Genomic DNA, 72,089 nt, shown 5'->3' with positions numbered 1-72,089 from the left:
GGAAAAATTAAGTGCTGATTGCCAAATTTCTTTATCTGCCCAACACAGTCAGATTACTCTAGAAACTCGATGGAATTGTCGATACAATCCTGGCCCGAGGATCTGGGCCAGAGAAGGCATCCTCTCAGCCATAGAAAGAGCATAGGGGAGTGTGTGGGGGGGACCCTTTTCAATGGCAACAGCTGTGGTAACAACAGAAACAAAAGCAGCTCCACCGGGGGCCCATTAATGGACACATCCAGCTCCCAAGTTTTCTCCTGACATTGGGATGAAGACTGGCCCACGGACAGAAGTTCTTGTGCAGTTAAAGAAGGAGACGCCTCCGGAGTTAGACACTAGACTGCCTCTGATAGGAACATGATCCCGGCAGGCGCTTGTGATTACTTGTAGATGAGATACACATTAGTTGAGATGTAGGATCCAGGGGCAGGCCATGTGGCAGCCCGGGCTCCTAACGCCCTTCCTAGCACTTTGTTAGCTCTCCAGTTGGCACAGGACACTCACTTCTGTCCTAATGACTCTGCCATAACCATGCTCCCCATTTCTCATGCCTATGAGTGGAAATGTGACCTTGGAGTGGTGGCAAATCATAAATCCTCCCGAGCCTTTCTCCTGCTCATGCATTGGCTACTTCCCATCTAATTTTTCATATTGTTAGGGACAGTTCTCGGAAACCATTAGATGTATCAGTTAAAGGCCCTTAAGCACAGCCCTGGAATGCTGAGAGCCCCATCCTGCTTGTGGAGTCTGGAGGTAAAAGACGATTCTTCTTCTCCAGCCCCTCCCCTGAGAGACAGACAGCGAGACCTGGGCACCTTAAGGTTTCAGCAGAGTCTGAGGGGCCCTGGGGAGAGCACTGTTCTGGCTCTTGCAGACTTCCGTTGTGGTTGTTAGGATGCCAGATAATGGCAGATTGGTTCTTTTCCCTTGAAGATAGCTTTTAAATGTGCTCTGTTGGCCTCTTGATGAAACAGCTTCATGCATATTAATGGCATCCTTTATTTACTGAGCAGCACCATTAAGCACTTCAAAATACCAGATTCCACCCAGGGTCTCCCAGGAGACAAGCCAATATCTCTAGACTTACTGGATGAATGGGAAACTGAGGAAACAAAAAAGCTCAGTAACTTCCTGAAAGCAACACAGAAAGTCCCTCAACTACATATGCTGTCTGTCTAGCAGGTGGATGGTCTTGATTGAGCAGCATTATGGAGGGCTTCCTACATGCCCATTCATTCTCAGAACAGGCTTTTGTTGAGTACTTGCTATGCTTACAGCATGGGACAGGGCACAAGTGCAGAGGAAAGTGAATATAATGCTAATAAGGCACAAGAGGTACATGGAAGGACATACTCTCTTCCAGGAACAGCCAAGTCCCTGGTAACCTGAGAGAGAGTTCAGAGAGGAGAAAGCAATGTCTGTAAAGTAAGCTAGCACCGGACTGTGACAGAATTTGAGAGATTGTTACTCCAAAATGCCCATGCTTCTTGACTCCACTTGTAGGAGTGCATTCTTTAAAAAAAATGAGTTACATACAGATGACTTGGAAAAGATGGTCCAGGATATAGCATTAAATGGGGAAAAATGTCTGTAGGCCAATGATTTCATGTTTATTAACTGTATGTGTATATGTTTAAGGCATCATATGTATACATTATGCATGTAAACAAATAGAGATGATAGATAGATGATAGATAGATAGATAGATAGATAGATAGATAGATAGATGATAGATAGATAGATAGATGATAGATAGATAGATAGATAGATAGATAGATAGATAGATAGATAGATAGAAGATAAGAGAGAAAGCAAGAGAGAGGCAACTAGAGAAATGCAGGAAGAACTTATGTACAACTAATAGCAATGTGGGTAGAGGGATGGGAAAGATCACATTCTTGTTTTTCATGTCACATAATATTTTACAAGTCCAATTAGGAGTGATTTCTTTGTGTTTTAGTATTTTAAAAATAAAATGTTGAAAAGTCAACACCTAAAATGCATAGTCCCCAACCTCAAGGACCTTACACCCCGGAAGAGCAAACAAAAAGCATTAACTACATGATCGGAAAGAATAAAATAAAGGCACTACTAGTCCCCAAGGAGTGTTTTCTTGAAAAGGTGTGCACAAAATAAAATTAAGTTTCCCACCAGGAATATTGACTGAGGACTTCATTGTTTCATCTCTAGAGAGGCAGCTGCCAGTGCCTTGCCCTTTGATCTGGGGTGGCTGCACTCAGCTCCTCAGGAGGAAACCACAAGCCAGGACAGGTCCCACTAGGCAGGAAAGTGTTGGACCCACCCGTTTAGACCCCTGTTCCAACCCTACTACTACTGCCCATCTGCCTGGAAGGAGGCCTTGGGGTGAGTGAGGAAGATTTCGGCAGCTTCTGATTTAAATTTTCCCTGGAACCTTGAGCATTTCCTGACCAAATCACAGGTGATGTAACAGAAATTAACTTTGTGCCGTGTGTATGCATCCCACGGCAGGACCCTGAAGGTGGCAAACCTGCAGACTGAAGAAGGCACACTAGGCTGGCCCTCAAAGTGTGGCTTGCCTGCTGTGATCCTCTCATGCAGTGGCTCCTGCTGCTGATGGAAACCCTACCTTTCTGGGCACACACATGTCATCTTAGTAAAAGTTGTAAGTAAAACACACATGTGGAGAGTAGGGAGGGCACAGAAGGGTAACTTATTGTGACAAAAAAAAAGCCTAGGAGGGCTTCATGGGGGAGGAAAGATGCTAACTGTAACTAATTGAAGAATTGGAAGAAGAAAAGGATCTGGGAGAAAAAATGTGGAAGAACTCAACATCCAAATAGCAGCTAACACTTGAATAGGTCTTACTCTGCCAGGTCCTGTCCTGAGCTCTTCATATATATTGAATAAATCAATTTCTATGACAGTCCAATGAGATAGGTCCTAGATTATACCCATTTTGCAGATGAGGAAATTAAGGCACAGAAAAGTTAAGCAATTTTTCTAAGGTCCCAAAGGGAGTAAGTGGTACAACTGGGATTCAAACCAAGGGAATTTGACTCTAGGGTGTAAGTTTTGACCTCTCAGAACCTTTTAGTAAATCAAGTCCAGGTAGAACAAAATGATGGGGAACACTATAAGTACAAGTGTGCTGGTGCACAAAGCAGGTTCCCCCTGGCTTGGCTGGAATAGAGGCAGTACCCTTAACAAGTAAGAGGGTGCCGTGATGTGGCTGCCCTGGGATGCTGAGGAAAGACTCGAGAACTTCCTCTGAAGGAGCAGGAAGTCACTGGACACGTTTTTGGAAGAGAACATGCTCTGACTGATGTCTTAGAAAATTCTCTCTGTTGAGGGTAGGAGAGGGGAGGGAGTGAAGATTTGGAGGCCATTAAGCAGGAGATGCTGAGGACCTAATTTAAACAGAGTCATTTCCATTAGAGGTGACACTGGAAGTGAGGGTCCTTCGTAGATGAGAAATGGCCTTTCATTTGTTTCCACCTCACTGCTGGGTCCCTGAGAGGAAGTGTGTGGTGAAGACTGAGGTGCCAGCCTGTGAACAGGTGACAATCAATCAGTAGTAGCATCATCTTCAAGCAGCTCCCTGGCCTACTTTAGGCCTCGGTTGAGATTTTCAAAACCATCCTGCCTCATCAGCACCCTCCCTTTCTCCAACTTTGAAGTTAGACATTTGTTCTACGTTCTGCATGTCTAAGAAAGTATTTCAGAGCACTTGGTGCAGCTTTGGCTTTCCTTGGTCCAGGTTCTGTGGGGATGCAGCTGGGACAATGTACTGGGCGGTTTTGGAAGCAGATGATGCCAAGCCCAGGCCCAGGTTGCTCTGCTCGATTTGCAATGTCCTCACACTGTAAATTGCAGACATTATAGCCAGGCACTCTCTTTATGGCTTACTTTCATCCTGAAATGTTCCCGTGCTACATTTTCATGTAACTTATGCACCCTGAATGTTGTAAAAACTGCCGTAAAAGTCAATATAAATGCAATAATGTCACGTCAGTCAAAGGCAGCGGAGCAACCCTTTTGAGCAAACAATTGGGAAACCAGAGGGAAAACTCAATTGCTCCATGTTGCAAATTGATTAAAGATATGAATCAGAAAATTAAAGGGCTTTTGGAGTTTAGGTTATTACTAACTGCTTTACTTTATGGAGCAATTACTTTGATTCTATCTCGAGTCCAGTAAAGTGACTGCTGGCATATGGTGAGAGGGGGCCCTGCGTCTTTCTTATTAATGGGAATTACCCAAGATCAGGCTAAATGAGTGCATACGTGCATCTCAGGCATGTGAGTTTATCTTTTAAGCTTTGTACTTAAAATTACAAAGAAATAGTTTATAGCTAGGGTCACATCAAAACTAAACCTGCGTATATTTTTCATCAGACCATCCTCTTTTCAAAGGGTGAGAGGTTGTAACAGTCCCCTGCATGTTTAGTTTATGTTTTCTTAGGCTATGCTGGGGATCCTGGGGTGTCGTCAACATCAGTTGATTTCTGTTGCGCTACCACCAGGTCTGGCCCATGAAGTGCTGAGATGTCATTCTCACCTGATTGTCTCAGTATCTGAAAGTTCATAATCAGATGGCCATTCTTTAGAACTTAAACGTGTATAAGTATCATAGGAGTGAATAAACTTGAGCACAGAAGAGAACCTCAGCAATAATTAATATGGCCCTTGGGGCCTTGGCAGCCAAGAAGCTAAGAGCTAACTTTAATATTCAGTTGTAGTAATTACCCCGTGCTGGATTCCTGGCCTCGCGTGGGGCCGGGCACATTTACTGGGTGCTCAGCGAAGGATGGCTGAGTGGAGGAATGAGAGATAATGACTAATAGTGACGTTTTTATTGCTTCCTGTGAGCGAGAGTTTTCAGGTGCACTAAGTGCTTCCAAACATGAGCGTAATTCACTTAACAATAGTCTTCTCAGCCATTTTCATGACCATTTCACAGATAAGGACCTAGGCTCATAGAGGTTTCGTGAGTTGCCCGTGGTCACCCAGCTTGGATTTGAAAGCAGGTCTCCGTGACTTCGGAACCGGCACTCTTAGCTTCCACCTGATCACAGTGGGGGACAAAGGTAGGGTGCTAGTAAGGACTTGAAATTAAGGGAACTGGGATCACTCTGAGAGTTCAATTAGAAACATGTGGTATATCACAGCAGGTACTTGCCGTCTCCTTACAGAAAGCTTTCAGATGAGTAGATCTTGATTATAAGTGGATTGAATGTTCCAAGACATCTTTGGGGAAAATGAATCAGGCAGAAAGAGTGTTGTTCAGCAGTAGAAGCACTAACAAATGAGAATCCAGGAGGCTGGTGTGGGTAGTGCCTACTCAGTGGTGTCTAGGAGACCAGGGGCCATAGCCTGGGCTTTGCACATGGGCTTTGTCACAATTCTGTTGGAAACTGAATCTAAAGCCACTGTCAGAATTCCCTTGTTCTGATCCCAGAGCCAAGGAACCTCACGGAGCAACTCTGTGGATTGGTTTTGGCATGCCAGGTATGTCTGACTACAGGCAGGAATGTGCCGGCTGCACCCAATCTGATTGGCACAGAAGTTTTGGTACTGGGGGTAGATTAATTAATGAGCAGTCTGAGATTTATACAGTGTCTCTGAGGTTAATTGGAGACTGTTCCTGACTAGCCCATTCATTCTTAGGTGTTGACCAAACTAGGTTTCTGAGTCTGCAAGCATGAAAGTCCTATCCTGGACTGTAAATTCACCAAGATTAGGAAGGCAAGCCCGGGACTCCCTTCCTTGACACCTGGCTTCACCTTTATTCAAATTTTTACAAATTATTCTCTTTGCCTTCTTTTGCAATGACTATGAATCTTCTGTTTACGGCAATTATGCACCGCTTACTGACAGGAATACATTCTGAAAAATGCATCATTAGGCGATTTCGTCATTGTGCAAACATCATAGAGTGCACTTGCACAAAAGTAGATGGTATAGCCCACTACACGCCTAGGCTACATGGTACAGCCTATTGCTCCTGGGCTACAGGCCTGCATGGCATGGTACTGCACAAAACAGAGATTAAATCAAGCACAAGAGACAAGGATGCAATCAAGAAATGCAGTGACCACAAGATGTAGGAGGCTGCTGCTGGTGTAATACAGCTTACTGTTTTACAGCAAACTTTTTATTCTAAGTAGAAAGAGTACACTCTAAAATAATAATAAAAAGGGATAGTATAGTAAATACATAAATAAGTCAGTAGTTTGTTATCATTATCGAGTACCATGTACTGTACATAATTGTATGTACTATACTTTTAAATGACTGGCAGCACAGTAGGTTTGTTTACACCAGCGTCACCACAAGCACATGAGCAATGTGTTGTGCTATGATACTGCAATGTCTACGATGTCACTAGCTCTGTTATAATCTATAGGACCACCATCGTGGTCTGGCGTTGACTGAAACATCAGTACATGGCACATGACTGTATTTTTGTTTGGCTTTAGACGTGCTTTATAAATAAGTTATTTCAGATGCTTTTTGTTTTAAAGGCAAGTAGCTTTGAAATAAACATGAATATACAGATGTGCCTATATGAGAAAAAGCTGAAATCAGCAAGCCCATTGTTAGGATACAGGGAGAGGGATTATATAGCACCCTGCTGGGATCAGGGTCCTGAAGGAATACGGTACAGAGAGGTTCCAGTGGGGGGAAAAAGCAGATTAAAATAGGAAAGACAGTGCCAAACACTCTCTCTAAAATTTTTCCAAAGGAACACACAACTATCCTTCATCTACTCATCCATCCATCCATCCATCCATATACCCATCCATCCATTCATTCCTGCCAACTAATACTTACTAAGAATCAGTCATGTGCCAACAACTGTTGAGCCTAGGGACATAGATAGCAATTAGTGGTACTATTAATGAGGTAATTTAACTCTTTTCTTGCTAAATCTCTGATGCTAGGTGCCATGGTCAGATGTACTCATCACACAATTATAGGAAGAGTATTTTAGGGACCCTGCACATCTCCACTCAGTGCCTCTTTCACATTCCTGTGACTTCTTATACCCTTGCCCTTCCCGTGTCTCCTCTCTGCAGGGGACCAAGGGGACTACAACAGGCAGAGGAATAAACTTCTAAGTGAAGTTCCCAGCATAGTGGGAAAAGTGTTTGAGGTCAGGATCTGGGGATTCTTGGAGATGCTAAAATTATTTCATAGCCCCTGATTGCCTGTGGTGTAACCAGCTCTAAGAATGTAGCTGCAGATACTCCCCAGGGCCTCCTGACAGCTGGAGTCTGGGGTCCCCACAGTGTTCTCTGTGTCACAGTAACTGTGTATTCTTGTCCCATGTCACCATCTCCATTACCTTTGCTTTACCTTTGCTTCCTCTGGCCCCATAATTATCTCATCTCTTTAATTTACCAGAGCTTTGGGCAGGATAATTTCATCAAGGATACTCTCAAGAGAAACTGAACATGCTGGACATTTGGGAAATCGGGAAGCTTTAAGAGTGTCTTGACTTCATGCCTCTGGGTTGCTTGCACACTCTGACTTGGCCTTACCTCGGTGGCCACACTTGACTGCCAAATGGGTAGGTAGAGGGCAGATGAAGGGGAGTGGTTTTCAGTAACTAGTGCCAGTTTGCTCTGTGAAAATAGTCTTAGTATGGAGAAGGAGTCATTTCTACACAATTTAATTAGTCATTCCTTCATATGCTACTCATTCACTCATTCATCATGGTCCATTCCTAATTATTCATTCATTTCTTTGCTTAGTAAGTTCTGTTCTCTCTCCCCCCCCTTTTTTTTAGTAAGTTCTGTTGATTACCTCTTCTACTCAGTTATAAGCTAGTGGAATTGTCAAGCTCTCAGACTTGATATATTTTATTCCAAAACTTATAATCTTGTTTTGCTCTTTCAAAGGATACTTACATTTTTTTTTTCTTTCTGTAAAAGTTACTTATTTTTCAAAGTAAGTCATAACTTTTCTTTATATGTTATTATGGTATGATGTTTTAGAGTGAATCGTGCCCTCCAAAGCCATATGTCAAAGCCTGCACCTGCAATATGACTGTATTTGGAGACAGGGCCTTTAAGAAGATAATAAAGGTTAAATGAGGCCATAAGAGTGAGGTTCTAACTCAGTAGGACTGGTGTCCTTATAAAAATAGAAATATCAGGAGTGCTCACAAAGGAAAGGCCATGAAAGGACACAGAGAGAAGGTAACTAGCTATCTGCAAGCCAATGACAGGGGCTTAAGAAGAAACCAAATATGCTGACATCTTGACCTTGTACTTCCAGCCTCCAGAACTATGAAAAATACATTTTTGTTATTTATGCCACTCAGTCTGTGCTATTTTGTTTTGGCAGCCCAAGCAGACTAATATAGATGGTAAGAAGGAAAACTATAATATGACTTTAGGTAGTAAGAAACATAATATTAAATTATACATATTTTATGTAATATTTTATTAGTATTAGTGTTTTACAATAATGTACAATTTAAAATATTTTTTCTAGACTTATCTCATTTTGAAACTCTCACTCACATCATAAAGGGGAAATAACTATTATCATAATCCTAATTTTGCTGGTGAAGGAAATGAGGCTCAACAGAGATAACTGACTTATTCAAGGTCATCTAGTTAGAAGGAAAAGAAACTGGAGATTGAGTTCTTTTTTTTTTTAATCTTCACCCAAGGAAATGTTTAGAGAAAAAGGGAGAGGGAGAAACATTGATTGGTTGCCTCCCATACACTCCCTGACCAGGGATCGAACCTGCAACCTAGGTATGTGCCCTGACCTGGAATTGAACTCACAACATTTTGGTGTATGGGATGACACTCCAACTAACTGTCCCACCTGGCCAGGCCTGGAGATTGAATTCTTTACATCAGAGAGGATGGCCTTACTGGTAACGACAGAAAAAAATATATATGTGATGCAACCCAAAAATGTTTTTTAGGACGTCAGATTCACAGAACATCAAGTAAAACATATAGGGGTTCCCCATCCTGACCCCACTCCCTTTCAATTTAAGTAAGCCCTATGTAAAAATCTGTATTCAAATACAAAATAAATTCAAAGGCTATTTCAACATTGTAAGCAAAGCTATCACTTTCTTTAAATGATTGTTTAACAGTGCACTTTCTCAGTTCACTTACAATTTGATTCTTTCTTTAGAAAAATTGATTTACTTGCACTTTCCATAAACACATACATTGTATAAAAAGATACAACTATACTAGAATCGAGCGAGCAATGCTGAAGAGCTATGGATTAGGAGAGTAAGAGTGCATGGTCTCTTCAGTGGAATGAGACCTGCAACCCTTAGGTTCTGGCCTCCGCTGCTTACCTATATTAAAACTTATATGTGAGCAAGACATTTACTTTACAGATAGTTGTGGATTTCTCTGAGAAACATGTACAACTTTGTCTACCCCTTCCTACCTACTTCCTTCTTCTAGAAACACTCCTCTTCCCTCCTCCCTTCATGAGTTCAGGTGGGCACTGCCATCTTCTAACACTTCCACCCCCTGAAGGAGCTCAGGCCAATTACAGAACCTCACTGTGTTAGCATGGTTGGTCATTCTGGTCACCGGCATCTGACTAACATTAACCCAATCAAAGCCCTTCTGCATTTTTAAATTTGGGCTAAAAAAGGGAAGAAACTCTCCTGAGATGTGATATAAGGTCCTGGAGTTGTAGGCAACCATGCTCCCATGATAAAGAAGCCAGTCTATGAGGAGAGAATGGAGCTGACTGAGACAGAGGCACAGATGAGAGAGGGAGAGAGGAGGAAGGTGGTCCCTGATTCCGGTGTCCTTGAGGCCTAGGACATCCATGTCCTTCAGCAGTCAGGTGAGGTAAGAAGTTCCCTTTGTGTCTGAACTAGCTCAGGTTAGATTCATCCATTATGAATAAAAGACTCTGTGATATTGTGATTTATAATAAGAAGTACATATTTGGTTTTTGTCTTGTTTCTGGTACATAGCTCCTTAAAACCTTGAAATTTCCTAAGAAATAAGAGAGAGAAAGGTATCTTAATATTCATCACAAACCCCTTTCAACCACACCACAGTATGTTAATAAGGTGACTTTTGGAAGCACTGAATGATGCCAGGGGAACCAACCATATAATTAGAAAGTTGAAATTTTAGTCCCATACCTCAGACCTCTGGGGAGGGGAGAGGGCAGAGGGGCTGGAGGTTGAATCAATCACCAATGACCAATGATTTAATTAATCATGCCTATGTAATGAAGCCTCCATAAAACCCAAAATGATAGGGTTCAGAGAGCTTCTGAGTTGGTGGACACATGGAGGTGCTCAGAGAGTGGCACCCTTGGAGAGTATGGAAGCACCGTGGCCTTTCCCACATACCTTGCCCTATGCGTCTCATACATATGCTATTCCTGAGTTATATCCTTTTATAATAAACTGGCAATCTAGTAAGTAAAATTTTATGAGTCCTGTAAGTCACTCTAGGAAATTAATCAAACCTAAGGACAGGTCAGTGGGAACCTTCAGTCTCAGCTGGTAGGTCAGAAGCACAACCTGGACTGGCACTTGGTGTCTAAAGTTGGGCTGGGACGCAGTCTCACAGGACTGAGCCCTTAACCTTAATCCTGTGGGATCTGACACTCTCTCCAGGTAGACAGTGTCAGAGTTGAATTCATTGCTTGGTGGCATTGGAAAAAAACCATGCTCGAGACCCCCTTCTATCAATAAGATTCAGGGGGTGGAAGTGGGGGCAGATATCAAATACTACCTTGCAGAGATGGTGGCAGGTTGGTCTGAATTTGTGCAGTAAATTCTTAGCTGGCAGGGATCACAGCATAGGAAATGTGGGGGAAAGACAGGGAAATGGTAAAAAGGAAACAGTCTCTTCTGGTTTCACCAAGGATAAACTCTGCCGTGGAGAAGAAAGCCCCTCCCACACAGCAATGGCCTTAGCTGTCGTCAAGCCTGTTTTGTCCTACTGTGAGGCTTTCTGGGCCCATGGAACGCACTGATCCACCCAGAAAGATCCTGATCCCCCGGATCATGGGATCTGAACTGTGTTACCCTCACCCCAGTGCAAAACAGGAACACTTGGCCGGTTCCCTCCAGAGATGCCAGCACACATAAGACCCCTTCACCACGGAATGAGAGACTGCGAAATTGGTTGGGCTTGTTCAAACAAAGTCTCAGTTTCCCGACAAGCGGTTGAAACTCGGGGCTACGTGCTGAGGCAGCTTCAGGCTCTGTGCATGGCATTCAGAGCCACGGTCCTCCAGCCGGTTGGCGTGCAGGAAATGTTTATCAGGCCTGACAGCCACGCGTTCCACCCTGGCCAATTTTAGCTCCTGTGACTGGAAGTGACTTGGATGTTTGAAATTCTGTAAAATACAGGCTAAGTTTTGAAATGGAGCCGCAGAGCTACAATGGTATTCTGGCTTAGCTCTTAGGCAATTTAGGTCAAAATTCTCTCATTTCTGAATACGGGAAAGCTTCCCTGAAAGGACTGGTGATAAATTTTCAATAAATCTGCTGGGTGGCGGGAAATGAAAGAAGAATTTTTTTAAATGATTTATGAAGCTGAGTGAAATGATATTTTCATTGCTGTCCACTTCCCATAATCTTTCTCTTTTAAATTCTCTTTAGTGTCTTTTCAAGGAAATAGAAGAAAGGATCCAGCATCCTTTGGGGGTTGTCTTCAAGTTAGACAGCACAGGACTGTACACATGCAGGCGCCCATACATGTATGTAAGAATCTTACTGAGGAGCACTTGGTGCCTGTTTAGAAGTGTGTTCGTTTTATTCAGTATCAGAGAGAAGGAGATTTTACGTAAATACATTTTTGAGATAACTGTTTCCTTCTTAAAGGACTTTTATAAAAATTTATCTATTTTTTTAAACTAGAGAGAGGAAGTAAACTTCTTTAATTTGTTTATTATTTATTTATTCACTCATTCGCTCACTCACTCTTTTTCTATTCACTTAGATTTGACTTGCCCCAACAAAGACACTAAGGTTAGAGTCGACACCCCAGCCTTGTTTCTCATCTGCTCTGCATGCATGTGCAAGGGGTAGGGTGCTGTTAACTGTTCGTACATGTGTGCACATGTGCACAACATTTATTAAGCACCTACTTTGGTTTTGTTGTATCTGCCTTTCAAGAATTCCTTTTTTCTTTAATCTTCTCAAAAACCCTTGAAGCATATATTCAAACACTCATTTGAGAGAAAATGTAACTGGGCTCAGAGAGGTTGAGTGACTTGCTGGAGTTTCAGTAAGAAGCAGAGCTGGAGAGGGTGGCCTCCTGAAAACCGTCTGGCCTCTCTGGTCTTTGTGTTCTCTTAGATCCAGGGAAGGGTCTCTCTCCCTCATTCCAGCTGCAACATTCACAACACTGACTCTCACAACTGGTTCAGAACATGTTGAGTTTATTCCCCAATCAGAGACATCGATTAACTTTCAAATAGGTCTGATAACCACTTGACAAAAAGAAGGATCCTCAGGAAGGCCAAATCCTGGATTCAAAATAGAAGAAAATGGAATGTAAAACCACATGCAGGAATCCAAACAATATGACTTATAGCAAGCCCTGACAACTCTACTGAAGGTGTGATCACTTTAAGAACAGGTGACTAAATCCAACAATAGGCATTTAAACGGGTGCCCTGGAGCATCTTTGTGAATGTTTTTTGCTCAGAGCATTAGCCCACTTTGATCTTTGGATTTTAGATCAAGGACACTGTTGACAGACACCCACGTGTGCGTGTGCGTGTGCGTGCACACATTTGAGGGTGCATTTTAATTAGTCTTTGTGTGGTTTTTAATCTTGCTTTACTTCCATGACTATTTTAAGATGTTTTATTACTTGTAACCCAATTCCCTTCCATCTTTATTTTCTGTCTCCTTCTTTTCTACTCTCCCTTTTTCCCCCTCTCCTTTCCTCGCCCTAATTTTATCAGTGACTCTTGTTTCATCTCTAACCTTGAGGTTTTTTTCTTCTCCATCCTTCTGGCTGTACTCATTTCCCCTTCTGCGTAGCCTCTAGATGTCCTTCTGTATTTCTCTTTTCTCCAAAGCACTACCTGGAGGTGGATAGGGTTAGGTAAGGACTTCCCATGGGAAACCTGCTGGGTGGTGCTGGTCTGGGATTAATAAATGGACCAGGAGGCTAAAGGGGCTGATGCTCTTGGACTTGTCACAAAAGTCTTGTCCTACAATTGAATCCTCTGGCTGGCTGCTTTTTTGGCTCTGAGACATCTTGTGGGGAAAAGAACTGTTGTCTTTATAGGTCTGTTTCCCTGACCTGAAAGTCAGCTGCGAACATTATTGGACACTTTGAAGATGAGATGCCTGAGGCAAGTTAACTGGGAAAATGTATGGGCCCCACCACAAATAATACTTCAGCTCTTCCGAAAGAGTCAGTGGAAGGCTGTGTGCAGAGAGAGGTGTCAGGGAAGCCCCAGAAGATTAAGAGAAACAAGTTGTCATCTCCTTTGGAGCTGAGGTTCTTCTTTCTCCCTATCTCTGTCTCTCCGTCTCAGTCTCTCTCACACGCAGGCATGTGCCCTTCCCATTGGTGTAGCTGCGAGCGGGCTTCTGAGTCTTGGTAGCACAATCATCTCGTTTTCCTAAAATGCTGACAGGCTGCACAACACTGACCTTGAATTCCTACTCTGTGCATTCTTTGCTGTCTTCAGGTCAGGCCCATGGGTGAGCTGGTGTTAAGGCATAACCTATTCTTGCCCTGATACCGTCAAACCAAATGTTTGTGCAAACAGAAGCTGTGTGGTCTTTCATACAATGGAGTCAGAGTAATGAAAGACAACTTCCCAATCTCTCCATCACCCTCTCCAGATACACTCTTTTATATTGTGGCTGGGCATTGATCTTTCACTAGTGTGCTAATCTGAAGCCAGTCATGACTACAATCAGGTCATATCCTACTATTCAACAGTGAGCATACCCTAGAGAGAGTACTTGTTACATGCCAGCCACTGTTTCAGGAGCTTTGCTTACATTATGGAAAACCTATTTTAATAATCATGCAAGGTATACATGTTTGTAGAGCACTGGGATTCACAGGAAAGAGAGATCAAGGTGCATGAGAAATCCTGAAAACACTAGGCTTCTTTTCCAAAAGGGATGTCATTGTCACTATCCTCACCATTTTTTGCAACATGTTGTATAGTTTAATCAATTGAGGGCACCGTGAGGTCAATTGTTTGGGGTTCATTGATGTTGGGGCACCCTGTCTGTATCTTCTCCCACCCTGGCTGTAAACACTTAAATTTCTACTTGATCCTCAAAACACATCTCATCATCACTGATCCACATAAACAGTGGGTGACTCGCAAAGTTTCATGTCTTATGCCTGTTAGATCTGGAGATACTGGAGAAATTGAACTTTCTGTTTTCTCCTCCAGAAAGACAAGTCAGGTGGGGAGGGAGTAGTTATGGGAAGGGGTGACTAATAAATAAATATGCAGAAAAGTATGGAGAGAGAGAGAGAGTAGAAAAGATAGAGAGGGAGATTAAGTTGCAGAAATTACTCTGCCAGAAAGTGAACTGCGTTGCTAGGACATTGTTCGGCATTGTCTTTGCTTTGCCAGTCTCTGGTTGCACAGTACTGGGTAAGTCACTTAACCAATTTGAATGTCCACTTCTGTTTCTCCAGTTGCCTCTCATGCCATTCTCCTTTTCCCTTTCCCTTAAAAGTTGGTGTTTCACAGAATTCTGTCTTTATACATCCTTTCTTCTCAACCTTTCAATTCTCAAATTCTCTCTGGTTGATTTTACCCACTCCTTTTGTTTCTGTTCTAGCTTTCCTGATAAAAACCCATGCTTAAGTGCAGACGTAGTTAAATATGTTCACTCTTTGGCACAGAGTACGCCTTTGAGGAACTTTGCCATACTCATTAAAGATTGGGCTGCTGGAATGAACAAGCCTGGGTGTTACTTACATAAACTACATGGGAAAGATGGTTCCTGGAGATTTGAAATGTAGTGAATATGTAAAGTGGATGCACAGTACTGCGCAACATTGTTGTTATAGCAAATGATTGGAATCACCTGAATACCCATTAATAGAAAACTGGTTAACTAAATTATGGTACTTTCATACCATGAAATAAAATGCAAACAGTAAAATATGTTGTGCTATAATAATACAAGTGGCTGAAATGTAAAAGATCGACCATCCCAAGTGTTGGTGAGGATATAGAGGAACTGGAACTCAAACTGCTGGTGGGAATAAAAATAGTACATTCATGGTTCTGCATTTTCTTAAAAAGATAATCATGTGTCCACCATATGTTTTTGATTCTCCATTTTGTCAAGCACTCTGCCAGATTTGGATTCAGTAGGTCTGTGGTAAGGGCCTGGCATTCAAATTTTGACAAATCTCATCATGCGCTTCTGCTGTATACTCGTGATGAACAGACACTGTCCTTAATCTAAAGCCTGTATCACAGCACCTTGTATATAGTACATAGTTCAATAAATGTGTACAGAGCAAGAATCAAAGGCAACTTGATATGGTAGAGAAAATTAAGATTGGGGTCAAGACTTTGGGCCAAGTTCTATCTCTGCCAGTAGCTAGCCAATGACCCACTACAACTAGGACTTCAGTTTTCCTCCTATGAACAAATAGTGGGGAAGGCAGGTAGACCAGATATCTCTTAAATCTCTCCAGCTCTATCATTCTAGGAAGGTTTGTAATTCACAATAACAAGATTACAAGCTTATACACTGTGAAATTGGGTTGAGAAAACCTCATATTTCAGTCATAGACATTAGAGAAAAATCTTACTCAAAGATTTTCCACTGTACTCAAGGAACTCAAACTATCCTCCCTGTCAGGACGGGACTATTCCATTGCAATGCATTCTAATTCACAGGATGGGTAGGGTGTTAGTTTTCTAGGTGCCGTGACAAAGAGCCACAGACCCAGATGAGTGCCTTAAAGAAGACAAATTTATTTTCTCATGATTCTGGAAGCTAGGAATCCAAGATCAATGTGTTTGTAGGTTTGGTTTCTTCTGAGGCCCCTCTCCTTGGTTATAGATGGCCACCATCTTCCCGTGTCTTTAACCTTGTCTTCCCTCTGTATGTATCTGTGTCCTAATTCTATCTTCTTATAAGGATGCCAGTCATGTTGAATGAGGGCCCACTCTAATGACATCGTTTTACCCTTAAAGACCCTTTCTTCAGATACAGTTACAGTCTGAGGTTCTGGTGGTTAGGGCTTCAATATATAAATTTGGGGAGGAAAATAATTAAATTTCTAACAGGTAGTGAAAACAAGAAGCAAATGACATGTTCTACCTAACTATGATGGCAGAGGCTCTCCTGATCTGAAGCTTGACTAACAAAGAAGCGTCAGCTTATAGAACGTTAATGTTCATGTGTTGAAGCCCTAACCCCCATTACAATAAAAATTAGATATTATCACTTCACATTTTATCTTGGTGCTAATATACTTGTAGAATTTTGACATGGAATTATTTTTACATACAAGAGAGCTCAATGGAGAGAGGGGAAAAAAGAATTAGAAAGTAGGACTGTGTGCATTTTTCCTTGCATTGCATATTTAAATACAAGATTTGAACATTTCTACAGTTAGGCTAAAATAAGGAGAGTCATTCAAAAGATTGAGAGTTGGAGTGGTCAGGAAGAAAATTTACGACTGATGAAGTGAAAAAAGCTGAGTGGTTTTTTTTACCCTATAACTTTCTTCTGTTTCAGTTCCTAAGCACTTCCTTTCACCCCAGATTCTCAGAGATGAGCATCAGAACCACCTGGAAGACTTGTTAAAACCAGATTATTGGGCCACACATCAAGAGTTTCTGATTCCGCAGGTCAGAGTGGGACCCAATAATTTGCATTGGTAATGAGTTCTCAAGTGATGCTGATAGCTGGAGGGACACACTTTGGGAATCTCTGCTCTAATACAGTCTGATAAGAGGAGCATCCCCATGCCCAGTATTGAGAGGCAGGGCAGAGCCAGTGTGCAGACCAATGGAGGGAAGACAGGACGCAGACCACGAAGCAGCCCAAAGCAATTTCAGAGAGATCCATGGATTTGGAGAAATGAGCAGATTACTTTTACATAATACTTTGTAAAGTATTTGCTGTCTGAATTATGCTGGATGCTTTGAAAACAGATATTCATTATAATTTTAAAAGTCAAATGACTGCAAAAAAATCTTAATTTGAAAGCACAGAACCCAGGCACTTTAAATTTTGGTACTCACGCATGATTCTCCATCAGCAGCTGTTAGCAGGATAATTAAGGATTAAATTTTCATTTAATCATTTTCAGATATGAATATACTTTCTCTCTTCCTCACCCCCACCCCAAGTCTTTTGAAAAATGGAACTGAACTCTAGCTCCAGGTCTTCTCTTTAGAGAACAAATAGATTTACTTCAATTTTGTAAACTCATTAAAGTGATTTAAGAAATATTTAATTTAATTCCTATTTTCTAAATTAAATTTTCATACTGAATGGTTTTTTATCAGAGTTCTCATGTGACTGAATGGGTGAGGAACTCTTATCCCACGCCTAAAAAGAAATCTGGGCAAATAGTATCTTATTTTGATTCTAGGACTTGTTAGAAGTTGGTGGAAGCGGGCACTGGGGGAAAGTCAGGGGTTTTTGTAGCAAAATCACAAAACTGGAACACTAGAAGGGATGCTGTAGGTCATGCAGTCCCACAGCTTCACTCTACAGATGGGAAATCCAAGGTCCTGGGCAGAATCCTTGCACCCGAGGTCACTCAGCCAGGCAGTTTATTTCCTGAGACTACAACCCAGGTTGTCTCATGTAGAACCCTGGTGGTGTTTGCTGGGTACATTGTCATGTCCTTGCTCTTCTGGTTTCAACTCAATGTCCTAAGATCTTAGGGAGAGACACAGGAACATGGAACAGGTTGTAAGCAACCTGAAGACAGGCCCCGGGCATGTGTCTGTCACTCATCATTTCCTGCACAGAGCCAGTGGCCAAACACATTGTAGGCCACACACATATTTTAATCAGATGAACTGAGATGCTTAAAAGAGAGAGGGGTGCAAATACAAGCCATCCAGCTGCACAGTTTGGCCAGGATTTCATTTCCATGTACTGTGAAATGTTAGACCTCAATTTTAATGTGTTGAAGGCCTGAAGGCAGCTGACTGCTTTTTGCTTTTCCTCCTGAAATAATCCACACCCCTGTGCCACTCCCTCTGAAGAAAGAAATACCCTCACTTGAGGCTTTATTCTAGCAATCCAGGTGAAAACACGGGCAGGGCTGAGCTGATTTCAGGAGCCTGGGCTTCAGTTCTTCTGAAGGCCGTGGTCAGGCCAAGGTCTTGTTCTCCATCACGGCTGCCCCAAGGAGGCTCATGGTTCTGGCAGGCAGGAGCCAGAGCTTGCCAAGCCAGAAGGAAGGGCTTCCCACTGCTTCCCGGGGCAGCCTGGGCAGCCGCCCGCATTCCCATCCATTGATTCCAGCTGTGTGGTGCCATGCTGGCCAAGTCTCCTGCCTTAGCGAAGGGAGAGGGGGCTTCTATAAGATAAGAGCGCCTAGAGAGAGGGTACCCTTACCTCTGCTTACCTCCTTTGCCACCTTAGCCATATTGCTAATTTTCTCCCTGCGCTCACTTCCATTTCCCATTCCTTTCCTTCTCTCTCTCCCATTCCCTCTCCTCTTTTCATCTTCACAGCTCCCCTTTCTCTTTATATTTTCCCCTCACACTGTCCCGCCCTTTCTCTTCTTCTCTGCATCTTTTTTCACTCTCCCTTCCCATCCGCCTGTTCTTTCTCCCTCTTCCTTGGCACCTTCTATTGCTCTGATGTTTTTTCTTCCCATCCCTGGCTCACATTAACTCTAGAATCACACCAGTTAAGCTACAGTCGTCACTCTTTAAAAATAAGAGATCTTGGTTTTGCACAGTTACAAGCAGGATTGAGCAAGATGGTACTTAACAGCATGACCTCTGCGGCCAAAAAGGAAGAGCGTGCCTGTGTGTGTTTAATAGCTTTGCCGGGGCTTTCGTTGTCCGGCATTCAAGAGCCGATCCTTCATTTGCTAGAGAATCACAGCTGAATAGTCAATCTTCTTTAAAAGACTCTTGATTTAAGCCTTCGGAGAGCTCTACCTCTGGCCGTGGTTTTGGAAAGTGATTGCCTGTCATCTCAAAATGTTAGAGTAAACAGCAGGTCTGCTCAGCATCATATGTTTATTTTCCACAGTGGCATTTGCTAGGTCACGTGGTGGCCATTTAATTTCCACAACTGACATTCCACAGGTCTGAGATTTCGTTCCTTTGGAAGAATTTCAAATACTTGTGGTTTTAACTGAGACAAAATATATATATATATATATATATATATATTTTTTTTTTTTTTTTTCTTCAAGGAGAAACACATATGCTACCAGCCCCTTTCAGTGGTGTCCCTGGCAGAGTCTCATGGGCAGCTCCTCTGCCCTCCAGCTCTCAGATCCTTGCAGACACTGAGAGAGTAAGGGGACCCAGACACCTGCTCTTCAGAGATCTTACAAGACTAAGCCCTCGCAATGGATTTCAGCCTGTCACACTTGCTCATTCATTTCACTTTTCATTCCTCATAAGCTGTTTGGTCTCACCCACTGAAGAGCTGGGGGCTGGTGCTGTCCTGGGTTTCAGGACTCACTGTGCTGAGGGAGCCTGAACAGATGCCCATGCGACCCCCAGGGCCCGAGACCTTCTATCTAAAATTCCTTAGTGAGGCTTCAGACAGTAGAGGATAGGAGAATGCATTCTTACTGGAGGGTTTGGATCCTTGCACTCTCACTGGGAGTTATAATAAAGGAACATAAACAGATAAACTGTGGCTGCTAAGGAATGAGGTCAAAGTCAGGGCCAGCCCAAAGCCAGGTCATGGAAAAAAAATAAGCCTCACCACCATTTCAACTACCCCTTCGAGTTCTTTGAGTTCCACTGGAACTTGGCATCTTTTTATCTTCCAACTGCCTGGAGAGCCCCCTCTAGGTGTGTTTTGCTGGGGTCGAGAACGGCTTTCTGCCTCCTGCTTCTTATTCTGTGACTCTTTCAAGTGTATTATCTCATTCCCTCTACTAGGGACCCAGATAACTCTATCGACTGAAGGCACCTTCAGTGATCATGTTTCTCTGTTCCTCTTTTTGGTAAAATATTTTTTTATTTTAACAAAGACCAAGTTACCAATTATGGCACTGTCATTAAGACAGATAGAAGAAAGTTCAAGTCCAACGGGAAACTTTCTATCACCAGATGATGACTGAAATCAGAACCTAACAGCAGCTTCTACTTCTCAAAACTACTTCACTTTATTCACTATCTAGGGCTGGAATGAGGAAAGGGTGAAATCACAGGTATGACATGCAGTAAGGCTCTGGGACGTCAGCACTGGAAAGACCCTGAATGGAAGGCCACCCAAACATCCAAACATCATGTCTATCCTGTGGGTCCTTTCAAAGCCTGGGACTGTGAGTTTGTCAATCCCATGGGAGGACTATATATCCCTCTACAGGGATCAGTGTTGGTATTGTCTTTAGATCACATGTTCCAAAATGGAAAAATTATATTTACATATATCCCTACAGACAATATCAGAAATTACATTTTGCTAGATCCTGCTACTCTTGCCTTCTTTCCTGAGACCTCCACCAATGTTCTGCTGAAGGACATATCTTCTAAAAAGGTGGCACGTGGTCAAGGTGGGTCTGTACAGAGACTGGCAATGATGACACATTTTTAAGGAAATGGAATATGAACATCAAGTTGATCACAGCATCTGGACACATTGCCCTAAAATTGCCCTACAAAGTGGCAATTTGACTTATGAAATTAATTGTTCAAGGATGACAAAAGTTGAAGAAGAGTTTTAGAGAAATTCACACCTAATAGGCTAGTTAAGTTGTCTAGGAAGCTATTCCTAACTTTTGTGTTTACCAGTGGGTGAGGTACATGTATTCTTCAGCATATTCCTTGTGGCCTTTTGTCATTTGTGAGACTCAGAATGACCCAATTTTAAAATCTCTCTCTCTCTTTAATAAAATTGTAAGTTAACTTGGCCAGAGAGAAAAGTCAATATTTCAGTCAATTTTAATCTATCAAATAAAGAAGTGACAATTACATAATAACATACCATTTATTTGACGATTTTTAAAAACATCATTCACAATACCGTTAATATTTTCCATTTATTTCCTCTTGCTGTGAGGTCCTTGACTGAGCTTAAAATATTTATAAATTGGGGATTTTCTCCTTTTTATTACCCCTTTGTAGTAAGTTTCTTAAAATGTACTCTGTGGAGGAAGCTTAAGATCACTGGTATTATGTAAGAACCAGGTGCCCCATAGCCAAGGAAGTTTAGATAACCTAGGCTGGTTAAAATTAAATGAATTTCTTTAATGTTTAAATACCCATGTACATTTTTACATACAGAATGCAGCAATTACCACATATTTGAACTACAGAACCCCATCTGTGAGGACTATCTTACAGGACTAGTGTCCTCTGAACATACTTTGGAAAACACTATTGTAACAATAATAGTAATAATATTAACAGTAGTGACAATAGCTATAACTAGCATTTACTGAGATGTACTATATACCAAGCACTGTCAGTAGACATGTATTAACCCATTATCCTCACCACCATCCTAAGGTAGGTATAATTATGAGACCAAGGCTTAAGGAGCATAAATAATTTATCCAAGGTCACCAGCTGTTATATTTTGGAGGTGTGATTTGAACAAGGCTGACCGACCCTATAGCTTACACTCTTCCATCTTATACTGCACCTACCACTCTTTTCTGTGATAGAAGATTGATCATGGCAGGAGAACACAGTGGCCAGGAGCCTGAGTCCTGCTGAGCTAGGAGCTTGGATGTCTAAGAGGGGCCTGCATCTTATGCACCATCCCTTGTTGCAGTCTAATTAAGCATTACCAGGACTTAGAAGTAGAAGTGTATGATCAATATTATTATTTTCTGAAGTATGTAAACCTCTGACTTCTTAATGCCATTGCAGGATACAGTACAACACACATTTAGCACCAGATTTTATTGGCCTTCTCATGGATTCAGCTGAGTAGATCGGATAAGCTTGCAAGTTTTGTCTTGCCAATTAGACTTTAAGCTTCTGTGGACAAGGACCTTGCTTAATGCTTCTTGCTGACATAGAAAACGCAAATCATATTGATCAATGGCCTTGAATAGCCATATTAATAACTACCCTTTTAATCAGTGCTATAAAATCTATTTTTTAATAATAGTGTCCACATGGCACTTTGTAGTTCATAAATGCTTTGACAAGTGCTGGGTTTCTTGATTGCCCCTACAACCCAGTGAGAGAGATGTGAGTTGTCTCTCCCCTTTCGAAAGATGATCAGATATGTGATATGACCAAGGTCTTAGAGGAGAGTTTGAAGGTTTTGGAACTGGGACCTGATGTGGGTTCTTCAAATCCAGACCTTGGTCTTCCCTCATTGCCTTGGTCTCCGTGTCATCGTAAATAGATGGAGTGTCTCATATAGGAGTTCCCGTTCTCTTAGGAGTGCGTTCCTCTACACAGGCACCTCATGGGTAGGTGCATCTCACACTACATTGCCATCTAAAGTCTCATACTTTCATTTCTCAAAATAGAAGGCAGTGGTTTGGGCCCAGTAAAAGTCAAGCAAAGAAAGAAAGGAGTGGAGATTTAGAGGGTTGTGGTGCTAGTGTTTTGCCCTCCCCTTTCTCTTCCCAGAGGATGGAGAAGAACTCTTATTATTCTGGGACACTTTTTAGGGTCAGGAGAGCAGCAAAGCTTCTTGAAATCATGAAATATTTCCACAATTGAGTCATGGAGGGAACGCAGGACGAAATAATATGTTGGAGAGAAATGACCCGGGGCGGAGGGGTGGGGGTGGCAGCATTTGAATAATTCTCTAGTACAGTCTCTTGCTTTCTGCAAAAATGAAGAAGCTTTCAGTGTGCCCCAAATCTATGGGACTTCATTTCATAAAAATGGCAACAAAGACATGATCATGATGATAACAACAGAACCTGGATTCCAACTTGGCTGCCTCATGTTTGACCAGAAATAATTTAGAAGTATGTAAGTGGAAGGAACACAAAGAGAAGGAAAGGTGAAGAGTAAAGATAAGAGTGACTCATAAATTGAAAGATGATATTTTTTTCTTCTATGGAATAATGCATTCAGTAGGGAAACGAGTACATCTTCAAGGGCACCGAAGGAGCACTGCACTTTAGATATTGAAAATGGAAACACGAAGAAGAATGTGGCCAAAGTGCTTAACAAGGAGGGTAATATTTTATTTCTTTAGCAATTGCCAAGCCTGGAAGCTCAAGTTGACTCTGTATTTTTGGAAACAGGAACAAGAGACCATAAAGAGGTAATCTTAGGCAAATGGATGGCAGGGTTCTTTCTTCCCCCCAGACAGGAGGGAAGAGAAGGGCAGAGCTCGGTCAAAGATTGAGTGTCGGGTGTGCTATTTCTGAGTTTGTCTTCTCAGATGTGGTGCTGACAGAAAGATTTCGGGTGGAGGGGGATGGGAGGAAGAGATGTGAAAAAGCTAATGACTTCCATAGCAAACTCTGGCAGAGTTCCGGAAAGACCAGTCCTAGCACTAGAGAATTTTCTATTTTCCAAGTTTGTTTAAATATACACAGTTGACAAGTTGGCCTGAAGCAAAATTGTGAAGTAAGCGAACATTGGCTTTAGGGCCTTATTAATCAATCAATCATCAGATATTTACCGAGCACCTCCTCTACACAAGGCATCACGCTGGGGAAGGCTGGAGCACAAGGCATTCACATCCCAGCCCTCAAATGGTCTACTACTGTTTAGTTAGGAAGGGACACGTTGCTACACCCAGAGGAGTTAAATAGTATTCTGAATAATGTCATGAAGCATCAGGAAAAATGATCTTAAACTAATGTTAAGAGCAAACACTGTATAGCATTCACCAAGTTGCAAGCCAACTTTTAAAAGCTTTATAAATATTACCTTCCTTAATCCTTACAACAGCCCCATGATGTAGGTTTTGCCACTACCCTCATTTTATAGTTGAGGAAATTACAACACAGTTAGTAGGCAGTGTAGGGTGGGAACCAGGCAGTGTAAACCCAGAGCCCGGGGCCTTAGCCACTACACATGCTGCCCCTCATAAAGCACTGCTACGTACCATGAAAAATAAGTGAACTAGGCAGGCAATGAATGCCATTGTCATTCTGAGTAAGGTGCTGCCTCTGTCGTTACTTTGGTCCAGACTCTCATTAAGCCCTTTGAGCTTAACTAAAACTAGCCCTACGAAGGAGGGAGGAAAGGTCATAGTTTATGCTCATTTCTTCAGTAGTAATGATTGAACCACTTTCTTGAGGTCGTATCACCAAAACCAACAATGTGGTGGCGCCAGAACTAGAATTAAGGTCTCCTTGTTGCTTGTCAGAGCTTCCAGCTCTGTGGGGAGCCGTGCCACTTGGTGATCCAGGCGCAAGGTCCACACCTGAGTATTTCCTCTCCCACCATCATTTTTTCCTTTTACAATATTAAATGAGCATGCTGTTACGTGCGGGACATCAAGCAGAGGATGGAAACAAGGCAACGCCAGCATGGGCCAGAAAGAGTAATCAATCCCTGAAACGTTTGTTTGTTTTGAACTTTTAATTTTGAAATAATTTTAGACTTACAGAAAAGTTACTAAAGTAGCGCAGAAGATTGCCATATATGCTCCACCCAGCTTCCCCTGAGGTTAACCTCTTGTATAACCGTAGCACAGGTATCAGCGCTAAGTGATTAACGTTAGTATGATACTCTTAACTAACTGCAGAATTTATTTGCATTTCACCAGTTTGCCCACTAATACCCTTTTCTGTTCCAGAATCTAATCCAGGATCCTATGTTGCATTTAGTTTCCATCACTCCTGAATCTCCCCCAGTCTGTGACAATTCCTCAGTTTTTCTTCATCTTTTATGGCTTTGAAACTTTTGAAGAGTACTGGTCATTAATTTAGTAGAATGTCCCTCAATCTAGGGGTATCTTATGTCTTCTCATGATTCAATTGTGGTTATGCATTTTTGGTAAGAAATTTACCAAGGAAGCGAAGTGTCCTTCTCAGTGTTTCAGTCAGGTGTCATGTGGTGTTAATGTATTTATTTATTGATGATATTAACCTTTGTTACTTGGGTAAGTTGATGTTTGATGATTTGCTCTCCTGTGGAGTTCTATATTTTTCTCTTTGAAATTTGTAAATATATTATGGAAATATCTTAAGATTATAAATTTTATTGGATCTTTCTGATAACAATTCTAATACAGTGTTTTGATGATGATTTTCCATTTCCCAAATTTTTCTGCATTTTTAAGTAAAATTATTCTAGAAGGGAAAGCTGTTCCTTCTTTGATATTTATTGATACAAATGTTTATTTATATCATATGAACTCATGGACGTTTATTTTACTCAATCGTTACAGAGTTTAGTCATTGAGAGCTTTCTCAGATTAGTTCCTATGCCACTTTGACATGTCCACATTGTTTTTAAAGCACTTCCTTACTTTTGGGTCTAACATGTGCTCCTGCATTTTCTATAACGTGTGAGAACAATGTTTTGTGAGCTAATGAGATTGGAGTCTGCTCAGTCACCTGGTCTCCTCAAACTGAACACAAATTTGAAGGGTAACCAGAAAAGCAGTGTGTACATTTATGTGGATATCTCTATGAGCACTGGGTGACTCTCTAATTATGGGCACCGGACGTCTTTATAGGTACTGACCATTGTCTTTTCCTCATTGACAACTTTTTTAGGAACGTTTAACATTGATTGCTCTGCCAAAGTTTTCAACTATTCAATTCTGTCTAAAAAATTCTGACCTGTACACACACAGGCCTGCCCCCATCGGGTCACTTTTCGAAAATGAGATACACAGGTATGTAATAAGGGGTCTTCTGAGATTTTATCTTTTTCATCCAGCGGGCAGGAGGCAGAGCAGAGAACCTGACTCTGCCTCCTTGTGCCTCTTAGTCTCCATATTACACCACCTCACTTGATAACTCTACAGCATTGTGTGAGCTACCACCCTTCTCTTGCCCTCACTATATTCTTCCCGATCCCAAGAGCATGGAGATAATTTGTACCACTCCACTGTGCTGTTATCTCTCTTCTCTTAGACTCATGGCAGACGTTGTTGGGAGAACTAGGTACTTTTAGGAGGGTGAGCTAGTCAGTGTACCTACTATGTGCCAGCACCAGGCACTGAGATACAAGCATGAACTAGAAATGTCTAGATGTCAAAGAACATCAGAGCTGTTGTTTCTAAAGTGCTCTGCATCCTGAGAGTCACACTGTACCCACTTATTTAATACGGACAACATTTCTGGGCAGGAATATTATCATCATTGTTAGAGGAGATATAAAGGAAAGAAACAAAAGAATGAAGGACAAGAGAGATGAAATATCTGGAACACTGGGTTAACCACACCAAGGAGATGGAAAACAAAGGTACTAGGAGACGTAGCTGGAGAAATGATGACATTAAACTGTGAAAAGGCAGTAAGAGGTGGAGCAATAAAAGGTGAGTGCTAGAAAAAACTTCCTGAGACAGGGAACGCTTAGATTGCAAAGGTGTTTCTCAGTGACTGTGTTTCCACAGCTGTGTTTCCAATGCTGTTAGGGAAACTGGATCTCTAGCAGCATTCAGGACCAGACTAAACAGAGCTCAAAAGAGATCGATTGTAGGGGGCAGTTTGGCAGGGACTAGAGGATGGGTCTGTTTTGTGTTTTTCCATCTTAAGTCCATGACTGGGAAAACCACCATGGGTCAGGCTGCACATGACAGGCGAGACTGGATGGTCAAGCAAAGATGACGAGAGCAATTGGAAAGGTTCAGAGTTCAGCAGATTAGAGCAGCAGAGGTACAGGACCAAAGTGGAGGCTCCAGTGGGAGTTCTGGTCTGAAGGAAACTCTTCATCATCACTTGGCCTTGCTTTATGCTGTGTGTGTGTGTACAGAAGAGAATGGGAGGAGGCCAAGGTCACCAGTAATGATTATTGACAGAAGGAGGCAAGGCCCTGAGGGTAAGTCCTGCTTCCAGAAAGAAACCTGAATGAATGATGCTTTGCAGTGCCAAGTCAAGATAAAACTCTGAGAATGAGCCTGATTCCCAAAGGTCTGACTTTTTATTTCCATAATTAGAGCATTCCTTACCCAAAAGCAAAAGGGGTGACTAGGATTTCAGATGTATTGGAAATGTTCTTTTTAATTTATGGCTGATGCCTAAGGGTCTTTTCCTTGGCATAAGACTTTGTTTTACAACAGTGGTATGCCATGTAAGAGAACCCAGTAAGCTTTCAATTGCTTTTGTACATCATTGAGGGTGTTTTTCAAAGTCATCCATGTGCAGCCAAAAGTAGATAGCAGGCTTTGGTAAACAGTTGTGCCAGTACCTACCTCTCTCCAGCCTCTCCATCCCCCGCCCCTATTCAAGGGGATCCCACTTCCAGGTAAAGAAGGTTAGTGATGCCTCTTCTTGAAAATTAAGCTGCATTTGCAGGTCTTAACCAAGTCATAAGAGCAGAGGGAAAAGTAGTTCTTTTCAGATCAAGCAGCACTTCCCAAGGAAAATGCCCTCTGTTGTGTAGATATTTTAGTGGTTGGGTCAATTTAGTTTTGGCTCTTATGCCAATAGCTTTTTTCCCCTTTTCCCTTGAGAAGTGATTCTAGAATCTTAAAAGACCATCCTAACCTAGATCATAGAAAAAACAGAGAATTCACAGCCTGGATGACTACACAGGCTGATGGTTAATTGCGGTACATGATATTATGAAAAAAACATGTACCAACTGACTGAAAAGTGACTTTTAAAGTATCTGCAAAATATGCAATGTCCAAAAGTTACTTAAACCAGCAACCAAGTCCCTTGTAGGTGAGCTTAGAAATTTGAGAAACTCAATACTGCAGAATCTGTCAGGTATCTTGCAATTGCAAGCATTAGAATAATGGACACAACTGGCTTAAATAAAAAGGTTATTTCTTTGGTGCATTGTCTAAGGGTTTCAAGCTCAGATGGATCAAGGAGTTCTAACAACATCAGAAAGAGTTTTTCTCCATTCCTTCACACTGCTTTGCTGTGCATTGATTTCATTCTTAGTGGTTCCATTCTTGCAGAAGTAAAATGATCATCCAGAAGTTCCATGCATATATTTCAGTAACTGTAAGTTCAGCAGGAAAGAGAAAATACCTCTATTACAGTAGTCCCAACAGAAGTCTTGTGAATACCTCACTGGGTATAACTGGGTCACAGTCACACTTCTGAACCAATGTCTGTGACCAGGACAATGGGAGGCTGTGATTGGTCAGGTTTGAGTCACATTCCTCTCCTTGAAATTGAGGATCAGTTCAAGGAGCGACTACTGTACTATGCAAACCATGAAGACTAAAATGGGTGGAAAGAGTATTTTCCAGGAGGAAGGGAGAGATTTTCCTACCAGGTCAGAGGGAATGGATGGTGTGCTGCCATAAAACCTTCAAACAACACTATACTCTAGATTCAGATTTTTCTCTAATAATGTGTGTGCTGGTGGAGGTGGGGTGGAGTGGCAAAGAGAAAGAGAGAAGGCACAGACAGGTGAGCAAAGTAACTAGGTCTCTAAAGAAATGTCTGATAAGTCTATAAAGAAAGCATTTACAAGAAGCTGGAGGCAAAATGTAGGCCAAGTAGCACAAACCAGATTGTCCTTTGGGTGAAACAAAATTCTCTTCTCTTTTGGAAATTAAAACTTAACTGTGACTTTATGCGGAACAATTTTCTGCTCTGGGCTTAGTGTAATCATCTAGAAAATGACATGGAAGAGTGAAAAGGGTTTAGTTCAATTGAACACACAGGTTCCTTTATGCTACAAATATATATTTAATGTTTAATGAACTTTAATTTAAATTATAAGATAGGACTAATGAGAATTACCTAATACAAGAAATACCTAATTTAAGAAAATTTGATATAATTCACCACTACTTTTTGGTGTTTTTGGATTCCTTTTTGTGATAATGGGCTTGCCAGGAGTCCCTTGTTTTGATGATAGCACAACTGAACTTACCAACAGCGGTACCCACAACTCTGAGACCTTCTCTTTAGTGCTTGGGGTGGAGGCCAAAGGTAATCAGTTGTGATTTGGCTGGATATTTTTTCACCTATGTTGACCTTCTGGGCCAGTTTAGGCAATATGTTGTTCTCATTAATGAGATTATGCATTTGGCTTAAAGAGAAAATTTAAGTCTGGTACTTGCTTAAATAGCAGAACCTAAACAATTTATTAAACTGAAGTTCTTTTTTCCCTTATATTATTGGAAGTCTTTGGGGTGTTGACTGAAAAATAATATTGAGTAGGTGATTTGTCACCAAAAAGGATTTATTCAGGAAAAAGAAAAGTTTGCAACCCAGTGCATGCAGACATGGCAAGCCACGTATGTGCACACTCCAGCCTATCAAGATAGAGGAGTATTTATATAAGGGAAAAGGAAGTTAAGGGAAGGGAAAGTTAGAACTATAAAACTTTATTATAAGACAGAGTTCTTCCCGTAGCATTATCACGTGCAGGGTTCCTGCCATTAGTAGAGTGCGAGAACTTCCATAAGCCCTAGCTCCCCCCAGACCCTCCCAACTGATTATGTTTTCTTAAAGTTCCAGTTGGTCTTTATCAGAGGTTAAATGATGCCTTAGCCATTGTTTTCCAGGGCTAAGAGCCAGCTATAGACCTTTTATTAAAATTCTTCATAGCTACAGTCCAAGCCTTTATAGGATCCAGGTTTTCCAAATGTTTGATTTCTCCACAATTGTGAATGCAACGTTTTGTTAAGCTGCCTTTGTTCTTTAAGTTGTCCACAGAGTAGGAAATCATATTTTTTTCAGGGCAGGATGTTGCCAGTCAACAGATGTCTAAGCTGGGACCACCGTAGCCCCAAAGAGGTAAATGTTCTCAGATCCAAATTTACAATTAGATCTGTAATAGTGTTTCGGACCTTGCCCCTGGGAGTCTGGCTCACTTATTTCTCTGTGACTTCCTTGCTAACTCAACTCCCTTGTCCTCCTGAACATCATTTACTCCTTGTTGAACACATCCCAGGCTCCCTTGAGAATTTTATTCTTGGTGTGTTTCTCAAGCACAGCTCTTCCAAGAATAGTTTTTCCAGATTTGATTCTCTGCCTGATGAATGCATTTGAAGGTCTCTTCCAGGGAAAAGCTACAGAGGTGCATTAACTAAATTCTCTTTTAAGCTCCTTCCTTAGTTATGATCTTTCCTTTTCTCATGTGGAGACTGTGTTTCTCTGCAATACCTTATTTAAACCAAAACATTACAGAAGGTAGGGCCTGGAAAGGGGTGGTAGTTGGTGGGGACAAGTAAAGCACTATTTTTTATGTCTCACAGAATATGTGGTAGTTGTTCCACATTTTCAGTGACTTTATTGTTGAATGAAAATGAAGGAGTATGTGTAAACAATAGGAAGGAACAAATACCTCTAAATTTTCTCTTAGGTTTAAAAAAAATTGTATCTCCACTAGCTTGACAGTAGTCAGGAAGGGTCATATTTGCTCAACTCTTATAAGATAAAAGCTTATATGCATCCCTAATATTGGGCACATATAGGTTAAACTCAAGTACTAAATGAATTATTGAATAAAAGTAATGGGGTAGGAAAATTTACAATGAGATAGTGTAAAGATAGCAGGGTATAAAAGAAAGTGCATGGGACTGAAATATATTTGTTTCCTATTTAAATTGGGGATGATGGTACCTGTGTGCTAGGGCTACTGTGAGCAATAAATGAGATAATATATGTATATATATATAAAGAAGTTAAAATGGTGCATGGCTATATTAGGTTTTCCAAAAAAGTGATTTCCTCTGGAGGCTCTATGCCTTCAGTTATGTGTTTTTCCACCAGGTGTAAGTAGTCTTATTAAAGGTAGTAATAGACTCGTTGACTCATTTTATAACTGACTGTTAATTTATTATTTGCATATAAAAATCCTCATCTTCACTGAAGTTACATTTTGATGGGAAAGATAGACAAATATTTTAAAAATATATAGAATATGTAAGCTCTTGATAAGCGTTAAGAAAAAAATAATAAAGCAGGCAAGAGCAGAGAGAATGAAGAAGAAATGTTCTGTTTTTGACAATGGAGTCAGGGAAGGCTTTGTGAAGATGACATTTATGCAGAGCTCTCAATCAAGAGAGGGAATGAGCCATGACATATATCTGAGAGAACAGTACTCCAGACAATTGTAACAGCAGTTATATCTGTGAAGTGTGAAGGCCCTACGGCCTAGTGTTTGGGACAGTGAGGAGACCAGTGGGTTTAGATGAAAGTATGTGAGGTGGAGTGTGTTGGGAACTGGGGTCAGAGAGGCAGATCATTGAAAGCCTCCTAGATTGTGGTAAGGCAATATTTCACAGGGTGCCTACTTCATTTGTTCATCTCTTTAGCAAGTCCACTACCACGTGTAAATCAGGAACTATGTTGATAAATCCTAAAGGATAAGATTATTCACCAGGACTAGACAGAAATGCACTCCAAATTCTCAGTGGAGTTATATTTATTGTAACAGAAATATGCAGAAAGTGCAGAGGGAACATAGAAGAGGCTCTGAAGTCTAAGGAAATCAAGACAGACTTTCAGGAGATTAGCTCTGAGAACTGAAGGATGAGTAGGAGTTTTCTAGGCGGAAAAAGACATGGGGAGTAAGTCAGGTGGGATAAACATGCCAGGTATCAGCCATACAACGTAAGCCAGCATGACAAGTTCAGGAACACAAATGGTACCTAAGAGAGAGAAAACCCACAGTCCTGTCCATGACTTCTTTTTAAAAAACATTGCTGTATCCAACAAGTATGTGTTAGACTTTACCTAAGTATGCTAACATTGAGTTAGAATACCATTTACAACAAGTGTAAACTAAATAAATTCTATTCCTAGGCACAGATTTGTGTCATCTTAATATCTGAATTACCACCAGGCACTCCTAAATTAAACTGTACTTTATTGGTCTGCAACCTCTCATGCAAAACTGAATCACTGTCCAAGTGTTCAGGACAACCAACAGCATAAAGGTTGATGACTAGACCTGTCCTCCCACTCTGGCCCTGGTTGCTACTATCAGTGATATAAATACATACATACATACATATATATATATATATATATATATATATATATATATATATATATATATAAAGTTCCCACCTTCTGAACATATTTAACATTTACATGAACAGCCTGACATTATGGATTTCTCCCGATAAGTAGAACCTGGTCTTGCACAGTCCCCTCGTCCATGCCAGACCTGACTCCCTATGATTGCCCATGTACAGGACTTTAGCTAGAAGGTCAAACTGAGATGGTAGGGTATTCCTCAAGCACCCCTAAATTATGTGATAACCATTGTGACTCTACTGTTTAGTGAACATATGGTAACTTACAAAGAGCTTTCTCTAGGAGTTCCCCATTGAAACCACAGCCCATGAGACGAGTCAATGGCTCCCTTATAAAGTGTGGGTTTTTCAGTTATTAATTCAATGTTTTATCTATGGATTTGATGGAAAGAACATCATACAGTATAATGTTAGCAACCTCCCTGGCCTCTGCTCACTAAATGCCAGTATCATCCCCAACTGTCTCCAAATGTCAAATATCCCCTGAGAGGAGACAAAATTGCCCCAGTGAAAAACGATTGTGTTAGAGAATTGGAAGCAGGAACACCGACTCTTGCTGGACACCTGGCTTAGGTCGGAAACAGTAACATTGGCTCTTGCACCTCACAAGACCCCTGCGATGGGAAAAAAGGGTGGAGCTCATGAAGTGCTGTACAAAATTATCATTCTTCTTCTCCTCCCCCACACTGGAAGGTGCTCATTGCTTCCTTTGCTTTTCTGAGACGCATGCACTCTGACTGATGCTTACCAGTGCGCATTTACCATAGGTGAGGTCTGATGTAAAACACTTGGTATATATTATTCCACAACAGTCCCCAAAGACAGGCAACATATATGCCCATTTCACAGATGGGAAACAGAAATATAGAGATGGTAAGTAACTTGACCGAGGCTACATGCAGGGAAGTCGTGGAACTGAGTCTGAAGCAGGCATTCTGGCCCCGGAACCTGGTTCTGACACATTCTGCAGGTTGTGTGGAAGGCGCATCTCTTCCTCAGCAAACATCTACTGACCATCCAGTGGGCTAGGAGCTATGCTAAGCACCCAGTGATAAAGAGAACATGATGACAGCCGTAGCAGATTGGGATATTTTAGGATAATTATGGGGAAGCAGTAGGAAGGCCTTGAAATTTACTTACAATGTTTTCCAGCAGAAACAGGTCACTTGAAACATTTCTGAGGAATTTATGTGCAAAGGTGAAGTTTCCGCACACTGGCCAGTAACCCTTCCTATGTCACTGTGATGGCTTGCAATAAGAAAAGAGATAAATTCAGTCAAACAGCCTGCTGTCAACCTGTTGGAAAGTGGTGACTTGGCTGTATTTTCCTCTTTTGAACTGTTTAAAGGGCTCTGGGTATAGTTTTAATGAGATCTCCTAACTGAGGGTTTTGTGGAGGTAGAAGCATAGTGTATGGCTTTACTTTCACCTTATGCCATGAATGATGGACCCAGAAGCACAAAGTAGATTTAGGCTTTTGCCTGGAGAGTCAGTCTCTGCCATGATTACTTTTACCAAACAGTTGGCGACATTTGAGGCTTTTTGCTGTGCAAGGCTCTGAATGAAAAACAAAGAGGGTTTAGACATATAGCCTCTGCCTATCCTCAAGGAACTTAGCATCTTCCCAGAACACACCTATATTTAAACATAAATATGTATGAATATACATATATACATATATGCATGATAATCATAGTTGTCATTGATTAAGAACCCATGAGACATTCTGGCGTGATCTCAGCACTATGGACATTTAAGGCTAGATAATTCTCTGTTGTGGGGCTGTCCTGTGCATTTAGGATATTTCACACATCTCTGATCTCTACTGACTAGATGCCAGAATTAACCTCCACTCCTGCACTTGTGACAACCAAGAATGTCTGCAGACATTGTCAAATGTCCCCTAGGGGACAAAATCGCTACTGGCTGAGGACCACTGAATTAGATGCCACAGGCCTGATGTTTGTGCTGCGTATTTTTTATTCCAAACCAGTCAACTGAGGCTGCAATAGAGTAACTAACTTGTGCAGGTACACAGGGCTGAGAGGCAGAGACAAGACTTGGGTGGAGCCTTCCTGACTTCAGGTGATGTGGTAGCCACAGAGCCACACTGCCCGCCGGATGCTAAAGCCTGGGATGCACTCTAGGGGGATCAGAACAAGGACACTGCATCCACCTGAGAGGCTGGGAACATGGGAGAAGGGGCCTCAGTGCAGACAGGTGGGATCAGAGAGGAGGGCAGGACTGCCCAGGTTCAGGGGTATGCAAGGGTTTTGAGGGGCCGTGGGCAGGCTGGAGGGGGTGGGAGGGTAGTTTGGTTCAAGTGGGTTGTGACTACGCAGCTCAAGAGGAATATCTCCACCACCAAGCATTTAAGTCTCTCGCAGAGCACAGTGTATAGTGCTTTTCTACCCCTCTAAGCTGCAGCTTCCCTTCTGGGTAACATTTCTGTGGATCCTGCCAGAGGAACACTTTCTGTATGGCTGCCTCTGGTTGAGCTCTGCTCTCTGCCCCTCAGCCCTCCTGGGAGGCATTTGTCACTAGGGTTTCCCTTCTTGGAGCACTAAGCAGGTCTGCCAGCTCCGCAAAGGGCGAAGAGAAATAAAACGCTGGGAAGTGATGCTTATCTCCATTGAGGTCTGGCTTTTGGCCCCTGCCCTTTCCTCCTTAATAATCCCAAAGAGGCAGACATGGTAAATGCAATTCTGCCCTTCTCACCTCACCCCACCGCATCCCAGTCGCCCTGTGCCTTTATCTTCATATCCCCTCTCCCACCTCCCTCCGCTCTGAGAATTCCTGTGCAGGCTTGTCAATCTGTCACCGAGGTCTCCAGCCCCCCCACGCCCACCACCCAGCACCTCCTTGGCTCTGTCCTGAACATCAGCCTGTGTCTGTCAAAACACTGACAGCGCTTCTCCCTGCTCTGAGAGCATCAGATCCCATCTGTACCGCAAACAGTCTCCCAGGTTTATTTTGCCTATCACTTCTGAACACTCGCTATTTAAATTCCAAATCATTTTTCTGGGGGTTAACAGTGTCCCTGCTATTCTTGGAGTTTACTCACTACATCTCCAACCCAGCCACCTTATTTGTATGCTCCTAGACTCGTATATACACACACTTGCACACACAAATGTGCATTAGTACACACGCATGTGCGCAGGCAGACACATGAATAACGTTTCGCCCACACCATCGCCGCCATAGGCATCAGGCTGGGCTGTCGTCGGTTTGTCTGTCACATGAACAAGTAAATGCTTTCAAAGACCATTTGAATTATTTGGGTGGAAAAGAAATATGGACTAGATATTTTTTGTTTGTTTCTTCAGGCCCTTTCCAATCAAAATTTAATTATGTGAGTCTGTCAGTCGAAATATGTCAAGAATGCCTGTCATTCTCTCTTGCTTCTCTTTGATGCTGGGGGTAGTTTAGTAGTATTTCTTGGTAAATAAAGCACACTTATCACTTTCTCTGCTTATGAGTAGAAACAAGATTTCTTGGTGGCAGGAAGAGGGAAGTAATCTTGCCCCTTTCAGGTGCAGGACTCCTTGGCATCTTTCTGTTAATGTTAAACACTCCTAGGTCCAATGATAGTGACGTGCAACCAAGAGTGTAAAATAGAGGAGTGCAAACAGTCTTAGGTGTAGGATTAGAAGTTGACCCTGTTTACCAGAGCTCCAGAGAGTGTCTTGGCCTCTGACCAGATCAAACCCTGCTTTCCTCTGCGGTATCCCTGACCTGGCCCCTGCTTGCTGCCTGCCCCACCTGCTCTCGCCACGTAGCTGCTCTCCTGCTGGACTTAAGCCTTCCTTCCTTCTTGAATCTGTGCCTGGAATGCCGAGTCCTGGCCAGCTCCATGTTGGTGCAGTTCACTCCCCTATGGCAATGAGGGTCTTTGGGTCAAGGATTTGGTACTACCAGGCTAACACAGACAGAATGTGATGCTGAGCCATTGCCACCCAGGGGTTTGATGTCAGAGATGGAGCTTGAGATTTTTCCTGCCTCTTTAGTAAAGCTTGGCTTGGAATGGCCTGTGGGGTGTCCACTGTGAGTGAGAGAAGTCCCAGCAGCTGGGGTGCTTCTGTGAGGAGTCATGAGGTGCTTAAGAGTTACTTGGATCCCAGTGTAAGCACATAGTGTGTTTTCTTCAAGTCTGGAGCTATTCCAAGAGCCAGGGGAGGGTCCCTGATTGTGGGCTCAGCTGGTGTTAGAGCCTAAGATGTACCCTTCTGTCACATCAACACTGTCTCAATTTTTGCCAATCATATGCCTTTCCTTTCTTCTCATGAAAGCCAACCAAAGGCTCAGCCTTCAAAGAGTGATTTCAGTGAGAACATAAGACTGTCAAATGACAATGGACTTTGCTAGAAGGAAATGCCAAGGCCCAAGGCTGGGGCATCTCCATGTCTAGGAGACACAAGCCCTAGGTGTGTAGACTTGAACAGTGGGGCACACCGTAAAGATGGGATTTCAAAGTACAACAAGGCATCTCCCTGGTTAGCGTGCTCAGGGCAGGGTCAGTTCACACCAGTTGTATTTTCTGCCTTCTTTTGGTTTCCCCTTATCCCTTCCCTTCCCTTCCCTTCCCTTCCCTTCCCTTCCCTTCCCTTCCCTTCCCTTCCCTTCCCTTCCCTTCCCTTCCCTTCCCTTCCCTTCCCTTCCCTTCCCTTCCCTTCCCTTCCCTTCCCTCCCCTTCCCTCCCCTCCCCTCCCCTCCCCTCCCCTCCCCTCCCCTCCCCTCCCCTCCCCTCCCCTCCCCTCCCCTCCCTCTTCATTTACTTTGTATGCATTTGTGCGAGTATCATTTGTGATTTTATTGAATACCAAAAGAATATAAAAAACATTTATAAATTGCATGTAGGCTATGAAAACTAGCAATGCAATCAACACTCATGCACCCATCACTGAGTAAAAGAAATAGGACATGGTCACAACTTGAAACTCCTATCCATTCTCTTTCCTGCCTCTACAGAACTAATCATTGCCCCACATTGGGTGTATCTGATATGTGATACTCACTGCCCATTGAAACTATTATAAGCCTAAAGTTCCCCAGACACTGAGTCATGTAAGGAAAATTTCCCTCCAACTTTGAGAAGATCACAGGAGGGAAGTTTCTGAACATTTCCAGTCTTCTACTTCTTAATAGAAGTGGAAGCTATTAAAAATTAATGTATCATCATCCAACATCATCCAAAGGAAACCTGCACATCAATTGACACAGCCCATGATTATAAAGCTACTTAATATGTGTGAAATAGTTTTAAATGTTATTGAATCTGGCCTATACAGCATGCCTTTCTCCAATTCTAAGATCTACGTTCAACAGGTTTCTGTTATTTTTTTTCTTCCTTTTTCAATTTTAAGTTCAATAGGAGTTTGTTAAAGCTTTTACTCATATGAGGCTTCTCTTATATTTGGAGATGTCTGTGGTGGATTCTTGTCCTATGCTTGTTCAAAACTTAGAAACCATATGAAATCACTCAAAATTTATATAAGGAGCCACTAGCCACAGGGCACTATTAAGCATTTGAAATATCCAAATTGAGATGTGCTGTAAGCATAAGAGGCACACTGGATTTTAAAGACTTAGTATGAAAAAACATGTAAATTATCTCATTCAACCTGATAATATCAATTACATGTTGAAATGATAATATTTTTTGATATATTGGGTGAATAACATGCATTATTAAAATTAATTGCACATTCTTTTTATTTTTTTAAATACAGCTACTAGAGAATTTAAAAGAGCATATGTGGTCCACATTTCATGGCTTGCATTATATTTCTGTTGCACACTCTGTCTTAGAGTGTCAGACAAGACAGGATACAGTCAAACATTAGATTGCATTATACAAGCTATAGGTACAGTGCAGGTTCTTGGCCTTTTGCCCTCAAACCGATTCCTTGTCCTGTTCTCACTTTGCTCTGTATCTCGGGGGGAGAGGGGGGGCTGCTTCCTGCAAGATTCTGTTTCCTAAGTTTCTAATGACATCTGGCTTCTGCCTGGATTTGGCCAATGGGAAGCACTGTTGGGAGGATGAGGGCTGGAGGAAAGGAGAAACCAGTGTTCCTTTCTCTCTGCTTTAGGCAGTGTTTCGGCAGGTGCTGCCTCACCTTCATGTTCCAGGTCCTACTGCACAGACCCCTCACGGCTCCAGTTCCCCACCAGGTAGATGGTTGCCTGGCCCCTTAGCCTCACTCTCCCACACTCCACTTTTCATCTTTTGTGTCACTTGTGTCGCAAATCCCTTCTGTTCCTCTTTTCCTTGTTGGACACTGACTGATACAAAACTTACCCCCATCACAGGAGAGATCAGTCAGGGCTGGAGGAGGTGATGAAATACAAAATGAGGGTCTGATGGCTGGAAGAGCCTCAAAAGTGATCAATGAATCTTTTAGTCTAGATATGAGGAACTTAATGAGAATGGTAGCAGAAGGGAAAGAGGCAAACGAAAAGAAAATTTTAGGGAAGGGGACTAGCCTGAGAAATGTCCAAATGTAGGAGTTTGTGAAGTCTGTTCAGAAAAAGTCTGATGGGACGGAGTTGTTGTTGTTGTTTTTAAAATAAACTTAATTCTGGAATATTTGGAGCATCCAAGGTTTACAAAAAGTTGTGAAGATATTATAGGGATTTCTCGTAGACACCCCCCCCACCCAACTTCCTTTAATATTAACACCTTGCATAACTATGGTGCCTTGGAAGGTTTATTTTAAATGTGGTCAGTAAGTTCTATTAATAGAAGCAGATTAAAGAGGATCTATATTAGTTTTCAAATTTTATAATTTGAAGGGGTTTTAGAGATCTGTGATCTAGTCTTTTCATTTGATAAGAGCAGAAACCCAAGCCTGGGAGAGCTCAGTGTCTTTCATTCATTCAGTAAGCATGAATTACAATCCCTGTACTGAACTGAAGTGGTAAACTCAGGGTCACTTAGCTTATTTGCAGAAGAACTGAGAATAGGGCCAAAGGCATCTCCCTTGCAATCCAGGGATTATTCCAACAGCCACTGTATTGTTCTTGGGGTGGATGGACTTACCTACTGATAACAGGGAACCACAGAGTTTTATGCATGACATGTCTCAGAACCTGGGTCTGTGCAGGTGTCTTCTTTGGGGGCACGTTGGACCACCAACTGAGGGAATGAGCCACTGCCCCACATTCCCTCAAAGCAGCAGATCTCAACCTTGACTGCCTACTGGAATCACCAGGGGAGCTTGAAAAATGCCATTGCCTAGGCCCCAGCTTCTCACTATTGGCCTAGTAATTGGTAGTTTTAAAAAGTTCCCCGGGTATTTATAACATGTAGTTGGGGTTGAGAACCAGACCTAGAATGCTACCTATAGCTCTAGAAGTTGACACATTGTGGTTTAACAATTCCCCCAGCTGTTGGGGAGTTGACAGCTGATGCGAGTGGTACGTTTCCATGTGCACTATATTTAGTCAGGAGCCCTTCCAAGATTGATCTTTCTAACTTCCTCGGAAACATTTAAGTTCCCATCTGGGTACTTCCCATTGGTTTTATCACTGTTAGCATACAACTGAGTATCAACTTTTTCCACTGTCCATTATTTCCATCTCTGTTTATATAATCGCATGGCCTTGATTGGATGCTCAGAAGGATGCTCAGGTAGGATTCAGAAATGTGTCAACATTTTCAATGGTGTCTGCGCCACCTCCGGCCTCTTCATTTGGTTATATTTATGCCCCACATCCACATGTGTCCAAAGCTCCCATCACATTGTGGCCTCTCTTCTCTCCTTTATTAAAACTTAATTTGCAATTTCTCATTTATGCTAAAAGAACATGGTGATGGCAAAAGCTAAGACTACATTTGCCCTTATTTTCTAGAAAAGTGAAGGAGGGTGCTCTAATTTAGGCTGAGTGTTGGCTTTGCTCATTGCATACCTCTTCTCCCTCTCAGAAGTTGAGAGACTGAGAGGGTTTCCAGTGTTTGTAAATTCCTGTTTTTTATTGGTATTCACGGTTCTAATGTCTGCATGACTGTGTGTGTGTGTGTGCATGCATGCCTGTATGTGTGCGCACATGTTATGGTCTATAATATACAGTACCTGTAAATGCTCATAGATGTTATGGAAATGATGGAAGGGCTGTGCCAATCTCGCAAACACAGAGCATGCATTATTCTAAGACTTTGGCTTTCCAAATGGGAACCTGTAAAAACAGCTGATAGATTTATGTTCATGTATTAAACAGGCCACCCAGCCCCAGTGTAAAATCAGGGTGACAACTGAATACATCACTGTTCCCGGCAGCTACCTGGGTGCACTCATTACCCGGTGGAGAATGGGCCAGTCTTGTTCATTAGAACTCCCTCTCCTAAGGAGAGCCATTTACACGCTGTCTCATTTAAAACAAACAAACCAACCCCACAGAGATTTAAAGGAAAGCAGAAAGACCTTTTCCTTTATAGCCTCTGGAAGGTGGCACACACGGCACTTCTGTCTGCCTGTGTCTGAGCTGTCGTAGATGAAGGATCGCTGCACACCTGCTCACAAGAAGGAATGGTTTCCTATAGGAGGAGGGATTGCCTGTCGACATTAATTAGAAACACGTAGAAGCTGGTAAATATTTTGGGGAGAAATTACTGCAACTTGCTCAGACAGCGTACTGATTGTCACCCATGTCACCTCAAAGGACTGATTCCTGTGAAGGTAGCATGCAGGTCAAGGCCCTGCAGGTGAGCTACCCCACAGATACCTGGAGAGCAACGGCTCATGACTCATGGTCCATGGTAAGGGAGCTCATTGTTGGGCCATGGAAGAGGGGAGGAAGGGGTTATGTTCTGGACTTCACTGCCTACAGCTTTACTCTCTTAAATTCTGACAGTGTAGAGTTTCAGAGGGAAGTGGCCTTAAGAATCAAATGATGGTTCCTCATTCTACCCCTTCTGCCCTGCCCTGCACTTCACCGGCTGTTCCAGACTTGTACCTTCTCTCTCTGATCCTTTGGCTCCTGTCTGGTCTTCCTTCTCGCTGCTGGGGTCCTCCTTGCTCTGATAAGCCATTTGGGTAGTGCCTCCTGCTTGGAGATTCTCTCAGATACCACCAATTTACTCTCTCTTTCTCTGGAGTATTTCACCAACTCAGGCTAAATGCAAGTACAAGAGTCCAGGGCTCACTAATGCAGGAGCTCACTGGCCTGTGCAGGCCTTAAAGACCCTTAGGGCGGATCTGAGCAGGTACTCAGGACAGCTGTGAGTCTTTCTCAGCCATCTCAATAAGGACCCCCATCTTGGTTCTGTGCAGGAGTTTTGGCAGAGACCTGGGACATTGCTCATCATTTGTTTAATCATTCATCCACCTCTGTTTTATGGCACTTTATGGCTTAATTTCTTATCATATTTGTTCACCTTTTTCTGTTAACCTGTTAGATGATCCCCCACCAGCCCAAGGGAGGAGGCCATAAGGATGCTACAGGAAGACGTAAACAAAGGAGAATTGATATCTACCCCACCTCCAGTCACCTCCATAATGGTCCTTTAAGTTCCCTGGAAGATGGGAATTAAGGAAATGCCCTAATTAAATACCATGGGGATTCCTGTGACACAAAAATCTATCCATCAATATAAGGGGGTTACAGTCCTACCCATCAGTATAAGAGGGTTACCTTCTCCCAGGAAACCTGACCAGGACAACTAGGACTCCTGCTCTAGGGGCAATTTGGCTAAATTTCTGGAATATAACCTATATCTTCAAACGAAAAACTCCTCCAGCAATGGATTCTTGACAATAACTTTGACAGGCCTTCAGGTGCCAAAACCCCATCTATGGCTGATCTTCCCTCCTCCCATCAGCCTCTCAGCATTTTCACTGCACTATTTTAAGCTCACATTGTTAAAAGCAAGACAAACTAAAGTTCTCCTGAGCTTTCTGGGCTTTGTGTGGCTATGAACTTCTCAGAGACATTTGCTGAGCTCCTGTTCATGGCTGAGGGTACACATACTGCAGGAGACAGGGAGAAGGAGAACCAGCTCTGCTCAGTGTAGCGGAAAGAAGACTGGTCGGTAGTAGGGTTAGGGGATCTGGGTCCTAGACTGCTCTGTCCTGCACAGCAGCTGCCAGCCCCATGTGATACTGAGCACTTGCAGCATGGCCAGTTGAACTGAGAGATCTGCCGGGTTTCTAAGACTTGGCAAGAAAAAAAGAATATCAAAAACTTAATAAATTTTTATTGATTTACAAGTTGAAATGATACTACTTTCGGTATATCAAGTTAAATAAAATATATTATTAATTTCATTTTTATATTTTTACTTTTTTAATGTGGCTACTAGAAAATTTTAAATTTCACACTTGGCTTGCATTATATTTCTATGGGACAGCTCTGCCCTAGACAAATCTGTACCACTTTCCTAATTGGTAAAATTAAGTGCATTAGAGACAACCTCTGACCATCAGAATTTCCTGGTACTTGCTACATCCTTCAAGGTTCACTTGTCATTTTTGATATTTTAAAAATTATTCCCTGTTACCATCAATGAATGCTAAAAAATTTTGTGTACAAGACATCAGTCTTGCTGGTCACATAGGGGCATCTAGGCACTTAGACAGTCAAAAAACATGTCCTTCCTTCAAGCAACAAATGCTGAAATTGGAGATGTAAAACGTGGAAACACAAAGCAGCCGCTAATGCTGTAAAGTCAGATGTGATTAACTGCCAAATTAGTTTTTCTCATGATACAGGATGTGTAAGGCTGTAATAGGTCCAGAGCGCTTCAAATTGGGCGACTGTTTCTAGCGGGGAGCACAGTGCGGACCAAACCAAGAGGAGACTATTTCCCATCTCCCATAATGCGATGATAATGGGGAATGGTGACGAGTGAGCAGGGGTGAGTTAAATGTGTTTGCAGTAACAAGAAGTGCCTCTGAGTCATTATCTTTCTCTCTCAGAATATTTTTCCCACTCCCCCTAACCACTGCATCAAGATTGAGAAACTTGGGTGATGCTCAGAGCCTCAGCCACTTTCTCCAAACCCCAGGCGTGGGAAGCCAGGGATGATGCCCGTCTCTCTGAGGCAGGCGGGGGTGATATTAGAGGATTCCGGCAGCAGAGGACAGGAAAGGTACGAGGCATCTTTCGCTCTTCAAGGCCAGGGAGAAAGTCGTGGGTGGATACCACTTCATGACACACTGGGTAGCTTCCCAGTTTTCTTTGTGACCTTCCCCCCACCGCCACCACCAGGGACAAATGCCCCCTCAGCAAATGTGACTGTAGCATTTCATGAAGCTTACGTAGGAGTTGTGGTGATGAATCAATTGAACTGTCATGCTATTCTGGGTTCCTTTAGGGGAAAAATAAAAAAAGAAAACCTTTGGAGAAAACCACGAGCCGGCCAACGTCCTCTCTCTCTCCTTCAAAGTTATCCTCCCAGCTAATTCAGGAAATAACATCTCCGAGGTTCCCATCTTGGTGTGTGTGGTGTTTTTCAACCCTTTCTAAATGGCTAAGAAGGCAATTCTTTTCAGTCATTTGCTTTGTGCACCCTCCCCTTTCCTGGCAGAGACAGTGTATGCACTCTATTAGAGCATTTTTTCTACATATAATGGCACCAATTAAATTACCTTGCAGCCCGACCTTAATCTGGCAGGAATGATTATTCCATGAAACAGTTAGGGCTCTAATTGACATGAAGTGCCTGCAAAATATGTCTTTTGCAGCAACCCCTGTCAAAGTCACATTGATATGCTAATCCCTATAGCTGGCAGAATCACTTCATAAAGAGAGACATTGAAAATTGAATTATTTCAATTTCAGTACCTAGGAATCTAGTGATCTGTCTGTATATGTAACTAAGTAGGTGCAATGCTTTATATGGGTAAACAGCTGTACTAGGGCGTTGCCATGGAAACTGCTTGACTCATGGCAGTTGTGTTAGTGATGAAGTCATTAGCAGTGTGAAATGTACTTTGAGGTTGTCAAGTGTAACACTCCAGGAATATTTCAGCGGTATTAGTGGAGCCTTTTCATTTACATAATTTAGGCTTTCACACATGATCTCATTATGGTGCAAGAAAGGAGTGGGTTGTGGGGGCAACTGTACCCAGACCAGATGAATCTGCATTATACCATTCAATTGGTATTCTATCTCCTGAAATAGAGGCCCCCAAATAAGTCTTATGAGAAACTGATAACTCCCTCAGAACAATGACTTTGAGGAGCCCTGTTGGTGGTGGGACAGGCTAGATTGCCCTAGAAACCACTGAGGATGTTGTGATGGTTTCTCTTCAGATGCATCAGTTATTTTTGTTCTGATGTTTTATTAACCCTATAAATTAGGAAATAAAACTTGAAAGTCACAAGATTTATTTTTTAACCAATATCCAACTGAATATTTCTCCCTTTCATGTGCATCCCCGGTGGGTCCTTAATGATTCCAGTGATGATGGGATGTGCGGTGTTAGTGGATTTCCAGCTTGAAAAATCATCCTTCAAGTCAAATTACGAGCACTGTTGTTTGGCCCCCCAAAATATGACTCAACTTCCTCCCAGCTTTCCAGAGTCAGTTTTGAATGATTTCTGGCTGTTTCACAAAATTAGATTACCCTGAATCCGGCTCTGAACACTCTTCCAAAAGGAGAATTCTAAACATATTTTAGGCTGTGATTACATTATTAGAGTAAACAGACAGCTTCTCACGGGGAACTTTTTTGACATGCAAAAAACACTGCGATGTGTGAGTTTAGGTGTATGAGTTTATAGCAACATTTCAATTTTTAGTTCAGTATTCTAAATTTTTTCATCCATCCATTCATTCATTCAACAAATATTTATTAATCTAAAATATACCAGGAAGTGCTCTAGGTGGTGGGGATAAAATGGTAAACATAATAGACACAGTCCCTATCTTCACGAAGGGCAATGGGGAAGACATATTCTTAAATCTGGCTTTCTGGAGAAGTGCCATTTAATTTGAGACTGAGGGAGGGGGGTGAGCAAGTACATTACCCACAAAAGAAGACAATACATGTGAGACGCTGAGGCCAGAGGAGTTTGTTGGGATGAAAGAACTTCAAGAAAGGGAGTGATCCAGGGATGAGTTCACCCTATGTCTCACCTGCGGTGGGAAAAAATGTCATCTGAAAAGGGTCACTGTGTTTACCATATCCAGGTGAGTGGTGATTTATCAAAGAATGCCATCCACAGGGCACTGGCATCTTCACATGTTTCTGAAATGTACATGTTTGTCAAAACCTCAGACAGCTACACATTTTAATTCATGCATTTCCCTTGTATATAGTGAGTCATTGGGCAGGTATTAGAACTTTACTCAAGGAAGTAACTCCCAGACTATGCCATAGCATCTGCTCTAATTTATTTTTCTTCCCCTGACTTCTAAATACAGTTACTATCTAATGAAATTGCCCTGTATTTTGCATATCCTTTGTCAATGTGCCTGTCAATTAATATTAGTATTTTTATTAGTGTACTTGTTGCCATTCCCATTTAATTGTAAGATGTTTAAGGACAAGAACAAGCTATTTGTTTTGCATCCCCCTCAATTATCTCTTAGAACTACACTCCATAGATATTGTAGAAGTTTCTGGAAAGAATGTATGAAGGGTAACTAATATGCATTATGGCATGCCTTGGCCCTATAAAATTTATAAGTACCTACTAAGCTAAACTGTTTTCTGCAGAGGAATTTTGCAGTTGTTAAGGGGAGTAACTTGAAAATAATTTCCACAGTCAAATAGATTTGGGTACACAATATAAAGCTTTTGTGAAGACATACTGGAACCTTACAGGTCTGGAACCTTGCTTTAAAAATCATGCATGGCTTTGTTTAACTCTGAATTCCCAAGTTCAGTTGATCATGGATGAACCTCCTTCCACTCCAATCCATTTTTGGCCAAAGATATCTCAGCATCCGTGAAACGCAATTTGGGAAACCCAGTTCATTTTAAAGCTTTTACAAAACATTTGAAATATACATTTTTAAAAAGTTTTTGAAAGCATACAACGTTCTTTAGGTCAAGTGAATTCTTAATGAACTAAAACTTATCCATTCATTCTATTACTCATTGGCCAAACATGCATTAATTACCTGCAATGGATGGTAGTGTGCCAGGAACTCATAGTTCAAGGGAAGCAGCTGATAAGAAATCCTGCTTTTGCAGAGCAATGTGGTAAGTGGTGATGGAGCTTTTCCCAAGGCCAGAGGTACAAGCCCCTCCCATTCTATTTTGACCCAATAAAAGATTGTGATATATACCAATGACAGGTCATTTTTCAACTTGCTTCCACACTGTCCACTCACTCAGCATCCCCTTTAAATGCCCCTCAACATACACTTTTAAAGCATATTTTTTGAGAGTCGGGAATGAGCCCTGGAAAGCGCAGCTGCTCACAGCCCTCCAAGTCCCTCTACGCTCCACTTATAGCAGCAGTGGTGACTGTGACCATGATAGACATTATTACAGGTTATCATAGGGCTGCCCTCTTAAGAACACCATCAAGAAGCTGTCCATTCTCTTCACGGCCCATAGCTTTCTACATCTGAAAAGAAGAACAGGGAAAGAGCCCGTTTAAAACATTTTCCTAGCTGTGTTTCCGTAGAAAAGGTCAGAGTCACTGCTGGATAAGAATCAGCACATTTCTCGGAAGCAATCCCAATCCTCTCCATCAGTCCTCCCAGTGAGGCATGTCATGTTCTGTCCATTTTTACAGGCCTTATCTCCCCGCCGCCTGCCTTTTTGCCTTGATAACTGATTTCTGCACCATCAATCGCATTGGCTATGGGAACTCTCCGAAGGACCACAGCAGTGGGTGAAACGCCAGGTTTACACTTTTCCTCTCTGGAGTCTTTTATCACAGAAACACTTTGTTAGATCCTGATTTTTGCTATACAACCATGGGCTACTGAGTTAATCTCTATGCCCATCTGCAGAATGGGAATAGGAACTAATACTGACCTCAACGGGCTGTTATGAGCATAAATAAGATAACCAAAAGCAGACATGTGTGTGGGGGTGGTCTATCACTAAGTAACAACTCAGAGATTGTAAGCTATTTTTTTTACTTTTATTTCTGTCTTAGCACTCTTTATCAGAGGCAGGTTTGGAATTCATTGTTGAAGTCTTACCTTCTGTTTGAATTAAACAAGGCTTCAGTGAGCACTAGACGTGCAATTCAGCACATATTTGTCAACTGCCCATGATGTGCAAGGCTTTGCACAGGGCTCTGGGGAAATAAAGGTAAATAAGATAGAATCCTGCCTCTAGAGGGAAGCACCGCAGACAAAAGGACCAAGAGTTCACTATGAGTTCAGTCCTGTGCTAGGTCCTGGAATGGGACGGGAGAGGGACAAATGTAGGAAAACAGTCCTTGTCTCCCAAGGATTCTGTCCCTTTGCTGCTGTACAGAGACATCGACTTTGTATATAGGTAGCAAGTCAGGTTGGGATAAAACTAGATCCCTAATTGATGAACATATTTCTGTGAGGCTAAGTACAAAAGTGAGAGGTGAAGATAACATCTGTCACTCAGTTTAATTTGGTATCTCAGGATTAGCTAAGCCAGTGTCTCAGTCCTCTCACCCTTCCAGATGGCCACCCCAAACTGCATGCTGGATCAGGTAGTCACCGACACTCTGGAATTTTGCTCTTGGGTCCATCGATTACAAGTACCCGTATTCCCCGCTGGGCACCTCAGGCCAGGGCGATAGAAACCAATGCTCCCCAGGCTCTGTTTTCAGGAGAAGAGAGGGAGCATCGTTTCTGAAAGCGGTGGTTTCCAATTCCCCGGTTTAGGGAGAAATATAAGACAACATCTTTTCTGAATGTGCTTTTCCCAGGGTAACCATCATAAAAGTGTTCGTCTCTGTTGGCTGAGATATTTTCCTCCTTTTCAAATATTCTATTGTTCTTTTCATGTTTATTGTTTCCTTTATGCCTCTTTGATAGCTTCTTTTTGAGGCCTTGTAAGATATTTTGATACTGAGTAAGAAAGGCAGATGTGAGACCCTCTATTATTCTGCCTCTTATTTTGATTTAAAGTTACATGCTCCCTATGGAAGGAAACAATAAAAATACAGTGCTGGAAGGAGGGAAGAATTTGGGAAGATGAAGAGGGACATGTTTCATCAGAGAACAAAAAAAAAAAGAAGGCTACTGGGCATAGCAATCAATGCAAGAGATCATGAGGGACGTTTAGATAGTCTATTAATTCAATAATAATTGCCTTGTTTGAAGACTACATTTCATGAAGGTGCGGCAACTATTGAAAGATGGCCTAAAACTGTGGTTTCTCTCAATATGTTGGCTAATTCAGTGTAATCACCATCTTTTACATATTAATTACAGCTTAGCTTTGCAATGGAGATGAACAGAAGAGCCAACATCAAATTGATTAGCATTCTTTCACAGGATTCTCATCTGGGATGGCATTTTGAATTTCGCATCCCCTGAGGACGAATGAGGCTGAGAGGCTCTGTTGGTAATCGTGAGCAGGGTGGTACATCAGGCCAGGATGCTCCATGTGGAAGTCACTGACAGTGGAGGAGACGGCAGGGTTCAAGGAAGGCTTAGTTATAACTACCTGCTTTCTATGGATTTGGATAGGTCACTGCACTTCCCTGAGTCTCTGTTGCTTAATCTACAAAATGAGAGGAAAGCCAACAACTCTGTTGATCTGACAGGGTTATGTGGGGGAGCCAATGGAATAATGTACATGAAAGTACATTTTGTAAATGTTAAACTGTTAAACAAGTGTTAGTATCAGTCCCTGAATAGCCAGACACAGCACCCCCTTCTGGACAAATAGCTCCTTCTTAGCTAGTCTTCTTCAAGGCCCAGGTTAGGTGTTTCTGTGAACAGATGCTACTCCATCCACAGGACTGACTGAATGGCCTGGCTGCCAGGCTGCCCGGCATGGGCATAGCCCTGAAGGAAAGAGTTTACAATCCCATTTAGGACACAGATAAAATGTGACAAGCCACTCATTCAAAAGGTCAAAATAAGTTCACTTTAAAGACAAAGAGGCATTTTACACTCCAGGCCTATGTCTCCATTTTAAAAGTAAGTGGGAAAATCCTTCAAAGATGAATTTACTTAATCAAGCCACAGTTGGAGCCATGAAAAACCTATAATCATAATATAATATCTTCTGAATATTTATTACTTTTCACCGGACGTACGCATCATTTCTTTTATTCCTCACATCGCTCTCCATAACGTAGCAAGAGAGATCATTTCAGATTTAGGAAAATGTGCTCAAGTCCCATTTGTCCGAGGAGACGTCCCTGTCATTAGTGGAGCAGCACTGAGAAAGCAGGTCACCCAGGGCAGTGCTCGTTGCTGTTACTTAGAGGAAAAGCTAATCAAATAGCCATTTATTTAAAGTGGTTTATTTGTTGTGTTTTCCCCTTGATGCAAATATGACAGCGTAGCATGCAAAAATCTGCCGCTAGCCCAGGTCACTCCTATCCAAGGGCAGTATCAAGAAGAGCACGTGTCGTGTTTAGACCTGTTTACCTTCTGCTGCTCAAATCATTTCAAAATAGACCCTCCTTGTCCTGAGGTCCCTTTAGCCACTTTCTATTGCCCACCCCTTGTCCCTTGGAGCTTCCCTTTCCTTCCTCCTGTTTAGATAGTAAAACCTGATCAAAGACCGTCTGTCTGCTGGCTTTCAACGGAGGTTAGCGTGTGTCAGAATATGATTAATGTTTGATTGTATATTAACATCATTTTAATTATGAAAACTGAAATTTAAATGAAAATACCCAATTTAAATCTCTCCCAAGTCAGCCCCCTGTGTGATTCTCTGGGAGAGAAAGAAGGGGAATTCTCTGACCTAATTCTATGAAAAGAATAGGAGATCTTTTACCCCCAAAGACCAGATTTCCTTGCTTCTCAGTATGACAATGACATCTTTCTCATTCTCCACTGACAAACAATTTTCCAAGTTTTTGTGGTTTTAAAGACACAAAATCTGGAGCTGAGTGGCTGGACCCATTGGTTGAAGAGCCATTGTTTAGCCATGAAAAAATGCAGAGTAACGGATAAAGCTCATCACAAGCCTTCTGGATAAAAGGTAGGGTTTTTGTGGTTGTTGTTCCTTTTTAATATATCTTTATTGACTTCAGAGAGAGGAAGGGAGAGGGAGAGAGAGATAGAAACATCAATGATGAGAGAGTCATTGATCAGCTGCCTCTTGCACACCCCCACTGGGGATGGAGCCCTAAACCCGGGCATGTGCCCTGACTGGGAATAGAACCTCGATCTCCTGGATGATCGATGCTCAACTGCTGAGCCACGCCCGGCTGTGCTAAAAGGTAGTTTTGTTTTGCAAATTAGATTATTTAACACATTATAAATTCAGTAAGAGATATGGCATTCAGCCTGTTCGGAATAGACAATGTTCCTGGGAGATAGCTCACCACCTAATACATAATCCCATGGGGTACATTGGAGTGCTATTGGCATTGCTGATGGTATCAAGCTGCCACCAGTAAATGAGAAGCCCTCTCTCTTTAGAGGGTTTCCAGCATTCTGCGCAAGTGTCTAATGTTCTATGTAAAAACAGGGAACTGGGTACCATGCCTCTGCATGCCAGGTTGACTGTTGTCTACTTGGGGTCTTTGCTATTGTGATGCAGATTAGATTCTAGGAAAAGCTAGGAGCATTCATGCCTGCACGGGCACATACACACACCCTACTTTAAAATGTAGCTGAGGAAAAAGTCAGCAGCACAAAAGTCCCGTCTACTGCACTTTGCTTTTTTTTGGGGGGGAGGTGTCTTTTTTATTGTTGACAATACTACAAATGTCTTTCATTCTCCCTTCCCTTTGCTCCCTTCACCCAGCACCTGCCCCACCCTTGGCCTTCACCACACTATTGCCTGTGTCCATGAGCTATGCATATATTCGTATAAATTCTTTGGTTAATCTCTTTCTTGTTTCAAGTAATGGCCTAGTAGAGTGGGTTTCTGATACTTGTATCTTTGGACTGTCTTCAGTGGCTGTCACAGTGGGTGTTAAAGCTTGAAGCTGGCATAAAGATGTGCAGGGATGGCTTTCTGTGTTTTTAATTATTTTAGTTATTTGACTGATATCTAGGTTTGTGGTTTTTGACTTATGCATTTTAGGCAGGAAGAAAAGTAACCACTCCACCCTAATTAGTGTTCCTTTGGAGGCCAGACCCTGACACAGGCCTAGGTTTGACCTGGGCACACTTCAGAAGAGAGGGCTATGGTGTGAAAAGAAAGACTAGGCCGTTTGATCTGGCCTCCCTTTGTTTCTCTCATTGCTATCCTTGTTGTCAGTATCCAGTGGGCCCTTTCTGAGGACCTACAGACTCCTGAATATTACAGGTATACCTTCTCCTTCCATTTTTCAGTATAAGTAGTGACTTACGGACTGTTGTATATTCATTTTACAGTTGAGAGCACTGAAGCTCAGAGAGATTAAGTAACTTGTTCAAGTTTGCACAGCTAATTATATGGCATAGCCTACCATATCTGTCTCCAGCTCCCTGTAGCTAACCAATATGCTGTCCTACTGAACCCTCCCAAATCGAAGTCATAAGAAACCACATAATTTCTTTTCCATTTAATCTGAAACTAATGGCAATACTGTGTTGTAACCATTCATTCACTCAATCAGAAAAAGTTTCTTCATTACTGTCTTGGGCTGCTATAACCAAATACCACAGACTGGTTAGCTTATAAACAACAAAAATGTATTGTTCATTGTTCTTGAGTCTGAGATGTCTACAATCAAGATGCCAGCCTGGTAAGGTGAGGGACCTCTTCTGAATTCATAGCGTAAGGAAGGAAAAATAATTTCCCTCTACCTTTCTGAGTCCTTAGCTGAGATCCCTGCAATAAAAGACAGATTAACAAGAGAAAAACAAACAGAAGTTTATGAACATGTGTGTCTCATATATACTTGGGCGATACCCAGGGAAAAATGAGTAACTCTCCAAGATGGCTTAGAATTCAGGTGGAAATATCATCTTTATAGAGAAAGGGGAGGGAGGACATAGGCATCTTGGGGGGGGAGGGAGTATTATTTTTAGGAAAGGTGGATGGACCCTTGGAAGAATAGATGGGAGGTATGCTAATTTATGACAAAGTCTGTCTGGATGCTGAGTGTTGGAATAAGTAAATCATTGATCTATGCTCCTGATTGTAGGCAAGTGGGTCCCATAGAATTATCAGATACCCACACTAACAGGAACCTTACAGAACAGCTTTTCAAAGACTTCATTCAATAGATGAGGACACTGAAGTTCAAACAGGAAGAGTGACTTTGTTCAAATTGTTTCAAAAGTTACAGACTGAGGCCCCAAGTTTCCTTGTGTGGGCCCTTTGTCTCCTGTCCAATCACAATACCTGATCCTTCCAAGATGCCTGGCCTCCTGACATTTCTAGGGACAGAGACCTTTATTTCTTCTCTTGTTATCCATTCTTTTGTGTTCCCAAGTTCTGGGTTAAGGTCTTCTCATTAAACAACAGAAACTCAGCTTTCATTACCAAAAGAAAAATAATATTTATTGTAAACTTATATGCTCATCTTAGTACAAGCCATTGTGGGATATTCAAGTTATTTTAGATGCAGCTTTTACATATAAAATACATGTGGTATAAATGAGGAGATGGGACATGTGCATGGCAATTGTTAACAAAAATATAAAATTGTAAGTGATCATGTTCAAACTAAATTGATTGGCCCAACAAACTACCAAAATAATTTCTCAGAAAGCCTTCCTGTAAAAGTCAGCACTGAGTAACTGGATAAAGACCAATCTTATGTGTCAGATGACAAAGCCAGAGCCCAAGGTTACTGTGGATCAAGGACCTTTCACAAAAGTGTCTAGAGAATGAGATCCTGGGAGAGACAAGGCTGCTGTGATGGACATTTCCAGGGACAGTCACCAATAACTGGCTATTGCTCTTTGTTTCTGTGGCATTTACACAGCCTTGACTTGTATCCAAAATGGGCCAAAGGAGGAGATACCTCTGCCCTTTGCCACAATCCCTTGTGTTCTTTAAATCGATGGGTCTGGAATGTCACAGTATTGTTCATTGCAGAACCACCTTGGTAAATTAGTTTCTAGGCTTGTTAAATAGTTGAAACACACAATATTACTTTAATACATGTGTCTGCTCTCAGTATGCTATTATTGTTTCTTTTTTTTCCATTTGGCCAAAAGATCACACTATTCAAGCTTTATACCAAGAAGGTAGTCTGGAACACTGATATTTGAGTGAGGTGCAGCTATCCCCACCAGTCAATCAATGTTGCATCCATCCCTAAGAAATTATGCTGTGACTCAGACATGTTGAATATGCAATGTCCTTGAAAGCCTTCCACATACTTGGCAGCAATAGATAAGTTGGACCTATCTATTAAAAGATACTGATGACACACCAGTTGGATTATTGTAATTTTAATGTAAAGTGTGCATCCTTTAAATAATTTGAGAAAACTGAGTGTTGAAGAAATCCAACTCTGCAGGACTTGGGGTGCTTTTTCCTTTCCCCCTCAATTTTTTCCCTATGTGTATGATATGTTGATCACATTGGAATACCATTTTCTCCAGGAAGTCATTTTCTGCTGTTTCAGCTCAGCTTCACCTGACCTCCATTATCCTCACTTCTTGTGCTAGTCTTTTGACCCTCTCCATAGATCCCTTTGGTTTATGTTGTAGGTGTGTCTGGCTGCGTTCATGACTAGATTCCAAGCCCACTGAGGCCAAAAAATGTGTATTATGCAGATGTTTCTTGACTTACGATGAGGTTATATCTCGATAAACCCATTGTAAGTTTAAAATCTCATGAGTCAAAAATGCATTTAATACACCTAATCTTACTGAACATCATAGCTTAACCTAAACTACCTTAAATGTGCTCAGACATTTCCATTAGCCCACAGTTGGGCAAAATCATCTAACACAAAGCCTAGTTTATAATAAAGTGTTGAATGTCTCATGTAACTTATTCTGAGTATCACTTTTGTACTATGGTAAAGTCAAAAAATCCTAAGTCGCCCAGCCGGGTGTGGCTCAGCTGTTGAGCATCGACCTAGGATCCAGGCGATCGGAGTTCGATTCCCAGTCTGGGCACATGCCCGGGTTGCGGGCTGCAGCCGATCAATGACTCTCTCATCATTGATGTTTCTATCTCTCTCTCTCCCTCTCCTTTCCTCTCTCTGAAATCAATAAAGATATATTAAAAAAAAAAAACCACCAAAAAAAACCCACAAAAAAACAAAAAATCCTAAGTCAAACCATCCTAAGTCAGACATCATCTGTACTTGTATTCTGGCTCCTACAGCATCTAATACAGTATCTTGCAAACCATGGAAACTTTAAGAAGATACGATGATTAATTAATAACTGAAATGTTTTTCTACTTACTGACATCATGACCATGGAACAGATGATGCAGAAATCATATTATTTGAGGTTTTACTTTCCTACAAATGAAAATTTAATGATCTAGAATAGAGTTTTCCAACCCAGGTGGGTGTTATTATTAGAACACTCTCCCCATGATTTTCTCATGTTCATCTTGTCATGTTCTGTCCCCACCCTCCATCACCATGCTGTCCCTCCAAGCCGCCATGCATGACTCCAGACCCACCCGACCCACTGCTATTCACACTCCCACCCGCCACTTGAAATTTCAGCCTCTAAATTAGACCTGCTTCTTTGTCTAAGTCACCAGCTTAGGGCTTCTTCTTAGATTAATTGCTATGTGAAGCAAAGATGATTTTTTTTCTCGGCCAGATTTCTCCTCAGCCTTATTATTGTTCGGAAACTGTAAAACTGAAAACTGCATTTTTATGACTCCAAATGACCTTCAGAATTCCAGACACAGCGAACTTCTGCTTAGCTATAATATTTTGGCTCATTAATTTCAGAGAAGATATTCCGATTTATAATTTTATTAAGTTTCTGAGGATTTTTAATACTGTGTTCTAAATATGATGAACTTCTCACTACCAAATTTTAATTAGGGAGCATATTAAATCCTCAATTAATGCCTGCAGTAATGCATATTTAATATCCAATAACATTTGATCAGGATTCTTTCAGTGAGGAAGGGTTTGGGGCATGCGAGGTCCTTGGTTCTCATTAACCAATAGGGCAACCACATAGTTCTCTCAGTCTCCCCTTGCCCAGTAGAGTCAAGTCCATTATGAGGTCAGGAACAATTAACACTCTCGTTATTAGCTTTTCCACTGTAGTGAGTGAGGAGTGTTCTGCCACTGGGTATGCGAGAGGCACAGCATCAATTTTCTGAACATGTCAGTCCAAAGTACATGAAGGAACTTTTAAAACTATGTGCCTTGAGGTACTTTAATTCCTCATTTCATCTCTAATCCATTTTCTCATGCATAGGAATATCATGCATTAGTACAGGTGTTTGCAAACTTTTTCTGTAAAGGGCCACTGAGTAAATGTTTCAGGCATTGCAGCCATAACGTCTCTGTCTCAGCTGCTCGATTCTGCCCTTATAGCACAAAAGCCACCATAGACAATACATAGATGGATGGGTGTGGCTGTATTTCAATAAAACTTATTTATAGACACTGAAATCTGAATTTCATATCATTGTCACATGTCGAGAAATACTGTGTTTTTTTCCCAACCACTTAAAAGTGTAAGAGCCATTCTTAGCTCATAATTTGGCTAATGGCCATAGTTTGCCAACCCTTGCTTGAGTGGAAAGAGTCCAGGACTGAGGTCAGGAAGCCTGGCAGCTTGGTCCAGCTCTGCCACGAGGACACCTAGAGACTTGCAGGGAAGCCCCTGAACTCTCTTGTGAACCAGTTTCTTCATTTGTAAAATAAAGGGTTGGCCTGGATGGTAGCTAAGATCTTGATCTGAGAATGAGTGATTCCTTCCATATCAGGGACTTGCTCATGTACTCTCTCTAAAGGCCCTCAGAACCATCTGTTTTCATTTCCCTCTTGCTTGTTGAAGCAATCCCTCTCCTCTATCACTTAATTGGAAAGAAGACAAAAGCAGCCAGGCCATCAGGAGTGCCTGAGGGCCATGGCCTGCAGTTCTGGAGGCAAGAGCTTCATTCTAGCCTTGGTTGCAATGGAAAAGATTTCTCTCTCTGCTCTCTAAGGAATTTTCATTCTCTTGAGAGCCTCAGAAACTTCATCCAGAAAACCCATCCAGGGAGGGCTCCCCACTGGGAGAAGCCCATAGAATTCAGAAGCAAACAACATGGCTGTGGAATGGAGAACATGCATCTTCTTCCAAGGGCTGGCCCTCAGCTATAGTCAAGCCGCCAAAAGAGGCTGAACTCCTTCCAGCCTCCCACGCTGGCTCTCATCCCTTCAACAGGCAGGCTCGTCTCTTCATACCCTTCTCCCTCCTATAAAAACCCACCCTCAGCACAAGGACATAATTTGGTCATTCATGTTGAGATAAGGACAATTGTTGAAAACCTGTAACACTGGAGAAAGCTAGAGAACTCAGGCTTTGATCATTGTAGGAGCCAACACTTAATGGGTCCTTACTATCTGCTAAATTCTGTGTGTAAGCGTACACACACATGCGTGTGTTTGCCCAACTAAAATCCCCATTATGCAGATGAAGAAATCAAGACTTAAAGAATCTTAGTAACTTGCCCAAGGTCAGCACCTATTAAGCGGCAGAACTGGGATTTGAACCCAAGTAGTCTGACTCTAAAGCTGCCATTCTTATATTACACTGTCTCTACAATAGTACAATTTGGAGAATCAGTAAGTGGAAGAAGAAATGTATCTGGAAGAGCCGCCTGAACTGCCATATCACGTGCACCGTGTAGCTGCCACTCATCTTATCTCTGTGTGAGTTGTGTCTCCAATCACATGCTTTTCTTCCCTCATTCACAATTTGCCAAGAGGGAGAGTACTTGTACTGGAATCTGGGAAGTGATTATCCACAGCGCTGCTGGTTCTGCCTCCCCCACTTCCTCTCAAGTTGCCTTGCCATCCCTTGTAGGAAGATTTCATCCCGATGCCAAATAATAACTTCATTACAAAAATAATGGTTAGCTGAAGCTAATATTTATGGTTTAGACTCAGAATTTTCTTTCCCCCCATTCTGAACATGGCAAAAACATAACGCTTTAAAATGCCACCCGGGCCATCTGTTGTTTCCTATCAGCCCTTGACGTCATTTGAGTGGCTTGGTTATTTTAGGGTTTCCATAATCGTGATGGCAACAAGAAGGCATTTCAGAGTGTTAGGGCCACTGAACAAGGGACTCAGACTTGCAGGGGATGTGGAAGTCATCTACTTCTCGGTTTCCTGTTCTTCAACTATTTTTTTCTGACAGGTAGAGTTGAGGCTAAATTTCGAGATTCCTGGTCTAGTGGCTGAGATATTTGTTTATTAGGAAGTTCCCCCCTCTACATGCCAGTCAGTTTCTCCTGTCTGAAACGTCTGCCCATGTGTCCAGATTCTACCCACTGGGCCTATACAGAATAAGAGGATTGACGTGAGCAGATGTTCCAAAATCTTAAAACCCAGCTCAAGTCATGTTGGAAGCTTCCTTATTCCATAGTGATAATCCTGAACCTCTTCCAGGCCCCATACATGACTTGGCATTGAGTATGCTCACCTTCCTAATCTTTTCCCTCCTGCTAGACTTTGGGGCTTCTCTTAATATGAGTGAGCATGAATTCTCAGAAGCTCTTTAAGACAGTTACCTCAATGTTTGTAACCACCTGTGAATAGGAAGAACATTACTATTCCCATTGCACAGATGGGGAGACTGATCCAAGGGGGATGAAACAATGTGTTGCACATCAATCCCTGACTTCTTTACAGTCCAGTGAAGAGTAGCGCCTTGCCCATTACCCTTCTCTCTGCAACTTGTTACCTGTTCATGGTATAGCACCTTGTAATAAAGGTGCTCGCACCATTTGTTTCTGTCATATTTTTATATTTTTCTTGCTCACTTTTAAATGAAATGCTTCAGACATACTAAAAGAGTATAATTAATAACTTAATGAATATCCTGGTAACCACTACCCAACTTAAGAAATAAAACATTGCAGATGATAGCTTGTATACTCTTCTGCAACAACCCTGTCCAATATCACTCCTTTAACCCCAGAAGTAACCATTATTCTAAATTTCATTCTGTTTACTTTCTATTTTTATATCTATCTCTACATAACACATAGAGTCGTGTCACATTTTATTAAACTTCATATAAATGCTGTTTATAATATAGGTAACCTGATGTTTTCTTTCATTCAACAGTTTGGTTTTAAGATTCATCCATATTGATACATGTGACTACAGTTCATATTTTTTATGCCCTGTAATAATCCTGTCAATGGATATTCTATTTATTTGCCCATTCTACTGTTGATGAATATTTAGGTTCTTTCCCATTTTTGCCATCACAGCAATGTTTTATCATACCTGGTACTTGTCTCCCTGACCCCAAGTTTGTCTAGAGTTTACTTAGAAATGGAATTACTAGGTCATGGAATATATGCATCCCCAAACTGGCAGGTCTGCCCAGTCCTAGTGGCTGAAGGACTCCATGGTACTCTACCTCTTCATTCACACTTAACATACTTTTCCAGCCTGATAGGTTATGATCATCACTGTTTTTGAGAAAAACAAATTTTATTGTTTCTAATTTATATTAAAGTACAAAAGACAAACTTAATTGAACTTAACTAGCCTGACCAAGCCACACGATTCCAGGCTAGAATGCAAGTTCCTTGGCAGGAGTTAGAATTTGGTCTGCTGCTATCAGCCAGCCATTAGTCAGTATTTCCTAGGCATTGGTTTATGAAGGAGACTATCCTAGTGTCATGAGACAATCATTAGAAATACACTTGCATTTGTTAATGCTGATGGAGGCAATGGACAGGTAAAGGGGACTTACAATTTGGACTCATGCTGTTTTTGGAGATATAAATGACGTGCACTGTGTCAGGCTATGTAACAGTAAGACATGTGATCCTGTGGTTCTGTGGAAGTGGATGTGCTTCATACTCTCAAGGAGCCGGTCAGTGGATAGTGGGAAAAGTGAAGACTGTAAGCAGTAGCCCAGATGGAGGGTAAAGAGGATTGCTGGGCAGAAGAGGCTGACACAAAGACCTCTGCAGGATGTTGATGGTGAGGGAGGCTCTGCTGTGGGCATGTGTGGGGTCAGGGGTTACACAGGAAGTCTCTGCAACTTCTGCTTCATTTTGCTATGAACCTAAAACTGCTCTAAAAAATAAAGTCTATTTTTTTAAATAGAGTATTGCTCAGGTTCAAGTCATAGAAATGGATAGTCAACCCAACTTTGAAGATGTGCTTTAAGAGATGTGTCCTGCTCACCTGTGGGTGACAAGAAGGCAGAGATCACCTGGGTAAAGATATAAGACTTGCCAATCAGGCAGGGTCAGGCAGATAATGAAAGCCAAGACAGGTCAGCTAATACAGAAAGAAGCAAAGAGGTCCAGCAGGTGGAATGTCAGCGAGTCTACTAGAGCAGTGGCACTGAGAGGGTGTGTAGGCACACAGCACAGGGAAAACAGTGGTGTTTCCCTTGGCACTGCGTGTTGGCTTCAAGAGGCCCAAAACAAGGCTACTGACTAGATCCAGAGGCTAGCCTACCAACCCACAGGTGAGGCCTGCACAAATTTTTGCAGTGTGCCTGCCAGTTTCAGACACTTGGAAGGTACTGAGATCCTTGCCTCAGATTTGGTATCTAATCAGAGAGTGAGAATAAAGAAAGTCAGAAGAAATTCATGGCTTTTTACACACATATATTCAAAAGTAGAAGTGAAACTACAGTAGAAGGTCCATGCTGAGGAGTAGCAGCACCAAAAGTCGAAGCAAAGAGTCAGAACCAGTGGTGAGGAGCCTTGAATGCCAAGCAAAGGAACCGAAATATTATCCAGTTAGAATATCAGCATACTTTACGGTACTTGTTATAGTCCAGGCATCAAACACTCTAAATTCTTTATCTTATTTGATCTTCTTAATTACCCTATCAGGTAGGTATACTTTTATCCACATTTTATAGATGAGGAACTGGGTTCAGAGATGTTAGGAGACTTGCTACTAAATGGCAGAGCCAGGCTTTGGACCTAGGCAGGGTGGCTGCAGGGTCTGGGCTCACAATCAATAGGCTATATTCCCATTATAGGTTCTGGGGGTTCCTAAGTAAGGTTAGTTAAAGATTTACAGCTTTTTTAAAAATCCCAAATGGCTGTCCCAATCACTGGACATTCAGATTCCTTGCATTGGGATGCTGAACAGCTCCCTGGGTAATTCTGATGTGCGCATACCTACCTGATTGACAGTCACTGCTGTTAGCCATTGGGATTCACGTGGGTTTCTGATAAGACTGACATCCCCAAAGTTGAATGTTTGAGCAAGGAAGGTCACAGCAAAGCAGTATTTTAGGAGGACTGATCTGGCAGTTGCACTTGGGATGAGCTAAGAAAGTCCACAGAGTTGAAGTGGGAAGAGAGTGGCAGACTGTTCAGAGGCCAAGTCATGGGAGAGGAGGGGCTGCACTAGAAGAAGGGAAAAGAAACCATTTAGCCAACTAGGACTGGATAAAAAGAGTTGTGGTGGCCTTCAAGTTGTGAAGGCTGACAGAGTGACAAAGTCCTCATGCCACTTGAGTCCACCATAGTAGTTAACACATGGCCTGTGTTTCCCATTCCTGCTCTCTCACTCACAAGCTGTGTGACTAAGGGCAAGTTACTTAACCATTCTGTGCTTTGCTTAGTTCATTTATAAAATGAAAATAATGACAGTACCTCTCTCATTGGGTGATTAATATGAAGATGGTGCTTAGAGCAGTGTTTTGCTCACAATATGTGCTCAATAAATGCTGGCTCTTACTATTTTTATTGGTAGGAGAGGGAAATTTGGTATGTGAGCAATGTGAGAGATAATAATAAACTAAGATTTAGAGATTTGGGTCTTAGATGCTGCAAGATCTGTGATCTTACTATTAGGCTACCTTCAATCTGAAAATTCAAAAAACAAAAGCAAAAAAAACCCCCAAAAACCTGCTTTTTCCAAAGTGACAGCAGCTTCATTTTCAATGAAAATGATGCTAATTACTGGGTATTGACCCAAGATGAATTTCTCTTTGATGAACTACACACTGCTCTTCAGAAAACCTAGCCAAATCATCTCAAACACCAGGAAGTGTGGGGCAATGCAGCAAATTGGGGGAAAATGTGTATCAGAAAAAATTATTGCTACAAAAATATTTTCAGTAAGTTTGTTCCCTTCATAAATAGTGTGAATGGAATGCCTGAGCAATCAGCTGAAAGCCCGGTCTTCTTTGCTGTGGGCTAATTGCTCGTCTGGTTAGTGCAGAATTTAATTTGTGCTATTGTGCAGGCAAGGCTGAGAGCACGAAGTAAACAATGTGTGCTAATTTCCCGTTTCCCAGTCTACTTAGCCAAAGAGAAAGCTTAGGCTCCTCTCTGGACTTACCCCACCCCCTGCCAGCTTCTCATCCTGGAGTGTGCAGACCACAGAGGGTGGGATATTTGCTAACTGCAGGTGTGGGGTTTTTGCTTCAAGACCAAAGGCTCAGGAAAGCCAGATGACTGGGGCAGTGATGCTGATCAAGGACACACTGGGGTTCCCTCCACCTTCACCCCATGCCCAGTGCTAGTGCCAAGATATTTCTTTCAAGACAAATGGGCACCTGGTGGTGATAGGCAACTGGCATTATGCTCTCAGGTTCGAGGATGCCCCTGGCCTCCTGTAGAGCAGCTTTCACTGAGACAAACAGAGCTACCTAATTGGATGTATCCACACTGAGTGGATTAATTTGATGAGCTGAGGGGATTCTCTTCGGCTAAGGGCAGCAGAGGCAGCTTTATGAAGAGGCAGAGGAGATGCCCACTTTCAGGATGGTGTATGAGGGAGGCTGGGATGGCCTCCCACTCAGTTGCCTCCCTCCCTGCTCCACTCTAGGAATCAGAGGAGTCAGAACTGGAGCCTTGGCTCAGCTGCTGACAAAGGACACACAACTCCTCTCTCCCTGAGGCCTAAGAAAAGTTACTTCAGGGCTGGAGAAGCAGTTAGTATCTTGACTAGGTTAGAACTCAAGGGCCCCATTGCCCTTCCCATATGCTTTCAGATATACCATTTCTCATCAGGTCTTTAAAGTGAACCAAATTACCTTTTTGATAGTTAACTTGTGAGCAAGAGCCCTGGAGTCGGGCTGCCTGAGTTCAAATCCTGGTTCTAGTGAGGTAACATTAGCTACCTATACAATACACACTTCAGAAGGGTATTATGAGTTTCTAACTAATTCATACACGCCAAGTGCTTAGAACATACATGTAAAGTGGAAGAATGTAGGTTCTCAGTAAACGGTGGCTATTATTAGTGTTATTATTTGGGATATTCTAAACTTCCAACCTGTTCTTATTGTAAGATTGTGTGTGTGTGACCAGAAAGAGGTCAGAATTCTGTTCCCTTGCCTTCTCTTTCTCATCTGTCTTGATTTTATTATTAAGTCTAAACGGGAAGTCTAGTATTTGGAAGTGTTTGAGATCTGCTTTTAATTGAAAGAAGAGCAGAAAAACTGAAGTCATTGACACCCATCGTTGTAATGGGGGGAGCTTGCCTTGTTTATCCCTGCCTCTCCAGTGACCAGCGCAGGCCTGACACACGCTACCTCTTGAATGTGTGCTGAACCACCCGGGAACCCAATGGAGGGGCCATATATGCTCTTCAAGACCACAGAGGCCAAAGAACCAAGTGGGGAATGAAGATCTCCTGACCCTTTAGGCCTTCCTTGAGCATGGGTATCACTGGTATTCCTTTTCAGGAAAAACAGTCTTTCACCATTAGGCATATAGTAGAGCCACCTGACCCTGGTCTAAGGGACACTGCTGTATGTGCTCTCAGTGGTGTCTGTCAGTCTCATTAAGCCCCTGCCTTTGACTGGCTACACCACCAGCACTGAGGATATAAAGACCACCAATCCTCAGGGAGGCCACATCCCCGTAGGCAGCGATCATAACCACAGAACGAAACTTGACAGTGAAGCAGCATCCTGTAGTGTGTAAGGCCCCGTGCTGAGCATTCCCATCCTACAGGTAAGGACACTAGGATAAGGAGGGGTTGAGGGACTCACTCAAGGTCACACAGGTGGGATGTGACCTCAGGTCTCTGAACTTGAGGTCCTCCCTTCTCTCCACTGCACTGATCTATCCCTCCATGAAATAAGGGGTATTTGGTCTGGCAAACTTGCCCCACCGACAGTTGGCAGTGGCAAAAAGGAGCACATTTTATGATAGCACAAGATGGAGCTGTGTAGCCTGAAAATCAAAGAACAAACATGTTTCCACAATGTGGTGACTGCGGCCTGGGAGCCTATTGTCAATAAAGCAGCCGATCGTTATGGAGCACTTATTGCAAGACACTGGGCTAGAATTATGCAGGGGGGACGCAGTGATGAGTCAGGGGCTGCCCCTGCCTTCTGGTGCATCACAAACTCCAGGAGAAGATAAATGAGTATCCACAGAAGAAAACTTCATGTTACTATGTGGTAGCTCCTACCTGGGTTGTATGGACTGGGTGGGGTTTAAATTTGAGAGAAGGTGAGCGTGTACAGAGGCAGGGCTGGATTTAAGCACGCACAGAGAGAACCAGGTTAAAGATGACCCTAGGACGCACATCACTGGCTGCCTGACAGTAAGAAACTACATGTACCGCAGGGAAAGCTGGGGAAGCAGAGCAACCCACAGGGGCCTCACTGAGGAAGAGTTTGAATCATTGGAGGAGTGGGACCAGGGATGCCAGACAGGAGGAATGTCAAGATCGAAGGCACCAGAAAAGATAGGACAGCCTCAAATCTGTCCCTAGCTGTAGTGTAATGGGAAAGATCTTCTGGCTCTAATGACAAAAAGACTTTGACATTCAAAGATGAAGAAGATGGTTGAGGGCTTCGTGCAGCAGAAGGAGGGGAGAATGGGAGGGGAGCTTTGACTGAATACACTGCCGGGGCACTTTTCTCCATCATTCCCCTTGTCTGGCCAGCGCTCACAGCTCAGACAGTGAACTGCAGGTTGAACCTTACTGGATGAGTTGAACAATAAACGGAATTTCCCTGGTTCGGTGGGACCCAAGAAGTCCTCCTCCCTCATCATATCTTCTTAACTTAGAACCATGGCATGGCCCTGTTATACATGCTTACTCCTAGCTTGGGGCTTGAGGCTTCCCTGAAAGCTGGTGTGTTGGTAGTAAGGAGGGGAGAGGGAAAGCCCTGGGCTCAGTGGGTGGCTCCACGTTAGTCTGTAATCCCTGGTTTATTTCTATGACATTATCCATAGCTTCAGTCTGAGCCTGGCCTTTTACTTTGTTCGTTTCCTCCTCTGGATCATGGTGGGAGCTTTTGAACCACATGGACAACAGGACTCCTGATTCATCTTCCTAAACAAGGATCCCTGGGCTATCAGAGCCCCCACCTAGAGAGATTGCTTTTGTTTACCTCCCTCTCCCCAGCCTCTGTGGGAGCTAGGACCTGGGAAGACTGAAAATTGTATACATTATTTTCTTTTTGATTAGGTGAATAAATAACTTGATTGAGATGCGCCTCTTTGGAGGGTGATGCTGGCAGGCTTCCAGGAGTGGGAGGCAGCTGGCTGTGAGCAAAGAGGAGGTGGCAACAAAGGCCCCAGGGACACACACAGTGTGGGCAGGCTTGGGATCTTCCCTGGCCCTGGAGAGGACCAGCCAGAAACATTTAAGGGAAGCAGTTTGCTCCTTCTCTGTCCCTGAGAGGTTTGGGCTTTCTTTTCAAGCATTGGGATGTCTGTCTCTGCCTACTGTGCACCTGAGGGACAAGCTTCTGCTGGTAGGAATGGGAACAGGCTCAGGGTGGCTGGTGATTGTGCTACCCAAGAGAGCTGGTCCATGGAAAAGCTGTCCACATGACAGGTATCATTTTTTTGTTTATTTGTTTAAAATATTACAGATGTCCCTTTTTCTCCCCAATGACCAGTCCCACCCCCTCCCATCCCCCTCCCCAGTCCCTCTCCCCACCATTGTCCATGTCCTTGAGTTGTGCATATATGCATATAAATTCTTTGGTTACTCTCTCCCCCCTTCACCCACCTGCCCTCCTCCATCCCTCTGACATTTGTCAGTCTGACCTATGCTTCCATGTCATTGAATCTATTCTGTTCATCAGTTTATTAAGTTCTTTAGATTCCACATCTAAGTGAGATCATGTGATGTTTGTCTTTCTCGGCCTGGCTTATTTCACTTAACATAATTTTCTCCAGGTCCATCCATACTGTCCCTTTACAGCTGCGTAGTATTCCATAGTGTAAATGTCCCACAGCTTTTTCATCCACTCATCTACTGATGTGCACTTGGGCTGTTTCCAGATCTTAGCTATTGTAAACTATGAACATAGGGATGCATATATTCTTTCTGATTAGTGTTTCAGGATTCTTAGGATACATTCCTAGAAGTGGGATCACCGGGTCAAAAGGCAGCTCCGTTTTTAATTTTTTGAGGAACATCCATACTGTTTTCCATTGGGGCTGCACCAGTCTGCATTCCCACCAGCAGTGCACTAGGGTTCCCCTTTCTCCACACCCTCACCAGCAGGAGTCATTTGTTGATTTGTTGATGGCAGCCATTCTGATAGGTGTGAAGTGATAGGTATCATTTTTAAGAAAGACCTTTAGATCCTGCACAACATATCCATGTGTGCAGGGGGTGGAGACATTGGTGCATGGAATGCATTCATGGCCTTTGGTCCAAGCTTCTTTTTATTGCTTCCTAAATTTAAAGTGTGAATCTAAACTGGGATTCTCTGGTCTTTCCCAACCCAAGAGACACTGGTGGCCACCTCCAGAGCCTCAAAGTGGGAGAAGACATCTCACCCATATGATTCTACCCACCTTTGACCCTGACCTCCAGTCTTTCCATTTTGTGACAGCTGGCTCCAGTCATCTCCTTGTGCATGGTAAATTCCTTCCCATGCTTTGAGGTTCAGCTCAAAGATGGTCTTCTTGGTGATTCATAACCCTACACCTCCCTCTTCTGTGTTGTATGGAACAAGAATGTTGCCCCACTTCTGTGACAGTGTTGATGACCTTGTTAGGCATATCAGTCACCCTTTCTAGACAGGAGGCCTCTTGCAGGAAGTGTCTGTCGCGTTCCTGACCTCTAACAGTGTCTGACATATAATAGCTCTTGTGAGAAGACTTTTCTGACCTCTCCTCCATCTCCCAGTCTTGGTTTGTTATGCATTCTCTGTGTCCCCACGTTACATCATTCACACACATGGCTTGATTGGGACTATCTGTTTATTTGTGTGCACCATCCATAGGCCATGGACTGGGCCTATGACCATCTTATCCATCAGATAATTACTAATGCCCAACACCTAATGTCTGACACCTAGGAGATATACAATAAATATATGTAAATGAATGAATGAGTCAATCTGGGCTTCTGAACAGCAACTTGGTTGTAAACTTTGCCAGAGTCAGATGTCTTATGCCAGTAAACATCTTGTTCTCTCAGTCCAGGGCCCCTACAAGGCACTCTCGACCTGCAGTTGCCCACAGTCCCAATATCATCAAACTCACTGTGCTGGGGGTAGTAGTTATAAATTAATAGCTTTGGTAGAATATATAATTTTTTCCAGGAGCTCTGGGTTTTCTCCTTTGCTCTAGTACAAATAAAACATCTACAGCTAACAGGTTTTTTCCTATTATGCACAAGGAGAGAAGAGAAATATACTTTATCCTGTGGTAGGTTTCATCCTCGGCAAAACTGGAATATTTGTGAGTGATGTCTTGGAAAAGGCTTTCTTCCCACGAGTTAGAACAGACTCCACTATTAAATTGCTCTGAGGCCTTGGGCAAACTCACCCAAGTGGCCTAGTTTCCTAGTTTCAAGTGCTGACTTCTGTGCACCAGCTCTTCTTTTCTACTCTCCATTTTCTAGATTGCTTTTCTAGTCTGTTTAATAATTGTTGCAAAAATATTAAAAATTGCTTCCATAGGTACCACCTTTCAAACATTTACTAAACTTATCTATGTACTTTATCTCTTATATCCTGGGCCTGTGAGGTAAGTAAGGTAGTGAAATTATTCTTAATAGGAGTTTGGACCAGATGATCTCTAATATTTGGCAAAGCTCTCAATACCTAAAAGGTTCAGTTCAAAGATTTGTGTCCTTTGACCCTTGTATAGGATACTTTCTCCAAGGTGGCTCTAGATATCCCAATCACATGGGTCACAGAACACAAACTCATTCACATGGGAGACTGAGAAAGAAAACTCAAAGGGGCTTATTCTCCAGAAATGCACACCCTGGTGGAGAAATTTCCCACAGTCATGATGGTTTGAGTTTTTTGGCAAGACCGTCTTCCCACTTCCCTATCAGTCACAGCCCAAGGCTCCTAATTTCTTCTAGTGAATCAGGCTGACCTTGACTTGTGGTCCAGTGACCCTAGCACTGGACCTTTTGAGCCTGGCAGGAATTGTTGAAGGGATGAATCGTGGAAGGGATTAATGTTGAGATGTTGTTCTGGACTTTTAGTTGAGTCCCAGTTAAGGGCCCAGCTCAAGTATTTTCTGCCATGTTACATCAATTGAAATCATAGATTAAGAAAGGGAGCCTGGTTTGTTATACTATTTAAAATATAAGGCTTAGAGAGGTGCAGTGGCTGGCCCAAGGAACCACCAAAATTCAGTGGTCAGGACACATGGCTGTGCCCTTCACTCACTGTCAGGAGAGAAAGCTGCCTTCTCGTCCAAAAGCGCTTCAATTCAAAAGCATCTGCATGACTGTTGCATCACCAGTGCTCATGGGCTTGAACTGAGTGCAAACCTAATGATTTCATATGGAAAGAATTCTGAGTAAGAAGATTGTGAACCAGGGTTCTAGCTGCTGCCCCAGTTAGAAAATTGCTTCTGTTTTCTGGACCTCAGTTTTCTCATCTTTACATAACAGAATTAGTTCAGAGAAGTGATTCTGACCATTTAGTTTGAGGACCAATGGCATCCAAACCACCTGGGTCCATGTCTATATGGACAGATTCCCTAGGATCCTCCCAAGACCTATGGGATCAGAATGTTAAGGGGTGGACATGAAAATTAGCACTGTCAGCAAGCTTACCAGCAGGCTAAGGTTCAACAGCCCCAGACCAGATGATCTCTGAGCTTCTATCCAGTGATATCATCTTAGGATTTTATGAATATAATTACTGCAAGGTCCACAAGGAACAGCTAGGAACCGAACTGTACTTTTAGCCTCCTGATTTTTTATTCCCCACCCATGTGTGCCAGTTTTGTGTGGAAAGTGGCTGCATTTGAAAAAACTAGTACATTCGGGGGAGAGGGGACACTATAGTCTCAGAGTCATCCTGCTGTTCCCTCTAGGCTGTTCTGGAGTAAGAAGCCAGTAATAGGGGTGAGAGGGGAAGAAAGCCTGCTTTGAGGGAGAGAGAGAGTCCCTATAAACAGCAATCCTGGAATTATCCTCCAGATCCCACATTATTATAAAGAAAAGCTGACACAGCAGAGTCCCGGGGAAGCTGAATGTCTGCAGAGCACTAATCACTTAGGCTGGCGGGCTAAATGCAAAGAGAACATTTTCACAAACAGCACCTGTACGGAGCAGTCAGCTGCTATTTTTAGAGCTGCTGCAAAAAGGCAGAGGGACATTTGGAGAAACTCCCAAAGGGTCCCAGGCAGGAAGAAGGTGAGAGGTTTGGGCAGGTTCCCTCTGGCTGATCCTATAACGCCCTGTCAGGTGAACCATTGAAAACCTGGCCAGGCTGGCTTTTTGTTGTGTTTGTTTTGTGGTTGAGGATGAACTGGAGGCATGGCGGTGAAGGAATAAGATAGAATACGCAATGTCATTCTGATCCATTGGTCATAGTTTTGATGGCAGTACACATATTTAAAAGTTCAGATCATTTTAATTTCAGAAAAGAGAAAAACAGTCTGTTTGTTCTCCGGGGCTTTTTCTGGAACAGTTCTAAGTCGGAATAAATGGCAAATACTTTGATCTCATTCATTTTATCCAGCTGCAAAAATGTCCTCCTCATTGGGATTGTCATACCTTACATTCGTAGGTAGAATAATTTAGTGCTGGACATATGTTGGTTAGGTTAGGTTGGTTAGAACCTAGAGCTTGGAGACAATGGCCATTTGGAGAGACTATCAACTAAGACATCAACTCTTACATCCAAATAAGAAATAATAATAAACACTAATAGAGGGCCTAAAGAAACATTTTCAAGGGCAGGCCTATTGACAGTTGGCTAAAGACCTCAACCCCACACAGAACGGTAGAATGGGACTTCCATAATTTGTTCTGATGTGGGATTTGCCATCAAAGCAAACACAATCGATCTGATAAATGTTACGCATTTGTTTGACCTTTCAGGTCTATTCATAACACTTCAGGTCAGAAAATGTCATTTCCTGATCTACCTCCTCCCAAGACTTTTTTACTTGCAATTAGAAAAGTCTCCTTTTTCTTTCTCAGCCTCTCAGGAAATATTGGGTTGGACCATAATGAGATATATGGCCCAATCCTCTCCTATTATGGATGAGCAAAAGAGTCTTCCTCGAGTCTACTTTTCAATCTCACACAGATATTTGTTTGAAGATTTGGCTTGGAAACCTGATTTCCTGACTCCCAGCCCATTGCTTTTTCTACTATATCAGAAAACCTGAGGCTCCTAGAGTTGGAAGGACCTGGTTATCCAACATAACCAGTTATCCTCAATGCTTGAAAAGATCACACAGACATTTTTCTAATAATTGTTTTGAAACACAAAATTGGGCAACAGAGATGAATGCCGAGTTGTGACAATTTTCTTTTGGTTCTGCTTAATATAAATACAAAACAAACAAATAATAATACCACCTGGCTGCATCTTACGGCGTAGTGGTCTTGAGGACCTCCCAAGAACTTGTGGACCTCACAAGACTATTTTTACAGGGTAAACAAGTTTTGATGGGAACCAAGCTGTGATTTTGCTGCATAAATACTATATATGTTCCTTAATGCATTCTAACTAATGCAAACATTTTTAAACTGTTGGAACAATAACCTCAGTAAACTAATTATTAACAGAACTGCAAAACAACAAATGTGGTATTTTCCAATGCCCATTCAATTTCTCACGGATCTCCCTATTCCTTGGGTCAGGCCTCTTCCTGGCCGTCACCCTTTGTGTTAAATAACATCCTTTAGTGTCTCGCTTAGCCAGCTGCAATATCCCCCCTAAAGTATTTGCCCATAAAGATACAATAAGTTTGGGGATGGCAAAGGGAATACGAGAGGTATTTTAGTCCATTTGAGTTGCTACAGGAAGATACCACAGACTGGATATCTTGTAAATAACAGAAATTTATTTCCCACAGTTCTGGAGGCTTAGAAGTCCAAGATCAAGGCACTGGCAGATTCAGTGTCTGGTGAGAGCCTGCCTCCTGCTCCATAGAGGGCCATTTTCTTCACTGTGGCCTCACATGGTGGAAGGAGCTCTCCCTGGTCTCTTTAATGAAGGCACAGATCCCGTTCATGCAGGCTCTCCCTCATGACCTAATCATTTCCCAAAGACCCTACCTCCTAATACTACCACATTGGCGATTAGGTTTCAACCTATGAATTTGAGGAGACATAAACCTTTAGTCATAGCTAGAAGAAAACAGAGGTTTAAGAAGTACAAATTCCTGAATCTAACCATACTTTTCTCTCTTCTTCTGATTATGTTTGCTTCCATTTGTGGCTCTTTCAAATTCTGCTTTGTATTAGATTGAACTCTGGAAAATTGTCATTGTTGTAGGTCAAAACAGTCAAATATCAGCAATTTAATACGTTTCAACCTAATATCATTGCATCACAGTGTTCTGGGGACTGAGGATGCTCCCGTGGCATCTAGCTACTTCCTTCTTCTGAGAGAGGTTGCTATGCAGCCACCCAAGTACATTAAGGTCCTCATCTCAATGGATTTTTTTTGCTAAGACAGGTTCCAAACACCAGTATGTAGCCTAACCGCTGCCTGCCTGCCCTCGCCCCCTCCCATCACCAAAAACACATCATGGTTCCTGGGCTTTTGTACTAACACACATTGGGTAGAAGCAGGTTTTTCTTCTCGTTTTCATTGTTCTCAGGGATGTCTGTTGAACTACACTTAAGCACCCTATGTAAAATGGATTCCAAGTTTAATGGCAATGGGGAAGAGAGAAGAAGAGAAAATATGAAAAAGACATCATAATTTGAAAGCACAATAAAACACTGTGGTTAGTGGGGATAATGAAGTATAAGCCCACCATTCCTTGGAGGTAGGTATTGATCCTTCTGTACCACATACATCACTAGGAGCATAATAGCTGGTCAACAAGTATCCATGGAATCAAAGTAAAACACGCTTGTTTGTTTTTTAAGGATCCTCAGTAGTGAAACTAGTACTGGTGGCCGGGTGTCCCTTCCCCAGGCATTTTTCGAACCACAACATGAAAGCAGCTACCGATTCCTTTTTCTTGCAGAGCCAGATTTGATCCAGATCTTTTCAGTCTCTTTACTCTTCTCTCTACCCTAGCAACCTCTATCAATCCTTTTAAGCAAAATTCACATTCCTCTCCCAAGGAATCTAAAAGCAAAGAAAACAACAATTGAGGAATATTGAAATAAGCAGCCAACATTTTTAAAAAAGAAAAGGAGAGAAAAAGAAGAAGCCAGGAAAGGTGGAGCCTTTTGAGCTCACCCCGGCCTCACCTGCCACGTTAGCCTCTCCCAGCTTTTGCAGGACATGGCCCAGCTTCCCCCCTCCCCGCCCCATGCTGTTACCCTGTTCCAAGAAACTCCAGCAAGTCTTGGAACAAAGACTGGCAGCAAATGAAATTCCCTGTCTGGACTGAGAATAGAATGCAATTAGCCAGGGAAGGTTG

Source organism: Miniopterus schreibersii, assembly GCF_964146895.1.
Source record: "Miniopterus schreibersii genome assembly, chromosome: 10".
In the NCBI taxonomy this organism is placed as follows: Eukaryota; Metazoa; Chordata; class Mammalia; order Chiroptera; family Miniopteridae; genus Miniopterus; species Miniopterus schreibersii.
This window is presented reverse-complemented; position numbering follows the sequence as displayed.